Source organism: Martes martes, assembly GCF_963455335.1.
Source record: "Martes martes genome assembly, chromosome: 6".
Taxonomy (NCBI): domain Eukaryota; kingdom Metazoa; phylum Chordata; class Mammalia; order Carnivora; family Mustelidae; genus Martes; species Martes martes.
In genome coordinates this window covers 111,737,148-111,809,236 of record NC_137893.1, presented here as the reverse complement: position 1 = coordinate 111,809,236, position 72,089 = coordinate 111,737,148, and the positions used below count along the sequence as shown (strand labels likewise).

The following is a 72,089-nucleotide window of genomic DNA, read 5'->3' as shown; positions in this document are numbered from 1 at the left end:
TCCCCTTTTCCGCACTCTGGCTTCCCTGGGTTTGCCTCTTCCAAAGTGACTTCAGATTTTAACATTCGTGCTTGCTTCAATCTCTACTCTCTAGAAAAACCCTGTCTAAGATAACTATTTTTCACGTTATTATTATTCTTGAATCAGCCTGATCAGGTCCCTATTACCTGAAACCACAGGATTCAGAATAAAACAATGAGGCAGAGTACATATTGTTATTCCAATCTGGATGCTAAGAAGTAGGTGAACTACTCTACCCTCAGAACTAAGACCTAAAGATTTTTTTTTTTTTAAGTTTGAAGGTAATTTTGAAGAATAAAACTAAATAATTCTTAAAACAGTTCACAAATAATGTGTAAAGAGATATTTTTTGTTAAGTATAGATTTTTCATATATATATATATATAAATATTTGAATGAAAATCTTAGGAAATAAATATTTAATGAGAGAAATGAAACATTTATTTGTTCTTTTTTCTCTCCTTGAGGAAACTTTCTTGGGCCTTTTACCTATTTCTTCCCCGAACCTTAATGTTCAAAGTCTTATTCTCTTGAAAAGGAACATTTGAAGGATGATGGTTTACATGGAAGATGTTATGAACAGTGTTTAGAAATACTTTAATAGTTGATGGGAAATATCATTTATAAAATTACATGTCGCAGATCTGTTTTAAAATACAGAAATTCATCTTAAGCCTGAAAGAAACATAATTAAAAATGTTGTCAATGAAAGTTGTTGGCTGGTAACTAAAAGATAATCTTAGAGTGGTGACGAGGGTGTGGACTTTGAAGTCAGGCAGAATGGGCTCAAATTCCTGCTCACTACTTTCTAATTGCATGTCCAAGGCCAAATTACCCTGCAGTCCTAAGGTTTAATTTTCCTCTCTTTTATGATAGATATAGGAATAATACACATTATTATAGATACACATTAGATATAAAGAGATATAGGAGAGGATACACATTAGATATAAAGAGATATAGGACAGGATAAGTAAATATAGGGTTCACATAGGATAGATGGGATAACAGAACTACCTCAAAGGGCCATGGTGAGGGGTAACTGAGGTCTTTTCATCTCAGTAAATATTACTGTTACTCACCTAGTTTCTCATCCTTGATTTCACTCTTTCATATCTATCCTTTGTCTCCTCCATCCAGGGCATCATTATCAGCTCTTCCTCCAAAATGTATCCTTCATCCACTCTCTTCACTACCACTACCTCCCCTGATAACATCAAAGCCACCATCATCTCCTGCTTATACTACACAAATAACCACCTAAGTGTTCCATTCTTCTTCCCACATAATCCATTACCTATACCACAACCTAGTGATCCTTTATAGCACGATCGGCATCATGTTAATCCCTCCTTAAACTCTTCAAAGGCTTTCCATTCTACTTAGAGTAAGAATGATGCGACATCACCTGTAAGTTCTAATGACCTTGTTCTTGCCCACCTTCCTATCTCCTCATACACAGCCTTCTGAAGAAAGGTCTGTGTATGAGCTAGAGTTCAATGACAAGGTTCCTGGTTCATGTCATTGAACTCTAGCTCATACACAGACCTTTCTTCTCTTCTTCAAATACCTCAAGCCTATTTCTGCCCCAGGATCTTCATGCCGGCTCCTCCCTCTGCTGGAATGCTCTTCTCCAGGGCTTTGATGGCTCACCTCTTCTTATCATTTGGGTTGTTTTTAAATGCTGCCTTCTCAGACTTAACGACTTTTCTTTAGTAGACCCCACACCATCATGCTTTATTCCTCTTTGCTGTATTGTTTCCTCAGATGACTTAATTGCTACACACATGGTCAAGAAACCATGACTAAGAGAATCCCTGGCTAAGAGAATAAGGCTAGTGGAAAATCTACATTAGTTCTCTGAGTCACTGAAATGACTCTCCAACCCAAGCCTGAGTGATCTGAAAAAGTCCAGGAAAGTCCCTAAGGAAAGAGGAAAAAGCTAGTCATCTGTCAGGAAACACTAAGCCTCCCCGCCAGACACCATCCGTGCCATCCACAGCCACCACCTGCTGTAGTGAATGCTGGTTCCCCACTGGTGCAGACTCCAACATGGTCCAGATCCTGCCAAAGTAATTAACTTACACCAAAGAAGTGGACTCAAAATTAAAACAAAGGGATTTTAAAAAGTTAAACTACAAGTTAAAAGGTGCATAGCTGCTGACATTAAGTGGCTAAACTGCTTTCAAATTGGTGTTGAACTAGCATTGGGTTCATAATGGGACTTGATTATTTCCACATGGTATTTAACAGGTACGTAAAATCCCACTAATATGAAAGAAATGTATTTTAAATGTTGGTTGACAGGGAGAAGAATACATTAAATTACTAAAAAATGCAAAAAGGAATTTTATGGCAACTGAAGTATATTATCTCGGAATATTGATTAAAAACTCTTTAAATAAGAAAGAATTGCTTAAATGACTACTTGATATTAATATGCACCCAGTCGATTAGGATGGAGCCTTTTCTTGTTTGTATAGAAGCTATTTTAGACTTTTAAATAGGCTTGAATTGTATCTGAAACATTCCAGCAAAATATTTACCAGAGATTTCCAAAACTCCTTGACTAGACATCATTTGCTGTCTGGTTTAATCTCTAACATCTGAACCCTTCTGCCTTTGCGTTGTGGCTGGCCCGTCCTGCTCTGTCCTGTTTGGAGTTGGGGACAGAAGCATGACCACGTACTAAGGACTCAGCATAGTTTGATTTCTAGCATCTTAGCCTCTGGAGTCAGACCCTCAGGATTCAGATCCTGGTTGGTCCCCTTAAGAGCTGTGTGACATTGAGCAAATTACTAAATCTTTCTGTGACTTTGTTCTCTCCTCTGTGAAATGCTACCTACTTTAAAGGTTGGGAACCAAAACAACAACAAAGAAAGAAAGACCCCATCTTTTTTTTTTGGGTCATCCCCCCCAAAAAAAGTTCATCTAAATTTTGCATTGTTAAACAATCTCCATACACATCAAGCCTCCTTCCAGACCACTGGCTCAAGTAATGTGTACCAGCTTCTCCCCTGTCTCCACTCACTCTGCTTTGAACAGTGCCTGGCACAAAGCAGACAATAAATGTCAAGTGACACTAGCTGCTCATCTAGAGTCCTTAAAAGCAAACTCATTTCCACAAGCCGCATGGAGACTCCAAGCCACACCAAGACTAGCATCCTGTCCAAGCCCTCAGGTACAGATGAGCAACAGTGTTCAGTCTACAGGAGACCTACTGTCCTGATAAACGTGTGCCTCTCTGCTTGGACCACATAGTTACAGCCACTAGAAATAAAGATAGCTCCACTTACTGATTCTACTGTAGAAAGGCACTGTGCTTGTCATTACATAATATGATCTCATTTAATTTTTGCTTTCATGTTTGCATTACTGTGGGAGAAACAGAAATGTCAGACAACCTCTGATGTTGATTTTCTTTAAGAAAAGATAAGTTCATTTCCCAAGTTTCTCGACTAATTATGTTTTTCAGTTCTTTGTGTCAGAATTTGATAGATACAAAATGATTCGTTATTCAATTCTGTGCCTACTCAATAGTTTTGTGAGAGAACTATAGTCTTATAAAAAAGCCAGGATATAAAGTGTGCCCAAATTTAAGTCCATTTTTTTTTTTTTGGTTTCGCTTTTCATTGAAGTTTGAGAAACATAGTTAAAAGTGCACACATACTAACTGTACTGTTTGTCATGTTTTCACAAACTAAACACACCCATGTGAACAGTACACAGCAAAAAAAAAAGAGAACATTATCAACATCCCATAAGTTGCCTTTTTATCTCCTTCCTGTCACCAATGCTTCCGCAATTGTGTGTTTTTTTTTAAGATTTTATTTATTTATTTGACAGACAGATCACAAGTAGGCAGAGAGGCAGGCAGAGAGAGAAGGGAGGAAGCAGGCTCCCTGCTGAGCAGAGAGCCTGATGCGGGGCTCCATCCCAGGACGCTGGGATCATGACCTGAGCCGAAGGCAGCGGCCTTAACCCACTGAGCCACCCAGGCGCCCCACGCTTCCGCAATTGTAACCACCATTCTTGTAACCCACAGATATCGCTTCACCTGTATTTGCATTCTATATATATAGAATCATAGAGTATGAACTCTACTGCATTTGACTTTTCACTCAACATACCGTTTGTGAGAATCACCCCTATTGCCATGCGTAGTTAAAGATGATCTATACAGAATCCCATTCTTGAATATATTAGTTTGTTTATACATTCTAATGTCAGTTTGATGGGCAGTTTGAGGCTATGATGAATAGCATATGACTTTTGGTGCACAGATATACGTATTTCCATTGGGCACCCATCTGGGAGTTTGTTGGTCATAGAGTATATATATGTTCTTTATAGGTATTATAACTGCTGCTGAATAGTTTTCCAAATGGTTATGTCAATTTACAAGCTACTATCAATCAAGGAACATTCCAGTTTTTCCACATCCTAACCAACACTCGGCATTTTCCATTTTTTTTTTTCATTTTAGCCATTCTCCTAAGGGTATGTCAGTTCATCTTTGACTTATTCTTTATGCTCATCCTTGATTCTAAATTTCTGTCCATGGCTGCAAGGTACAGCCCTCTCCCTGGTCGATGATGCAGAATGACCATGTACCCAACTATATTAGGTCACCTGGAAGAAAATCTCAGCACATGACTTGGCCTAAAAAATAACAAATCTCACCCCAAAAAAGCTTTGGAAAGCAATTAGAACTTCACTTAGTCTTTTGAGGAGAAAGTGATGGAAGAATTACGACACAAAATACAATCCTAAATTCTCTCTCTAACATCTCACTGTCATGCCAACCGCCCCACTTTTTCCTCAGGACTCCCCTTTCTGTTCTCCTCTCTCCTGAGGCTCCTCTCCGCCTATATCCCCCTTCCTTTCTTTTTTAAACATTTATTTATTTACCTATTTATTTGTTTATTTTTATTAACATATATTATTTGTTTCAGGGGTACAGGTCTATGAATCATCAGTCTTACACAAGCACTCACCATAGCACATACTCTCCCCAAAGTCCATGACCCAGTCACCCTATTCTCCCCCCTTACCCTCCAGCAACCATCAGCTTGTTCCCTGAGATTAAGAATCTCTTACAGTTTGTCTCCCTCCCCAGTCCCTTCTTGTTTAATTTTTCCCTCCATTCCCCCCATGACCTTCTTCCTTTCTTTTACTCTTTGTGTTGACTTCCGGGCTCTCCCCACTCCGTTCCTCATCCAGGATGGTACTTCTCAAATCCGAGACAGATTCTCCAGCCAAAGAACTGATCCTTTCTCCTTAGAGGGGGAGGAGCAGCAATTCATAAATATTGTAACTTAATATATCCTCTTAATACTAGTGTGGTGGGTGATTTCGAGTATTAGGGCACATACTGTACTCTTAATTTTTACCCATCTCCTGTTCCAAGCTAGTAGCGAGGCCCTAGTGATTCCTCTCCATGGATATCTTGGCCAGGCAGAAAGCAGACCATCTGCAGCCACAGGTCTTTTCACTCTTGCAAAATCCTAAATCCTCAAAAGAGATGGTGCTGGGAGTTGCGGAAGACAGCAGGAGAAGAATAGTGCCTTTGAGAATTGTCCATGCTTAGAGAAGATATTCCTTCCATGTGGTTGGTGGGAAGAAGATGAACAGTGTGAGGCTCTGCAGGGGGCAATGCCAGAAGGAGGGAAGTGTCACAGCTAGTCTGTATATGAAGCTTTTGTGCCGTCTGGAAAGTGCACCCAAAATGTAAGCCAAAAAGAATCCATCTTTTGAACAAATGGTGCCTTTGTCCAGAGTAAAATGAATCAGCCCCCTGCCAGGGCACAGGGCCTGGTGAGCAGGGTGCAGCCTGGTTCCAAGCCCCTTTACCCCCTCAATCTAGCCCTTTGTCCAGGACACAAAGTGCACCGCTGTGCACAGCGTCTTTGCAAAAAAGGAGCAAGATCTCAACAAGATAGCTGCATGGTATGCCTAGACTGGAGAAACCCAAGGGATTGGCAGCCTTGGCCTTACGACAGAACAGAGAGCCATGAATCTCCAAGGAAGCATACATTTTGAATTTTCACTTTGATATGTCAGCTGGGACCATGAAGTCCCAGCAAGTCGATGCCCTTTTCTTTACCTCACACCATGTGAACCTCCCAGATGCTGTGATCCTAACAGAATCAGGGACCCCAACACTGATTGAGATGGAGTTTCCTGGAAGTCTGGGGATGTTGGAATTAGTCTGTTTAATTTCATTTAAAGGCAAAAAGAAATGAGATGTTTCTTATACACTTGAGTTTATTTTCTATACCTGTCACAACGGAATTACAGTTTCTTTAAAAAATAAACTGACTTTTGATTAGTAAAACCATAAAATCCAACTTGGAGAATGACAGTGAAATTACTCTTGTGTAGGTCTAAATAAGTAGATTTTTATTTAGTCCATGTGAATATTAGAATACAACCTTAAATATGAATGTAATCCTGTACAATTTTATATGACATGGTACCTAACAAGAGGCTAGAATATTTATCATATAAAAATGGGGAGTTCAAGATTATAATGAGTAAAGATCTAACATTTCCAAGTATTCACATAGGTTTTTAAGCAATTACTTGCCAATATTTTCCCTTTGTTCTATTGCTTTTTAGACTGCTTTTTTTAAAACCTAAGAACCAAAATTATCTGAAATGTTACAGATGTCAAATTAACACATACTCTGAACTGTTTGGAAGAATCTTCCAGAGATTAAGATTGCATTTAATCTGCAATTAAAATGTTTATTTTCAAACACACAGTGCAGATTTGTTTTCATGTCACTGAATAGTCGTACTTAAATAATATATAGTCTGATTTTGAAACAGCCAAATTAATAATGGTTGAAATTGACAATTAATTTTAAAAGTTATTGTGAGGTATTATAATCACAGTCAGAAAGATTAAAAAACACGTAAGAAAAATTAAGCTACCTTTTTTCTCATTTAACCTAAAATAAGTCTGATTTTCTAAAAGCTCTTGCTTATGAATAAAATTCTAGATGACAAAATAAATATTAGTGAATAAAATCGTAACAGATCATAAGAGTGGCAAAAATCTGATACCTCAATTATGCTGTAGATTTTTAGGTGTCTTTCCTTTGAAGAGTTCAAAGTACTTGAAAAGGGATTATCTTAACATATTCCATTTCCTAGAATGATAAAAAGGCAAATATGACTGTCCCCAATGCATAAACAAGAAAACTGGAGCACAAAATTTTAATAGATTCTTCAGGACCACAGTCAGCCATTAAATTATTCATATACATGGATACTTTAATGCCTCCATGTTTTTCTTTTATCGTGGGATTTGCTCCCTTATTCATTCTTCTTCAAAATTCTATTTGCAATCTAAGTTCTAACTGAAATAGTACCTCTTCCATCAAACCCTCCCTGATCCTCAGGCAGAAATAACTGACCACTCCAGCTATTATTCACCAATTCCATTTGTTTTAATTACTGAAATCTATCTCTTTGGATTTTGAAGAGTGTTCTTAAATTATGCCTAAATACAAGCCAAGAAGGAATAAAAAATGCACCAGAATTGTTAGCCATGATTATGGGTGGGAGTTGTACTGTCTATAACTTTAAAACTTTATATTTTCCAAATTTTCTCTAAATGTCATGTAATTTATAATTGGAAAAAGCAAAACAAAACAAAATGAATGGGGGGTAAAAAGACATATGAAGTTTTTTGAACTGTTGCTTTAATTTACAGCTAGGAAAAAGCAATGTTCCAAGACTAGCTGTAGATACAGAAGAGACATCTCAGGAGAGGAGAGACCTCTGAGTAGAGGATGGACCAAAAAGCTCCCCACGCTCCATTCACACGAAATTTTACCTCCTTCATATATTATATCTAGATATGACTCCGCTCCCTAGGCAGCTAAGCAGACTTCAGAAGACCCTGGGAATACCTGTGTTGGTTTCAAAAAAGTGTAAGACAATAGGCCAAATGGACAGATGTCTACTGGGAAAACCAATCTGTCTTCCTTAATAAAATGGATAGAGAGGGCGGAATAACTTAAAGCTTTCTTGGGAGAAGAAGTAAGACATAGTGAGGAACCCATCTGAAATGGCCAGTGCCCAACTACAGTTTCCTGCTTTCAAAGGGGAAATTGAGTCTGAGGAAGATCAACAATGCCTGTTCATGTGTCCTAGTTAGGAGGGAAAGCCAAAGTGTTGACCAAAGAGGCCCAAGAACACAGTAGCTTAAAGAAAATGAAGTATATTTCTCCTTCATAACTAGTCCTGGGGTGATGAGCCTGGGCTGGCGAGTCATTAGGCATCTCTTTGCCTACATAGTCACTTCACCATAGGGCAAGAGTTAGAAAACTGCAGGCCTATGAGACAAATCAACCTGCTACCTGTTTTTATAAATAACATTTTATTGGAAATGGCCATGCCCATTTGTTTATGTATTGTCTTTGGATGCTTTTGCCATAAAGCAAAAACTGTATAGTCACAAAACTGAACATAGTTATTATTCGGCCCTTCACAGCAAAAGTGTGTCCACCTCTGCTCTAGGTGTATTGGCCTTGCTGCATGGTGGAAGCTGGATCTCACCCCCGTGCCACAAGGCCCACCGCTGGAAGCAGCATGTGTCATTTCTCTCACATTCTACTTCAAGAACCCAGGCACAACTCCTCACAGAGTGGAAAGGAGGCTGGGAAGTGGGTCTCCGGCTGAACAACTATGTGTCCACCTACGATTTTGTCCCAGTGAAATAAAGGGGATGAATTTTGGAGGACAGCCAAGAGTCTCCCCTACGTGGTGTGTCCGTTTTGCCCCAATGTCTCAACTTTAATCACGCACATTAGTATATTTCCACGAGTGTGTCCTGTCAAAGGCAAATGATCACATTTTTATCCATACAGAAATGTATTTTTGCTACAACCAAGCCAATATACATTCTAGTAGTGCTTGTCAGAGCATTAAGGCACAATTTGGTGCAAGGTATAAGAGCTATAGTGCAAGTCAACCCAAACCAAAGAAAACTTACATTTTCTTTGGAACATACAATGATGTAAGCAAGCTGGCCAAGATGGTATATGATTCTTCTCAAATGGCATCATGGTGTCGAAGGGTGGCCTATGAAGTGTGCCATGACAAAGGCAGGTACAAGCTAGTGCCTTTAAAAAGTGCCATCCAAGGGGCACCTGGGTGGCTCAGTCGTTGGGCGTCTGCCTTCAGCTCAGGTCATGATTCCAGGGTCCTGGGATCGAGCCCCGCATCAGGCTCCCTGCTCGGCGGGAAGCCTGCTTCTCCCTCTCCCACTCCCCTGCTTGTGTTCCCTCTCTCACTGTGTCTCTCTCTGTCAAATAAAATCTTAAAAAAAAAAAAAAAAAGTGCCATCCAAATACCATATGATTTCACTCATATGTGAAATTTAATAAACAAAACACGTGAACAAACAAACAAAAAACAGACTCTTAAATACAGAGAACAAACTAATGGTTGCTAGAGGCGAGGTGGGGAAGAGACAGGTGAAATAAAGGGGGTTGAGGACCCAGGGAGGAGTCAAGATGGCGGAGAAGTAGCAGGGTGAGACTACATCAGGTAGCAGGAGATCAGCTAGATAGCTTATCAAACCATTGCAAACACCTACAAATCCAACAGGAGATCGAACAGAAGAAGAACAGCAATTCTAGAAACAGAAAATCGATCGCTTTCTGAAAGGTAGGACTGCCGGAGAAGTGAATCCAAAGCAACACGAAGATAGACCGCGGGGGGAGGGGCCAGCTCCCGGCAAGTGGCGGAGCGACGGAGCACTAAATCAGGACTTTTAAAAGTCTGCTCCACTGAGGGACATCGCTCCAGAGGCTAAACCCCGGTGAAGCCCACATGGGGCTAGCATGGCCCTAGGTCCCGCAGGGTCACAGAAGGATCGGGGGTGTCTGAGTGTCACAGAGCTCACAGGTATTAGACAGGGGAAGCCGGCTACAGAGACAGAGCTGAGGAGTGAGCTCTCAGCTCGGGGTTACCTTGAACCAGTCACAGGCTGGGTGAGCTCGGAGCGCGGCCAGAGGCCAGGGAGACGGGAGTGATTGGGCTCTTTTCTCTGAGGGCGCACTGAGGAGTGGGGCCCTGAGCTCTCGGCTCCTCCAGGCCAGAGACTGGGAGGCTGCCATTCTCATTCCCGTCCTCCGGAACTCTATGGAAAGCATTCAGGGGACAAAAGCTCCCGAGAGCGAACGAAAGCAGATTACTTAGCCTGGCCCCTGGTAAGGGCGTTGCAATTCCACCTCGGGCAAAGAGACTTGAGAATCACTACAACAGGCCCCTCCCCCAGAAGATCAACAAGAAATCCAGCCAAGACCAAGTTCACCTACCTAGGACAACAGCAGAATTCCAGAGGAGGAGAAAGCAAAGCATGGAACTCATGGCTTTCTTCCCATGATTCTTTACTCTTGCAGTTAATTTAATTTTTTTTAAATTTTTTTTCTTTGCTAAATTTTTTAAACTTTTATCCTTTTCTTTTGTAACGTTTTTAAAATAGTTTATCTAATATATATATATTTTTCTTTTTTATATTTTTTCTTTATGTGTTTTCTTTTTTTAATTTTTTTTTTTCTGAACTTCTTTTTATCCCCTTTCTCCCCTCCACGATTTGGGGTTTCTTCTGATTTGGTTAAAGCTCATTTTCCTGGGGTCTTTGCCACCCTTTTAGTATTTTATTTGATCCTTCATATACCCTTATCTGGACAAAATGACAAGGCAGAAAAACTCACCAAAAAAAAAAAAAAAAGAACAAGAGGCAGTACTGAAGGCTAGGGACCTAATCAATACAGACATTGGTAATATGTCAGATCTAGAGTTCAGAATGACGATTCTCAAGGTTCTAGCTGGGCTCGAAAAAGGCATAGAAGATATTAGAGAAACCCTCTCTGGAGAGATAAAAGCCCTCTCTGGAGAAATAAAAGAACTAAAATCTAACCAAGTTGATATCAAAAAAGCTATTAATGAGGTGCAATCAAAAATGGAGGATCTTACTGCTAGGATAAATGAGGCAGAAGAAAGAATTAGTGATATAGAAGACCAAATGACAGAGAATAAAGAAGCTGAGCAAAAGAGGGACAAACAGCTACTGGACCACAAGGGGAGAATTCAAGAGATAAGTGACACCATAAGACAAAACAACATTAGAATAATTGGGATTCCAGAAGAAGAAGAAAGAGAGAGGGGAGCAGAAGGTATATTGGAGAGAACTATTGGAGAGAATTTCCCTAATATGTCAAAGGGAACAAGCATCAAAATCCAGGAGGTGCAGAAAACCCCCCTCAAAATCAACAAAAATAGGTCCACTCCCCATCACCTAATAGTAAAATTTACAAGTCTTAGCGACAAAGAGAAAATCCTGAAAGCAGCCCAGGAAAAGAAGTCTGTAACATACAATGGTAAAAATATTAGATTGGCAGTGGACTTATCCACAGAGACCTGGCAGGCCAGAAAGAACTGGCATGATATATTCAGAGCACTAAATGAGAAAAACATGCAGCCAAGAATACTATATCCAGCTAGGCTATCATTGAAAATAGAAGGAGAGATAAAAAGCTTCCAGGACAAACAAAAGCTGAAAGAATTTGCAAACACCAAACCAGCTCTACAGGAAATAATGAAAAGGGTCCTCTAAGCAAAGAGAGAGCCTAAAAGTAGTAGATCAGAAAGGAACAGAGACAATATAAAGTAACAGTCACCTTACAGGCAATACAATGGCACTAAATTCATATCTCTCAATACTTACCCTGAATGTTAATGGGCTAAACGCCCCAATCAAAAGACACAGGGTATCAGAATGGATAAAAAAACAAAACCCATCAATATGCTGCCTACAAGAAACTCATTTTAGACCCAAAGACACCTCCAGATTTAAAGTGAGGGGGTGGAAAACAATGTACCATGCTAACGGACATCAGAAGAAAGCTGGGGTGGCAATCCTTATATCAGATCAATTAGATTTTAAGCCAAAGACTATAATAAGAGATGAGGAAGGACACTATATCATACTCAAAGGGTCTGTCCAACAAGAAGATCTAACAATTTTAAATATCTATTCCCCTAACGTGGGAGCAGCCAATTATATAAACCAATTAATAACAAAATCAAAGAAACACATCAACAATAATACAATAATAGTAGGAGACTTTAACACTCCCCTCACTGAAATGGACAGATCATCCGAGCAAAAGATCAACAAGGAAATAAAAGCCTTAAATGACACACTGGACCAGATGGACATCACAGATACATTCAGAACATTTCATCCCAAAGCAACAGAATACACATTCTTCTGTAGTGCACATGGAACATTCTCCAGACTATTCTGGGTCATATATCAGGTCTCAACTGGTTTCAAAAGATTGGGATCATTCCCTGCATATTTTCAGACCACAATTCTCTGAAGCTAGAACTCAATCACAAGAGGAAATTTGGAAAGAACACAAATACATAGAGACTAAACAGCATCCTTCTAAAGAATGAATAGGTCAACCAGGAAATTAAAGAAGAATTGAGGGGCACCTGGGTGTCTCAGTGGGTTAAAGCCTCTGCCTTCAGCTCAGGTCATGATCCCAGGGTCCTGGGATCGAGCCCTGAATCAGGCTCTCTGCTCAGCAAGGGGCCGGCTTCCTCCTCTCTCTCTCTGCCTGTCTCTCTCCCTACTCATGATCTCTGTCTGTCAAATAAATAAACAAAATCTTAAAAAAAAAAAAAAGAAGAAGAAGAAGAATTGAAAAAATTCATGGAAACAAATGATAATGAAAACACAACAGTTAAAAATCTGTGGGACACAGCAAAGGCAGTCCTGAGAGGAAAATATATGGCAGTACAAGCCTTTCTCATGAAACAAGAAAGGTCTCAAATACACAACCTAACCCTACACCTAAAGGAGCTGGAGAGAGAACAACAAAGAAAGCCTAAACCCAGCAGGAGAAGAGAAATCATAAAGATCAGAGCAGAAATCAATGAAATAGAAACCAAAAAAATAATAGAACAAATCAACGAAACTAGGAGCTGGTTCTTTGAAAGAATTAATAAGATTGATAAACCCCTGGCCAGACTTATCAAAAAGAAAAGAGAAAGGACCCAAATAAATAAAATCATGAATGAAAGAGGAGAGATCACAACTAACACCAAAGAAATACAAGCAATTATAAGAACATACTATGAGCAACTCTACGCCAACAAATTTGACAATCTGGAAGAAATGGATGCATTCCTAGAGACATATAAACTACCACAACTGAACCAGGAAGAAATAGAAAGCCTGAACAGACCCATAACCAGTAAGGAGATTGAAACAGTCACCAAAAATCTCCAAACAAACAAAAGCCCAGGGCCAGACGGCTTCCCAGGGGAATTCTAGCAAACATTTAAAGAAGAACTAATTCCTATTCTCATGAAACTGTTACAAAAAATAGAAATGGAAGGAAAACTTCCAAACTCATTCTATGAGGCCAGCATCACCTTGATCCCAAAACCAGAAAAGGATCCCACCAAAAAAGAGAATTACAGACCAATATCCTTAATGAACATAGATGCGAAAATTCTCACCAAAATACTGTCCAATAGGATCCAACAGTACATTAAAAGGATTATTCACCACGACCAAGTGGGATTTATTCCAGGGCTGCAAGGTTGGTTCAACATCTGCAAATCAATCAATGTGATACAACACATTAATAAAAGAAAGAACAAGAACCATTTGATACTCTCAATAGATGCTGAAAAAGCATTTGACAAAGTACAGCATCCCTTCCTGATCAAAACTCTTCAAAGTGTAGGGATAGAGGGCACATACTTCAATATCATCAAAGCCATCTATGAAAAACCCACCGCAAATATCATTCTCAATGGAGAAAAACTGAGAGCTTTTCTGCTAAGGTCAGGAACATGGCAGGGATGTCCATTACCACCACTGCTATTCAACATAGTACTAGAAGTCCTAGCGTTAGCAATCAGACAACAAAAAGAAATTAAAGGCATCCAAATCGGGAAAGAAGAAGTCAAACTATCACTCTTCACAGATGATATGATACTATATGTGGAAAACCCAAGAGACTCCACTCCAAGACTGCTAGAATTTGTACAGGAATTTAGTGAAGTGTCAGGATATAAAATCAGTGCACAGAAATCAGTTGCATTTCTCTACACCAACAACAAAACAGAAGAAAGAGAAATTAAGGAGTCAATCCCATTTACAATTGCACCCAAAACTATAAGATACCTAGGAATAAACCTAACCAAAGAGGCTAAGAATCTATACTCAGAAAACTATAAAGTACTAATGAAAGAAATTGAGGAAGACACAAAGAAATGGAAAAATGTTCCATGCTCCTGGATTGGAAGAACAAATATTGTGAAAATGTCTATGCTACCTAAAGCAATCTACACATTTAATGCAATCTCTATCAAAATACCATCAATTTTTTTCAAAGAAATGGAACAAATCATCCTAAAATTTATATGGAACCAGAAAAGACCTCGAATAGCCAAAGGAATATTGAAAAAGAAAGCCAAAGTTGGTGGCATCACAATTCCGGACTTCAAGCTCTATTACAAAGCTGTCATTATCAAGACAGCATGGTACTGGCACAAAAACAGACACACAGATCAATGGAACAGAATAGAGAGCCCAGAAATGGACCCTCAACTCTATGGTCAACTAATCTTCGACAAAGCAGGAAAGAATGTCCAATGGAAAAAAGACAGCCTCTTCAATAAATGGTGATGGGAAAATTGGACGGCCACATGCAGAAAAATTAAATTGGACCATTTCCTTACACCACACATGAAAATAGACTCAAAATGGATGAAGGACCTCGATGTGAGAAAGGAATCCATCAAAATCCTTGAGGAGAACACAGGCAGCAACCTCTTCGACCTCAGCCGCAGCAACCTCTTCGACCTCAGCCACAGCAACGTCTTCCTAGGAACATCGCCAAAGGCAAGAGAAGCAAGGGCAAAAATGAACTATTGGGATTTCATCAAGATCAAAAGCTTTTGCACAGCAAAGGAAACAGTTAACAAAACCAAAAGACAACTGACAGAATGGGAGAAGATATTTGCAAATGACATATCAGATAAAGGGCTAGTGTCCAAAATCTATAAAGAACTTAGCAAATTCAACACCCAAAGAATGAATAATCCAATCAAGAAATGGGCAGAAGACATGAACAGACATTTCTGCAAAGAAGAGATCCAGATGGCCAATAGACACACGACAAAGTGCTCCACATCACTCGGCATCAGGGAAATACAAATCAAAACCACAATGAGATATCACCTTACACCAGTCAGAATGGCTAAAATTAACAAGTCAGGAAATGACAGATGCTGGCGAGGATGCAGAGAAAGGGGAACCCTCCTATACTGCTGGTGGGAATGCAAGCTGGTGCAACCACTCTGGAAAACAGCATGGAGGTTCCTCAAAAAGTTGAAAATAGAACTACCCTATGACCCAGCAATTGCACTACTGGGTATTTACCCTAAAGATACAAACGTAGTGATCTGAAGGGGCACGTGCACCTGAATGTTTATAGCAGCAATATCTACAATACCAAACTATGGAAAGAACCTAGATGTCCATCAACAGATGAATGGATAAAGAAGAAGTGGTATATATACACAATGGAATACTATGCAGTCATCAAAAGAAATGAAATCTTGCCATTTGTGATGACGTGGTTGGAACTAGAGGGTATCATGCTTAGTGAAATAAGTCAGTCAGAGAAAGACAACTATCATATGATCTCCCTGATATGAGAAAGTGGAGATGCAACATGGGGGGTTAGGGGAGTAGGAAAAGAATAAATGAAACAAGATGGGATCGGGAGGGAGACAAACCATAAGTGACTCTTAATCTCACAAAACAAACTGAGGGTTGCTGGGGGGAGGGGGGTTCGGGAGAGGGTGATAGGGTTATGGACATTGGGGACGGTATGTGCTATGGTGAGTGCTGTGAAGTGTGTAAACCTGGCAATTCACAGACCTGTACTCCTGGGGATAAAAGTACATTATATGTTTATAAAAAAATTTAAAAAAGAAAGAAATGGGGTTAAGAGTATACTTATCCTGATGAGCGCTGAGAAATGTACAGAACTGGGATTTTTTTTTTTGAGGATTTTATTTATTAATTTGAGAGAGAGAGAGAGAGAAGGTGAGAGAGAGCACAAGGTGGGGGGCAGAGGAAGAAGCAGGCTCCCACTGAGCAGGGAGCCAGACACAGGGCTTGATCCTGGGACCCAAGGATCATGACCTGAGCTGAAGGTGGATGCTTAACTGACTGAGCCACCTGGGTGCCCCACTGTATAGAACTGTTGAATCATTATATAGTACACCTGAAATTAATGTAACACTATAAGTTAATTTTACTTCAAGAAAAAAATAATAAAGAAAAAAAGGTACCATCCAAAATTCTGTTTTGTGAAAGCATTCCTCAAACACAAAGAAGTTTGAGACCCATTCGTAAAGTATTGACCACATTCAAAATACACTATAAGACTCCAATCAGGTTCCATTTAAAAATAAAAAGAAAATGCATATGAAAAGATCTAATGAATAGTCACAATTTCCATAGGGGACTTTACAGTCCATTTGCTCTACTACAATATGAGATTAGAAATAGGAAATGCATCTAAGCTAATATTTCTGCTAGGATGATTCCCTGCAGCAAATTTTACTACCTTCTTGGATTCAATTTTAAATGTCTAGAGCAATGTGCTCTCCTCATCCTTCTCCTGGAGGCAATTCAAAGTCCTGTGGGAAATTTTCCCATCACTAGTGGTGTAAAAAAAGTAATAGAGTGAAGAATAGGGAGATAGAAGTTCTGGTTCTCATTCTTCTGCTTTTCAACTACATGAACTTGCATGATATGATTCATTCTTTAGATTCATTCAATTAATGTATTTTCCCTGGTTACTAGATTCAAAGCCATTGCTATGGGAGAGACAGAGATGTCAGAGACTGAGCTCCAGGCTTCTATGAGCTTATGATCTAATACAGGAGCAAGTGCAAGAAAAAGAAAAAATGCTTAAGTAGGTAGAATCACATCAGTTGTGAGTGATGGTAAAGAGGGGTCATGCAAACTAGTTTTGAGGACTGATGAGATCTAGAAAGGCAAAGTTGGAGAGGGAGGCATGCCAAGTGGAAAGAAGGCATAAGCTAAGGGTAGAGGTAAGAGAGGAGATACTCAAGGAATGACTGGTAGTCAATGTTCTCTGAACATCTGCCACTCACAGGGGAGTAGTGGGAGATTAATTAGGAAAGGTAGTAGGGATCCACACTGGGAAAACTAGTGAGTCTGATGCTATTAAGTAAGCAAAATGAAGGGTTGTCAGAAGGCAGGTGATTTAATCAAGGAAAGATGTTAGAAGTCACATGAGTATTTGTAGAATGGATTGGGGGTAGGGAGACTAGTTAGAAACTACTTAGAAAGTGGGACAGCAAGACAAACATGGAAGAGATTTCCAATAAGAAACGAATTCAAGGAATCATTTTCCCTGATTTGAACGCGATCCAGATGCTTATATTAGAGATGCCACAATCAAAATATGATGAAGCAGGAGATATCACACTTGAGTTGACAGGCAGAACAAAGAATACCTGAAATTGAAATGACAGAAAAATAACTGAGTAGAAATGCATTTGAATTTCAACTTCTTAATTTGATGTTTATGAAGACTTTGAACTATATTGTAAGCTAAGAAAGGCAGCAAACCTGAAACTCTGGAAAGGATGTAGGAATCAGTTCCTCTTATGCAGAATATAAAAACATAAGAATGACTATCCTCCTAGGTTCTTCGCACTTACTCCAAGTGAGATGGACTTTGTAGGCTCTACTTTTCCCGGTTTGGGCCATTTTATTTATTATTTATTTGTTTGTTTATGCATTTAACTTTATCAAATTATATTTTGTATATGATAAAATGCACCTATTTTAACTGTACAGTGTGATGGGCTTCAATAATGTATACATCTGTATACGTCATCATTATTAAGATACAGAATAATTCTCCTACCACTCTACCCCCAGGTTCCCCCATAACTCTGCAGTTAAAACCAACCCCTTCTCAGGCAACTGCTGATTGGACTTTTATCACTGGATTAGTTTTGCCATTCTAGAACTTCATATATATACAATCACGCAGCATATACATTCATGCACATTCTTTTGTGTCTCCTTTTTTGTTCAGAATGTTTTTTTAGGTTCATCAGTGTTGTTGCATGTAAGTAGCTTGTCCCTTTTTTATAGAAGGATAAGGTGCATGAATAGTTCACAAATTGTTTATCCATTCATCGGTAAATAGATTTTGGGCTGTTTCCAGGTTGGGGCTATTATGAAGAAAGCTTTTACGAACATTAGTGCGCCAGACTTTTTGTGGACAAAGGTTTTCATTTCCCTTGCATTAAATGTCTAAGCCTGAATCATAAGGAAGTATATGTTTAATTTTATAAGAAACTGGAAAACTGTTTTCCAGCATAATTACACTATTTGCACTCCTAAAAACAGTGTATGAAAGTTCTGGTTACTCCACATTCTTTCCAACATTTGATATTGTCAATCTTTTTAAATTCTAACATTCTAGTGAGTTTGTAATAGTATCTTATTTTGGCTTTAATTTAACCTTCCCTAATGATTAAAAATATTTTCATGTCCTTATTTTCATATCTTCACTGACCATTGTGTGTATGTGTATACATATAAAATATATACACATTTTTTTTTTTTAGTAAAGATTCTGTTCAAGTCTTTTGCCCACTTTTTAATCGTCATTGTCTTATTTTTGAGTTGTCAGAGTCCCTTATGTATTCTGGATGTAGGCTCTTTTTTAGGTATATGTATTACAGATATTTTCTTCCGATCTGTGGTTTGCCTTTTCAGTTTTTCAGTGGTATCTTTGGAAGAGCAGAATTTTGTAACTTTAATAAAGTCCAATTTATCTTTTTATAGATAGGGTTATGTTCTAGCTACAAAATCTTTGTCTCCCTTCAAATTTTGAAAAATGTCTATGTTTTCTTCTAGACGTTTTATATGTTTAGATTTTATTCTAGTTCTGTGATACGCTTTGTGTATATTTTTAAAAAAAGATTTTATTTATTTGTTTATTTGAGAGAGCATGAGAGAGAGAGAGATTGCATGAGATGGGGAAGGTCAGAGGGAGAAGCAGACTCCCTACTGCACAAGGAGCCTGATATAGGACTTGATCCCAGGACCCTGGGATCATGACCCGAGCCAAAAGCAGACACTTAATGGGCTAAGCCACCCAGGCGCCCTGCTTTGGGTGTATTTTTGTGTAGTGTGAGTAGGAGTTGAGGCTCATTTTATTTTTCTCTTTAAATACCCAGATGTCCCAGCACTATCCGTTGACCCTTCCTCATCAAGTTACCTTGTCACCTTTGTCAAAAATCAGTTGACTTTCTATAAATGTTGGTCTATTTTTTGATCTCTTTATTCCATTTCATTGATTTGTTCATCCTTTTTTTTTTTTTTAAGATTTTATTTATTTATTTGACAGAGAGGAAGAGCACATAAGCAGGGGGAGCAGCAGGCAGAGGGAGAGAAAGAAGCAGGCTCCCTGCTGAGCAGGGAACCCAATGTGGGGCTGGATCCCAGGATCCTGGGATCGTGACCTGAGCTGAAGGCAGATGTTTAACAGACTGAGCCACCCAGGCCCCCCCCCATTTGTTTATCCTTACACCAAGGCCACACTATCTTGATTATGTAGCTCTCAGGTAAGTTTTGAACAAAAAAAAAAAAAAAGAAGAAGAAGAAGAAGAAAAAAAAGGAAGTCTTTCAAATTTATTTTTCCTTTTAAGAATTATTTGGCAACTCTAGGTCCTTTACATTTCCATATAACTATTAAAATCAGTTTGGCAATTTTTACAAAGATGTCTTGGGACTTCTATTGAGCTTGCATTGAATCTAGAATAATTTGGGGAGAATTGACATCTTAACAATGTGAGTTTTCTAGTCCAAGGATATGGTATCTTTCCTTTTTATTGTCTCTCTCTTAAAAATCTTTGGTAGTTTTCGATGTACAGATTTTGCATACATTTTGTTACATTTATCCCTAAGTATTTCAGACAGCCTGTCTTAAAAGTTGACTACTGCAGAAAGTAATCTCACCCATTATTTATTTATTTTATTAGTTTAATTCCCAGAATAACAATTTCTTCAAATTGATGGTAGTAAAGGAGGGGTAGTAATGGGGGAAGTGTAATTCTCGATCGGAAGCATTTCCAGTTATGAGGGAATTCCCAGCTATATTAGAAAAAATATCTTCTCATGAAAGCTCCCTCCACCCCAACTGCAGGAATGTCAATAAATACATATGCACGAGGGAATGTAGACTTGGACAGGTCTCCCTGGTGTCAGTAATAAAGCTACTTACCAAGATAATTAGGTGTTTAAAGTTGAAAGCAGCTCTTTTGCAGATTTTCCCAGTCTACAGATCTGTGCATAGTTACCACTCAAAAATTACCTGATTTATCACATTAATGGGCACTCTGAACATTTTTTCCTAGGGATGGATATTTTCTTTAGCAGAATTCCCATACTTTAGTTTGAATCAGCATTTGTGCAATTACAGAGCACTGGTATGAGGCCTAAAGATTAAGAGAGGAGAGAATTGTTTATCAGTAGAGTTTTACCTAGATGGACAAAATTCTCTTGAAAACACTTACAGGAAAATCTAAGCTCCCCACTGATCTTTTTGCTTTCCACACAAAAATAGTGATGATAAAGAGGAAACTAACTTTGTGAACCATTAAATATTATATTATTTCTCTTGCCAAGTTCCCTGATGGGTATTTTATAGATTTTCCTTAATTTAAAAAGTAGATTATTCAAGATTCCTGAAATAATTACATTATAAGTATAATAATAACATTAGCTTATGCAGTGCTTCTTCCATTCGTAATGTCAATTTTTTCTCATAACCATCAAGTTAGATAAAGAAGGATTAGGTGTTATTATGTAATCAGCAAACAAACTCTGAAGAAAAATCTAACACTGATCTAAAATATGATCTAGAAAAAAATAAAAAATAAAATATGATCTAGAGATCTGGCTCTTTGTCTTTTCATTCTTCCCATTCTTCCTCTCCTCCCTCTCCTCTCTTAAATTTTGAGCTTTAAAAGAAACACTCAGAAACCACAAGTGTGCAAGAAACACCACCATCAGTAACAGTATATTAAGTACTCTGTGTCGAGAAGAAACACTGCAGCTCTGTAACTTCAGACACCTCCAAGGTGAGTGATACTGTTCTCACTTTACAGAGAGAGAAACCGGAGCTCAGAAGGTGTTTATAGCCTTCTCCAAGGCCACATGGCCAAGCTGAGGAGATGGGGTTCAAATCACAGAACCAAATCTCTATCACACAGATGCCTCCGAGTTATTACTTAACTAATTCAAACCAAAGCGTGAATTAAAAGGTACATTTTAGCATATAGTTTTAACAGAAGATCTTTCAGCCTGGATCTATTTAGGAAATTACATAGAAATTTGCACTTACAGGAAAGGCAACCTTGGATCATGGAAAGAGCACAGAGACCTAGGCTAGAGCTAACTTAAACAGCAGATATGGCACATAATCCAAGGAAACACTTTATACCTGTTTGTTTATAATGCATTTGTTGGACTTTGTATTTTCTAGTTTGTTCCAACTCTAGATCCTACTAAAAAAAAAGAAAGTACTCTGTGTTTATTATTATAGGGTTATTTTGTTTTCTCTTCTGCTTTCTGCGTAAATAACCTACTCTTTAATTAATACATATCAGAGTCTGTAAAAACATCCATAGGTATATCAGGAAGCTGGAAAGCACCAGGCTTCCGGGTGTCACACTCTCCCCGGTGACTTATGTGGATGGAAATTTTTGGGTAAACCTTCTCTGGCAGCCACTTCCACCCTGGCATGGAATTGGGGTGGAACGGTGGAATTGGGATTGTCACAAAAGACCCATTTGGCTGCTCTTTGTAGGACCTTCAACACTGAAGGCTACCAGCTCCACTGTGAGCACCATCAGACTAAAGTTCAGAGAGGCAGCTGAAACCAGTTGAACTTCAGCAGTTACCCATCCAGCAGCTGGCTGGCCCAGCCACTCTACGGTTATGCCCAGAGAGCATCCAGATGACACCCCAGCGATCTTTTTGCCTGTTCTCCTCTGCTGCCACAATATTTAGTATACCTCATCAATGCCTCCAGATGCCACATTGGGCAAGAAAAGAAAGGAGGGTTTAAAACTTGAATGACTAGTAATTTACCAAAAGAAACACAGCCATTCTGGTTCTTTTTTTTTTTTTTTAAGATTTTATTTATTTATTTGACAGAGACAGAGAGATCACAAGTAAGCAGAGAGGCAGGCAGAGAGAGAGGGGGGAAGCAGATTCCCCACTGAGCAGAGAGCCCGATGCAGGGCTCGATCCCAGGACCCTGAGATCATGACCCAAGCTGAAGGCAGTGGCTTAACCCACTGAGCCACCCAGGTGCCCCAACGTTCTTATTCAAATTCTGAAGAGTCCAGATGTTTAACCAAAAGGAGAAATATAAAATGAAGGGATTGAAATAGTTCCATTGGCAAGTTTAAGATGTCACTACCAGTCATCAAGGTGGGACTCATGAGGTGGGATTCGTGAGCTATTATAGAAGTAGGTGCTACATTTTCTTTATATGGCTAAGTCTGGTGTGACTTTGTGACCTCACTATACTTTTATAATTTGAGTTCATTACAATAAGCTAAAAAAGGACAAAATGAAGTATCACCCTTTTCACAAAGTCAAGTTTAGCTCAAGTTTTTCTGAGTATACAACACACTCAAGCCTTGCTTAGCATTGTTCAAAAGAGTGCTCACGAAGTTAAAAAGAATTTGGATGGCCATTTACTTCCATCCATGAAAACTTCCACAGGCTTTCCCTTTAATGAAAGATAAGCTCACTAAGACAAGTGAGCTTTTCATTAAAATTTGGTTGTCAACATGTAGGAAAAAGAAAAGCCCACATCAAAGAAAGAGTATAATCAGAAAATCAAACACTATGGGGAAAAGCCATTTCCTCAAGTGTGGCCTTTACTGTCAATCTGAATCTTGGTCTAAAGTGTAAAACCGGAGGGGAAAAAAGTCAGCTCTGCTGTGAACTGCCAAGGGAATTGCTTTTATTCTGCCAACGCTCCAGATGCTTTTCGTACAGACAGACTTCATCTCATGCTCACACTTGTTTATTTCCGTGCATGTAACTCTCAGCCAGGCACGGAAACAGGGATTTTGTTGATCCACTGCTATATTTTTAAATTACTTCATCTTACCTAAAATTTCAAGCCAAGCAGGAAAAGCAGGACCCTGTCCTTTTCTTCCTATTTTTAAACCTCAAACTTGAATTAATGACATTTGTTACTAACTGACCCAAGAAACCAGGAAGAAACTATGATCTGGGTTTGTCAAAGCATAAAATGTTTATAAAATGTTTCCATGTAAATCTTTGTACTTGTACTTGTGCTTATAACAGTAACTCACTTTGAAGGCTCTTTGTCCTGAGGAAGACATTTTATTTCAGAAGTGGATCCAGAAATAGCTGTCCCTACACTTACACATCTTGTTTCAAGTTATAACTGCTAGACATTTTTTTAAATTCAGTCATTGTTTATTGAGTGTTTACTATGTGCCAAGCCCCATGGTAGGCACCCAAGATACAAAGGCACACCATAGCATCTTGTGAAGGCTGCATTCTCTTTGAAGGCAGAGGGAAAACTGGGAGTCGTTTGCAATAGATAAAGGCCCATGGGGACAGCGGAGATGCAAATAAGGGAGTGGAATGGAGACAAATTTGAGAAATAGAATTAACAGAATTTGTTGCCAAACTGGATGTGTTGACAAATGAAAATTCTGAGGTAGCTCTCCAGTTGCCAGTTTGGAGATGATGCGATGCCATTCAACGAGATCAGAAATGTCAGGGTGACAGCCGTACGGACACGTCCACGTTACCCAAGAGATGAGATCTAAAGGAGCTACTCTGCACAGCAAGTCACATGGTCAGGGATGACTGTCTTCAAAGTCCATTTTCAGAGCACCAGTGGGTTTCTTTCCCACATGGAAATGTTTGAACCTGCCTCAGAGCCGGCTAAACTTGATCAATGGCCGGTGGCAAATATGCTCAGCGGTGAGAAAAACTCTTCTGTGGAGAGGACTCCAGTCCTCCAGCACAGGTCAGCCCACTGTCTAGACTGATGCTTCTGAATCCATTCCAATTAGCAGAGGGTTCTCGGGAGTTAACGGGGCCACCCGTTGCAAACCCGCTGAATAAGAGCCAGGAGGCTTAGGTCCTCCCTCCAGCTCTTGCATTTGCAGCATTTGAGGAAGGAAAGCCATGTCACCTCATCATTATCTAGAAGATTAGGGTCCACACTCACTGCCAACTATGAGAGTCTGTAATTTCCCTTCCCACATATGGACATTGAACAGAAAAATGAGGGGAAACCAGTCACAATGAACGCTAGAGAAAACAGAACTGTTGAACTTCTATTTATGCCATGAGATTGTATTTCATATCTTATTTATAGTATATGTGTGGCATTCTGAAAGGATAAATGGTTGAATAAGACAATGACCCAAGACCTGTGGTGACCCCATTTTAATTTCACAGTATGAAGATACCTACAGTTTAGAATTTTGAAAGATGAATGTTTATTTAACACAAGATTATTCATTCTCCTAGTTCTGATTATAAGAAAACAGTAACAACTGGGCCACAATGTTCATAGAATACATACATACATGTTTTTAAATAGTCTTAACTATCAAGTGGTCTTCCATTAAGTTGTGAAGTAAATATATATTTGGAGGGTTTGAAATTAAAATTTTCTGCTTTTTATAAAAATCAGAACTGACAGTATCCTAAAATAAACTAGATCTTCTCCTGATCCTGATCAAAAGGCTTCAGCTCTGCCTCATACTCTAGCTCATTCTTGGCAAAAAAGGGAAACCAACTCAAAAAAATTAAGGAAGTAATAAAGGGCTCTTTTGTACATTCATTATATTCACAGTGAGGGAAATTTTCTATACTGTTCATATCAGTATAGTAAACATAAAATCATCAATTCCATACCTACCAGCTAGTTTAGTAAAAACTATATTAAAACTATAAGATATCTGTCTCTATCTGTAAGTCTGATAAACATAGATTAGAGTAGATTGATTTCCATTGAGATACATTCTACATGATATATGTCATGACCAAACATCGCATTTTCTTCTAGAATACTAGGAGCCACAGTAAAGGAGTATCTTGAATAAGTCCCTCATGTTTAACCTACACTTAGTCCTTTCAAGAAACACAAAATAGTTGCCATTCCAATGAGAAATCAAAGACCCTGAGTATTTACATGACTTGTCCGAAGCCACACAGCCACCTATAAGTGATGGTTTTGTCACATGGATCCAAGACTCTGGCCTGAAAGTCAGCTTTGCTCCATTAAACAAAATACCTCTTTCCCCTCACTTTTTATTCCTTCAGGGCTTTTTCTTGAACTTCTCTTTCTGACAAGAGTCAAATCATCCATTCAAAGATCTCAGACAAGCTTGGCATTCTAAGGTAAACTGTCAGATCTCATTTGGTTCACATCATCCATCCCTTGTTTATTCTTCTTCCTCTAAAATCTTCCTTTTCCAAAATCGAGAGTTGAGAAAACAGGCTATCTCAATCACAAAAAAAATGTTATACACCATTTGACAAGAAAGTATTTATATATTCATTGGTAGTGTTAAATATACACCAAGGTTATAAAAATAGTAGAGTGGTATAGCAAAATTCCTTAGTAAACCCCGTCTTTCCGAGAAGTCAAGTCAAATCCATGCTGACTCTCTAATCTCTGTTTTTAGGAACCTATTTTAAAATGCTTTTCCAATAATCCAACATTTTCTCAGGGATAATCCCAAGGGCAGGATAATCCTTAATGTTCCCTCTGTCAGTTCAGCCCCTTAGTCACAATCGCCAAAGCGTAAAATCACCTATAAGAAGCCAAACTGCCCATCACTACTTTTATCCAGGCTGGGAATTCCTTCCCTCCCTGGAACACCAGCTTGCCTGCTTTGCATCCACTTGAGGTTTAAAATAAGGAACATGTTACAAATCTTTTCTTCAAATTCTCTCCCATATTAAATTTTATGCTCTTAAAGAAATGCAGACTCAGTCTTGAATTTCTCACTATACTGAGACTCTCCCATCTCTTAGGATTTCACATTGCCTACAGACATTCAACATTTAGGGGAAATAAAACTTCTCTATTTTCTATCACCAGAATGTGCCCATTCTTCCCTCATGACGGTAATTGCATCCATTCCTCTCTACTAAACAATTCATCCCAAAGGCTGCAGTTAAAATCATGCTCACTCACCACTGTGGCTGTTATTTTTTTCCCTAACCGTTTTTCAATTATGCACAATGTCATTTCATTCTGACTCTTACCACAGTCTATTCTTAGTTCTTTTGTCCTCTCTTTTCCTGCCTGTCTAGATCAGTGCAGCCAACCCCCTCTTCATCTTCATCCACACGGTCCCATGGTACCTAGAGCAACCTCTTCATTTCACCTCACAAATGCATCTGTCTTAGTCAAAAATTTGACTTATTACAATGCTGTTGTAATAGCGTTATATGGTGATGGCTGGTAGCTACTCTTGTAATGATCTGGGCATGACATACAGAAAAACTGAATCACTCTGTTGTATACCTGAAACTAATGTAACCTTGTGTGTCAACTATCCTCTTACTAAAAAGACTTATTAAAAAGACCAGCCTATTTGGTGAAGAAATGTCATCTCCATTAATTATTCATTTTCATTTATCTGTGTTCAATATACTTTTTAAACAGAGAAAAGCAAAAAAAGAAACAGTACACATCCAAGTATTTACACATGCGATCTGCCCTCCAAAATCTTGCAACAAAAATAACTTCATATGTAAATAAGATTTCACCCTTCAAAATAAAATATTTATTTTACAACATAAAAGGAAATACTGTGGATCTCATATGATCATCATAAAAATATGTCTAATCGTAGAAAAACAGCAAGTCATTTGTTCCAGCTCCTCAAAAATATTTTAATCATGCAAAATCAATATAATGTACTCTAACGTAATGCTAAAATGTTAACCAAGATGAAGTGGCTTTTATTCGTTTTACAGGATGTATATTTGGCAATAGTTTTTAAAAATAATTACTCTAAAGGAACTCTAAATATATTATTTCAGAAACAATATTTTAAAATACAGCAGTCGGCAACAGAAACTATTGTTCTTTATACATTTTTGGCATAACACTGCCATACAATTACAGAATTATAAAACAAGTGTTTCATAGTACCATACAGATCCAGAAACTGGTTACAACTCCTACCACACACACATGGTATTGGTACTAACAGACATGCACAGCATTCTGTAATTCATACTTCAGTAGAATACAGAGCACAGAGAAGCCCCAGTGGCTGCTGGACAGTGAGAGCTTACGTGGGAAGTAAACCACACATCTTCTTAGGAACCATACCCATTTTCCTGAATTACCTAAAATACAAAGGACACGGTAGTTTCCAAAGTAAAATAGTGCCAGGACCCAGTTGGCCATCGATCTTCTTAGGTAATACTAATGAAAGGCCAATAGCTTATTCAGGAAAAGGGAGTAAATTGTTTTTTTATAAAGACGAAAAAAAATGTTTATCAAAGGATCAGCTAATGCTTTGCTCTCACTTCTTTCTCTTAATTTTAATGCCGCACAATTAATATGATGTCAACTCTTTTATGGGAGATAGTTACTTCATTTCTAGACAATCTTATTACCGAATCCTATCTCAGCCAGTCCCTCAGTTTAATTGGTTAGTAAAACCACCAACTATTGATACACACTGGCAAAGAAATTAAACTTGGTACCTGATCATTTGTCTACTTCTACCCCTCTACTGAAATGTTTCAGTCTACCATGGAGTGGGTGGAAGTCATGGTTCAGATGAGAGTATTAATGGGATTCTGTTTGCACACCAATCCCTGATCTCCTAGGCAAAAATAACATTGAGCTAATTCTGAAATCACATCCCTACCATAAAGCTTTTATAGATCATTCCTCATCTGCTCCCAATAATTCTGTCACTTGTACAAACTCATCATTGGTTATATCTTTATTTCTGTAGAAAGTTTCTTGTTACTGTTTCTAATCTTTTGTTCCATTTGTGTTTTCCTTTTCTTCGCCTGAAACTAAATTAGCCCCGAAAAAAATCAATGCCCATTTGACCAACGAGTACAGAACTTGAACATTTCTTAGGACCAAGATTATTATATAACTAATCTCTCTGTAATGTAAATGTAAACTGTTCCATAAACTCTGCTATAATTTAAAAATGAAAATATGATGAACTTCATAGCTTAAATATATTTTCATGAGGTTTCTGATTTTTTTTTTAACAAGGTCTTCAAGCCTTACAAGTAGGCATCAATGTCTCTTCCCTCTCAGTTCATTTTTAAAATACACTGAGTCATTTTATAAAAACTTTTTAGTATTTAACCTATGAAAGAACAACCCAAAAGAATTTCTGATTGAAGAACTGGGAGGAGGGGTGGGCGGAAATGGTATTCCGATGTTTCCCAAGACAGTTATAAAGATTCAGCTACAATTTACATAGCAGGTGTCCAATTGCTCATAATTTCCTAAACAACTACAAAATGGCAATAAATTATAACATATTTTGTGAAAATTGATGCCTATTAAAATTGTATGTGGAGTCCAAGTTAGTCCACCTTTTTCAGAAGTCAGGGGTAGTGGGGCTCAACACCTTCGTGATTCAGAGGAAGCTCTGAGGACCCATCATGCCTTCGGAGAGACTGGAACCCAGTGTTGGCTCCATTGTACCAAGACGCCCACCGGATTCTTAGTCCCCATTCTCAACTCTACTTCCAGGCACAGTTTGAGCCATGAAACAAACACTTAATTGTATCCTCCCCATGAAAACTTCAATTAAAGCAACAAACATATTAAGAAGCTATTTCCCACAAATAACTAAAACAATAACTCTGAACAGATCAGGAAAAAAGCAGATGACAAAGAAGATTCTAATCTAGGAAAAAAGGCAAAAACAGTGCTTTTTAAATGTTTCTAATAAGAAAATTAGTTTCAGATTCCTCTGACCATCTACTGGAGTTAAACTTTTAAATAATTCTCTAATAGATTTCGATTTTCTGCATCCATCTGCAGCTAAGAAAAGAGTAAAATACAGATAAATATTACTTGTAGTAACTGAGTAATGTTTAAAATGAAGATCATAGCATGTAGCAAAATCAAGCAAGAACATAAATAAGTGTACCAATGTAGTTAATCTTTCTTACTGTAAACAATTTCTGTCAAATAAATGACATTGTTGAACACTGTGGCAAGTACACTTCCTTATGAACTAATGCTATTGTCACAAAGGGAAATTTCTCCAAAATGAAAAAGCACCAATGTAAATTCAGTAAAATAGTGATATTCATGGTTTGGAAAGTTCCTCATGGCAAGATTTTACAATGGAGTAAAAATCTAAACTTCTGAATGAAAACCATTTACATTAGTTAAGGCACATCTGGACACCTCCAGGCATTCATATTTATAACTATATCATTATTAACTTCAGTAATAAGGGATTTTTAAAAACACAGCCTGTCCCTGAACACAATCTGCTAGGTGGGCTGGATAACTGGAACAGGGAAGGAGGCAGGGTAGTACTCACTGTCACTCTAGAGATTACCCCCACACAAATCTGTTCGTGTCATAAACACTACAGAATTCAAAGTCAAAAGAAGCCAATATATGTAACTGCTAATGTTCTAGATCCTACACTGACCCTGATTGACCGATACTCTGGAATTCTCTAAGTGGGAAACAAATTAGAAGTGTTCAAAACCATTCCTATAACAAAGGATCCCCACTCAGCCCAGATAGACATGAAAGACCCATAGGCGAAGCTATGTTCAAGTAAAATCAAGAATGTCCTTTTCTTGGGTTAGAAAATACAGCTTCTAGAAGAACCTCAATTATAGAAACACAAAAAACCTGGTTGATTTACTTACTCAACAGAGTATAAACTCAACCATAACTCTATTTTAAAACTTTGGGAAAATTAACTCTATACAATTAACCGAATAGTTTCTATCTATCAGTTCAACCAGGTTTTGACCACTTGATATGGAGTTTACCTACTAAAACAGTTTTTTAAAGAATAACTCAGAACACTGGCACTGTTTTTCCTTTTTCACTAGATCATATTTTCACTCAGATTAAAGCATAAAAGCTAGAAGCAAAGTAGGTAATTCTATACAACAAAACATGAAACATAATGACAATGATAGGTGTTAAATGACATTTTCATATATTTATATTTTTAATACTTAGCAAAAAAATCTTAGAACTTCTCTAGTAACTCCTGAGTTGTATATTTCATTTTCTACTTGAAGCTGAAGAAAGTAGTCTCAAAACCTAAATTCAAAATATAACTATACAAAATAATTTTTGAACTGAGAAGTAGACCTGTTTAAGAGAAAGCAGACACATTTTCACTTCTATCATGATTCTTCTGAGTTCCTTATGAGATTGAGCATGAAACTGTATAATGATACAATATTCTTAATGTTATAAACTTTACTGTACAGAAATATATCTTATAATTATATATCACTTTACAGTATTTCAAAATACTTTCACATATATTATCCCCTTAGAGATATGAAAGCACAAAATATTAGAAATGTACTAGACTAACCAAGCAATATAACATCTATTTGCCATGAAATGCAATTTAATATTTTATCAATAGCCAATGTTTATATCCTCGCAGTCCAAGGTACAATAATAAAGTCTATATATTTGCAAAGATTCAATAATGTTTCTAGCTATTTGGCCATGCTTCACTGCATTTTTAAAACAGCTTCTCAATAAATTTCTGCAAGCATATGGTAGTTTTTCAAAATACAAAACATCAGCGTCAAACCCAGAGGGCTGTTTCATATTTAAGACCCACATAAATACGTATCTATAGATCTTATTTAAAAAACCATTAATCGTACAAAGTATTCTTTATAGAAAAAAAATTTTAGACACTCAGTTTTTATTTGCAAAAGGAATGACATCCCCTCACTTGTTCTCTACTGAAGAATTCTCTCATAAAATATTTGCAGATTAAATGGAGGAATCATTTTACATATGAATATGGATCTTAAAAATAATAGTGGGAAAAGGCCACTGTTTTAAATGGAAGCCAGGCAGTTTTTCCCTTGAGACTAAATCTTCTCTAATTAATTGGCACAATCTAATCAAACCCCTAATTAGGAATAATACTCTAAAAGTTAAGTTGTTGAATGAAATGTTTTACCTGTAAGGGCTCTGATATACTACAGTTTCCAAGACATTCAGATTATATCCATTTATTTTTGTCTCTGTCCACTGTCTTTTAAATATTTTAATATCTGATCACAAATTTTTAGTATTGTACACTTAGAAAGCAGTCTGAATGCCTTATCATGTATTCAGAATTGGTAAGATATTTTGAATTAATCATGTTCCTACAATTCAGTTCAATGTGACAACTACTCTCACCGTCTAACCCTGAAAACTGTTTATCAGCTCTATGGGGACATTGCTACAAGCACCACATTAGAGGGTCCATACAAAAACGAAACTGAAAGGCAAAAGCAGAATTGTTTCCCCAAATCTTTACGTTCACTTCACAAACAATAGAAAGCAAAAATTGGGATGTTATGGGAACCAAAAATGAGAAAATACTCTAGATTAATTGGAATATGATATACAACTTGTTTCTAATATTCATATTTAAAAAGTCAAGTTTGAGCAAATGTGATGTTTCATGTAAACTTCAAAGCAATAAAGTATTTCTAAAGGCATACTGTTGATATATTCTCTAGAAATCTTTGGCTGGAAATCCCCTGACCATAAAGGTAAGAGAAGATGGTATGTTATGACTAACAAATAGAACATAGTAAAAATTCTCTGGTGGTTAAAGTAAATCAAAAAGCGCAAGAGAAACACAAAAGCCAATTCTGCTCTAAATGAAAGTGAAATCTTTTTTCTATTAATTGCTTTAACTATATTTGTACGTATGCTTTGAAGTTATCACCACATTTCTGATTATTTTCTGATTTGTAATACTAATTAATAATAGTAGTAGAGGAAATAAAATTACTTCCTCTTAACCAGTATCAAAACATCAAGTGCTTGCTAAACCTGAGGATATGGAATTTCAAATCTATTCTCAATTTTGAGGTTTCACAACTTAGAGATACAACAAATTGTTTTCTTTTTTATAGATACTCTGGACTAAGTACTATTATTAATTTCATAGCCCACAGAACACTGAGATAGTCAAGGATTGGGAACCACTACTTTGTTGACAGCGTAAGAAGCATGCCGTTTAAAAATGAGTAATTTCTTTCCTTATTTTTTAATTCTTTAGTCATTTGCATTTAGACACAAGCACCAAATTTATATGGAACAGCCATAAAAGCAAAATCCTTCTCTTGGACTTTTGCATCAAAATTTGTTTTTAAGCATTTAACATAGAAAGACATTTTTATTATTTTAAAAAAGCAAATTATTGATGATTGTACAGTTGAAAAGTGCCTTTCTGTTCCATTTAAATTTCAGTACAGGGGATCACCTGAACGTACCCGAGAAACACACATGCTGGCTGACAAAGACGGCAAATGAGGGCAAGTGCAGAGAGAGGGAAACAGGAAAGGGCAGGGAGGACAAGAAATGGGCTGGGAGATTTTAGCTCCCCAAGAACATAAATCTCATGTACCAGAATTTAAAAATAAACATATTAAGGTGTAATGACAAGTCCAAATTACTCTATGAATATATCTGAAATAACCAAATTGTTTTTCCAGCTTAAGAAATAAATCCATAAATTGGCAAAAAGCATGGCAACAGAACGAAATTCATCCTCTTGCTTTTCTTCATGTAGACTGTAATCTCCCAAGGAATTTATTTGATACATCAAATACTACAGGGTTATTTCCAGATACATTGAAAATCATTTAAAAGCAATTATTAGGTACAGAATTTGAAAAGTCACATCCTAAAAGCGTTACAGAACACATTCGTTTATTGGGTCTTGCTTAAAACTTCTTACTAAAGATTAAATTCATTGTCATCCAAAATGAAAAACCAGCAAAAAAAAGTTGACAACAGAAATCAAAAACAGATGGGGAAAATTTGCAATGTGCCCTCCGTTCTTCAGGAGACCCTGCACAGTTCCTCCTCCCTTACCTAAACTGGGGTGTGGGTTCTCTGATAATTCACTGTGACTGTCCATCGTCGGGAGAACCTGCAGTTCCAGGATCTTCACAGTCTTTGCTATGAGTGTCACCGTCCTTCTCTTTTTCAGGAGAAGCTGTACTCTCCTTCTGCTCAGTGGGATTGGTGACTGTTTTTTCCGGTTCAGAATTTGAATTTTCGCCATTACCATCCTCTGTGTTTCTTGGCTTGGTAGCTTCACCGCTGGGCTCTGCACTGGGCCTGTCTTTCTCCTCTTCAGGCCCTCCGGGTGCCGCTTTTTTCTCTTCAGCTGTTTTGCCATTCAAATGAACAGCTGAGGAGGAATTTTTGGAGTCCTTGGATTTTTTGTGCATAGAAGTTTGACTGATATGACCGGAGGTGGGAGGGGCAGGCATCTTCTGGGCTTTGCCTGCCCCCTCTGACTGTTCTTTCCTCGGCGGCCCCCAGATAAAATTCTCCGAAGGCGTGTAATGTTTCTGGGCGAACCGCAGGAGCTTTCTCCTCTCTCTTCTGTCTTTAATTGTATAAACAAAATACTCCAGAGCACTCTGTTTAATATTGGGAATAGTATTTTCCACAAGGGCTTCGTGAAGAATAAATTTTACAAGAGGAGATTTAAAACTTTCATATCCAAGCTCACCAAGGCTTTTAAGAATACGAGTGATTCGTAAATAGTTGTGCTGGGACCTGAAAGACAGGATTGAATAAAATGTGTGTGTTGTGGGGGGAAAGTGGAAATCAGGTGAAGAAAAGCAGAAGAATGAAAAGTATTGGAAAAATATTTTTTAACTGAACAATGACTTTACTGAAAGTCCTATCAGACACCACTGGAAGAATAAATTAGAAGTTATTAAAACCTTTTACTTCAATGTAATGCCAATCTATGCGATATTCAAATATATAATATAAATTCCCCTTGTTACTTTAATTCTTCATGTTTGAGAAATATTTAGATCTAAAATTTATTCCCACTGATGTTGAGCTGTTGTTTCCTAAGCACACTGAGGATGTGGTCTACTAGGGCATTTATCTGCAACATTACCAACGGTACTGTACCCACCATAGGTAACTGGCACCAAACATAAATGCAACATGAGCTTTCAGCTGAAGTTATGACTTACAGTGTCAGCAAAATCCACAATACCAGCCAACTCATAAGGATAGCACCAAAATCCACTCTACCTTGCTAGAACAATTGTGACAAAGGATGCAAAACTGGTCTCTCGCAGTACATAGTGAGGAGCATGGGCTTTGGGGACACACCTGAGCTCGCACCATGGCTCTACCCGCCACAGCTACATGAGGTTACGGTATCTCTCTCTGACTCAGTATCCTCATCTGCAAAATAGGCGAAATGGCCCTTCTCTTACTGGACTGTTAGAAGAATCAAATGAGTTGAGACCTATGCAGAGCACATAGGACTCAAAAAATATTAGAAACTATTTAAAATTCATATTGTGATTGTTATTATTTAAATGTGGTACTCAGAGCCACCTATGTGTACCTTTCCCAATTTAATCACCTAATTGTCTTCCGTCCATGGCCTCTGTCTCCTTTTTCCCAATCAGAGAATTTTAAATTTTGCTTCTAATGGCATGGACTCCAAAGATGCCTTTTTCCCCACACTGCACAAACTTCTTCACTGTCCCCAAACTAAAGCTGTTATCAGATGAAGGCTTTCCAAGCCTCTCTCTCACAATTCATAACATATTTACCCTACGTCACCGGGTAATAGTTCCTTATTACAAATACCTGGCTGCCTCCTCAAGGCTTCCTCGGCTGCACGGATGATTCAAGCATCATCAACAGCCCGGGATTGATTTACCCTCTACTGACGCACAACCATACCCACCACTTATTTCTAACTTCCGAAAACCTGTTTTGTACACCAGACACTGAACTTTATACAAGCAATGCATACACCTGCTTTCGTTTCCAAAAGTATTTGCAATATTTCACTTACAAAGAACTAGCAAATTATCTGGGAAAAGTGAAGGAGGATGTGGAATTATCTGAGGGACAGAAGGGGATGGTTCTACAATCTCACATGTTAATAAGAAAGTTTGTCCGGACAAAACAAAAACCTTAAGGATTCAGGCTAGCCAAACCTTGGAAAAGACAAGCATAGCAGTTTTATCATCCCCATTCTCTTGGATGTTTACCACAAAAGTATTATCCTAATATTCGACTCTTTGAGGCCAAAGGGTAAAACACAGCAGGTAAGTTTCAGTCTTAAGAATCCGTATTTTTCAATAGTTAGGAAGTAAGAGTCTTCTAAGTCAAGATGAATTTGAATGAGGTTAATACAATGTGCCATTAACAGCAGAAATGACTTAATGTTAGGTTAGTATGGAGTTTCTATTCCCCAAAAATTTAGGGATAAAATCCTTGAGCAATATCTGCTTCTATAAATCTGGGAGAGAAATGCATGGAAAGTGGGGGGAATATTTTTCTTAAAAAATCCCAAAGATGAGTTACATGATCCAATAAAATGTACTCTATTGCAACCAGCTCAATTACACATATCTAGTCCTAGACAAAGGGCCAAGATGGGATTTCTGTACACATTTATCCATATCTATACACTCTCTGATTTAAAATATTTACATAACAGTAGAAAAGGACAAAACTTGGGTTGAAGAGAATGAAAATGAAGATTATGGAACAGAAGTATAGAAGAAATAAATTGAGTGTTTCAGTTATGATTTGAAATAAATACGACAAATAAAGACAAAATGGAAGAGAAGAGAGCAGATAAAACCCTTCTAATGTTGTGAACAGTCTTTGGGGGTGCACAGCAGATAAAAGAGAGAAGCTGGACTTCCCGATAGAAGTAAGGATGGTAAATAGGACCGCAGGTGTCAGGAAGACCAGGTAGGTGAAGAAAGAACACACAGGAGGCAGAAAATAAAATAAAAGTGAGAAGCAATTCCAGGGTCTAAAGTAGGCTCCATAATCTAAAGATTTGTATCCTTATCCTTTAATTAAATTTGTAAATTTAATTTACAAATAAAATTGGAAATACATCTGAGTGGTTGGTCTACATATCTGTACTCCCATGTTTGAAAATATTTCAGTTCTTTTAGTCATGGTCACTTGTTCACTAAACGTTACTTCATTTCACTTTCATTCAAAACTTTTTTTTCTGCTGGGCTACTATAAATATATTGAGTTTCCTGCCTACTCTAAGAAACTCAAGATGTCACACAGATTAAAACACAAATAAAAGCTCTCTGCAATACCCAGGGAAAGGAAAATGAGAGACAGTGGGTGGTGGAAAGAAAAGGATCTGGATGGGGCAAGGGAATTTGATGGTTAATTTGGGATCCCTTCCCCTGACCTAAGCCAGGAGATCATTTTAATTAAAACCTTCAGAAGGGATCTATTTCCAACTATCAGTTAGAGAATCAGAAAATAAAACCCCAAGGAGGATTTAAGCTGGCAAACGTCTTTTGTTCATTGTTCGTTCAACAAACATTTACTAAACAAGATTGCTCTTCCAAGCAGAAACAAGAAGCTGAGGATGGCAATTCTCTAAAATGATACTCGCGCTGCTGTCCTTCATGTCAGTATGCTACTTGCAGAGAGCCTTCGTCGACAGTATGACAGAAGGCCTTGGAAACTCTGTCCAGAGACAGCTATCCACATTGCTTAGGCAAAGGCATATATGCTTCTGCTCTAAGTGCCCTATATAAATCAAATTTAACTTGAGTTATGAGTTACTGGATCTTGTACTCAGGATCATAAAGCTTTATGCCTGTATCTTCGGTGTTTTAGCACAAGCTACCATTTTAAGTTACCATTAGTGTTGACTATGACTAATAAAGTAAAAAGAAGGCTTAAACATTAATACTTATACTCATTTTAGCAAAGCAAGATGAAAGTTCTGGAAAACACCAAAAAATTCAGTTAACTCATGCCTATAACTGTTGGGCAAAGAAAAATTTCTTAGGTTACTTTTTCTTTTCCCTTGGTATTTGCCCAGCTCAGCTAATTATAATGTGCTAAAAAAAAAAATGCTTTAAAGTTGTTGGTTTTATGGTCCAACATTCATAAGTCACCTATAATTAAAAAGAAAAAAAGTCACTTTGTATACAAATAAAATAATAAGAAAAATAAACTTTGGGTATAAGTATTAAAGAAAGTTATAAATATACAGGCAAAAGAATACAGTAAATCAATTCCAAATAACCTATATTAAAATTTTCTTCACAGGTTTTAGGATTTAGTAAGCAAAAGTGGGCTTTTGTTTTTTACCCAAATAATGAAGATTCTAATTTTCCCTCTTTTTTAGTAATGTACAGACACATTTCAGTCTTTTTGTTATTATTGTTGTTAGTCACCATACAGTACATCACTGGTTTTTGATGTAGTGTTCCACGATTGATTGTTTGGGTACAACACCCAGTGCTCCACGCAATCCATGCCCTCCTTAATACCCATCACCAGGCTCAACCGGCCCCCTACCGCCCTCCCCTCTAAAAGTCTCAGTTTGCTTCTGAGAGTGCACAGTCTCTCATGGTTCTTCTCCCTCTCTGACTCCCCCTCCTTCACTTTCCCCTTCCAGTCTATAAAATGATTTTTATATGTCATAGTCTTAATTTATGGATTTAATCTAAGAAGGTACCATGCCCGATGAACAGACCTAGCCACAAGAAGCTCACAACCTAGCAGAGGAGATGTGGAAAGCTGTATGCAAGAAATGAGAATGAGTGCCAGGAACCGTGGTATAAAGAGGGAGAGAGACCCCACTTGGCCTGGACAGTAGAGAGGTTTCAGGAAAAAACAGCTCTGAAGAGAAATGGCCTTATTCCGACCTGCAATGTCATTCTTTCTTGCTGTTTTGTTGTGCTTTAGAACACACAGAACAAGGAATAAAATGCATTTCAGACTAGCTCTTGAATTCAAATTTCTGGTCCATCTACTAGTTGTTCCTACACTCCATACAGAGAACTCCAATCCAGAAAAAATAACATGCTGGCCCCTGATGCACTCCGGGGTTTACTTACTCATTCAGATGCTGAAACCTTTCCTGCCAGTTAACGGCCCGAGCAACATTTCCAGTTTTATCAACCAGTTTTATTCCAAAAAATTCTAACATCATCTTATAAGCCAGGAGGAATCTTTTAATTGCTTCTTTTGTTTTTTTGAATTCCTAAGGGGGCGAAAAAGTCAGCTGAAATGATTCAGTAGTTACCAGGACAATAAAAGAACAATATTATTTGGCCATCTCCTATAAAATGAAATGAGCTTGCATTACCTCAATTTCATATGTAGTTAATTCTTTAGCATAAAAGTTCAAGCCTTGTTCTCTCAGGGGGAAAAGCCTATTTTTTAGAAAAATAATATTGTTATATTAATGTTATCTGGAAAACATACATGATTAAATAGGACATGGTTCAAGATACAGAAATGTAACTGACCATTGAATGTAAGTGTGGTTGTGCTCCAGCTTTTCATAATCTCCTTTCCACTTATTTAGAACTTCTTCAATGTAAACACCTAGGTAGTAAATATTTAGAAGATGAGCCAGACATTTAAGACATTGTTGAAGGCATTTTAACTTTTAACCACTTAATCTTTATATTAAAACCTTTGAAATTTAATAATAGCACACAAAAATTATGCCAAGAAGAATATCATATGCCATATACTCAGTTATGTAATAGGCCTAATTTTTCAAAGTTCTATGGTACCTTGAATTACAGAAAGTTCTATCCAACAGTGTTACTCTAAAGGAGTTCCACTTGTTTTATAAATAAAGTTTTATTGGAACACAGCCATGCACATTCACTTATTATTTTACACAACCACAGTAGAGTTGCATAGGTGCAACAGAGACTACATGGCGCACACAGCTGAAAGTATTTCTTATCCGTCCCTGGACAGAAAAAGTTTGCCAACCCTTGCCCTAGATGGTCCCAACTTCTTTAAACACAAGATGGGATCAAAATGAAATGTAGCCCAGGAAAAAAGAAAGGAATAAAAGAAAGGTGAGAGAAGAGAAAGAGAAGAAAAGCATTAAAATGGAGAAGGAAAGGGAGGAAGGAAAAATAGAAGAAAAAGGATCCATATTACACAGAGTATACATCATCCAGCTTAATCTTCACATAACTCTCCCAAACCAGTGCTTCCATCCCCATTTTACTAATGAGGACATTGTATGATTTGTTCAAAGTCACACACTGACAAAATCATAAATCTAAAGGTAGAATACAGGTCTTTCTCATTCCAAAAACTAAGCCCTCTTCACCTCATCCTACTGTTTCCCCATAAGAACCCATTACAGTTGACCCTTGAACAACATAAGTTTGAACTATTTTTGTAAGAATATAGTACATAATGCCTATCACATACCAAATACATGTTAATCAACTATTTATACCTCTGGCAAAGCTTCCTGTCAATAGGAGGGTATTAGCAGTTAAGTTTTGGGGAAGTCAAAAGCTACACATGGATTTCTGACTACACAGGGGTTAGCACCTATTACCCCTACACTGTTTAAGGGCCAATTGTAGAACAAAACCTTCCTGCTTCTCTAATTCTATCTAGGTCCCCACAATTGACTATGTGGCCCATTTAATGAATTTTACAGAAAAAAATACAACATATTTCTCTAAACGCAACTCATCTTATTCTTGCTTTCACCAGATACCACCAGTTTATGGTAGAAGTCTACTCTTGGAAGGTTGAGTAAAAAGTTGTTTTTGAATCATATTCTTGGCCTTATCAGCATTTTAAATCATTTATCCCTTCCAACTATCCCTCTTCCTGCTTAATAATTAAAATACATCATTGCAGGCTTATGCTTACTGGCAAACGTATGTGTATTGGTGGGGGAAGGATATGTGTATGTGTGCACATACTGGCGAAGAAATTGGGTCACTTTATGTAATTTATATAATAAACTAGAATAACACTTTATGTGATCTTAGATAAAGCTCCTGACCCCTACTAACCCCGTAAGATTTCAAAATAAGTTTTGTGGTAAAGATTACAAAAAATTAATGCAGTACTTGAAGGTATTACTTTAAATTACTACCTCAAAAAAAATTCACTACTAGAAATACAAAAATAATTCAGTTAAATACTGTCATGTTCAATGTTTTTAATATTTGAAGGCATTCCTTTAGGCAAATTTTATTAAATTCAAGTAGGGGCCAAATTAACAATCTATCATTGCATTTCTTCAAACAGTTTTCTTGTCCCAGATTCTAAAAAAACTAATAATTTAACAAACACTATTTCAATTGGTAAATAAAGCAGTGTGCTTCTATCCTTAGTAAACACAACAGAGCATTTTTACCCAGAGGTTTCCTCCTTAATTAGAGCAGATTTTTGGGACATCAGAAAATTAATTAAAGACAAGTGGATCTGGCCATTGTGACAATGTTCTCCTGTCCAGACTCCCAAATGTCACATCTCTCAGTACACAGTGCAGGAATTCCTCCTCCCAGCACTCCTCCCAGTCTTTAGATAGCCTTCCTCCAGTTAGTTCACCAAAGAATATAGTCCTGCTACTTGGAAAGCTTTGCAATCTATGACCCTCATTCCCTGACTCACATGGTTGTGGATCTGGCTCAGTTTCCACTAAGAACCAAGAGCAGAAGCCAGGGCCATCTGGTCACCTCGAAGAGATAAGGGCGAGAAGGAGAGAAGCCAACTTTGCTGGTTTAACCTGGATAAAATTAGGATGCTCATCATGAACCACAGCACGAAGCCTCAGTGAAATATGCCTATTACCATAACGGATGCAGCCTCTCCTTATAGGGGGAGAATCATAGAAAAGATTCTATGAGGACAGTTGTACACTTGCGAAGGAGGAAGCAGTCTACTCAGCAGAGATGAATGGAGATCTACCATCTCTGGAGTTCCCTTCCTAGAGTATCAAAACACTGCACTGGGACTGCTGGAGCTCCTTGAATTAGAATTAGAATTAGATAATTCTAATAATTATCTAGTAATTCTAATATAAACATTACTTTTCAGTTATGTTCTAAATAATTTGGAGGTATGGTGTGGTGAAAAGAATACTGGCCCCTGGATCTTAGACCCAACTCTACAATCAAGTGACCAGACAAGTCAGTCATCTAAGCTTTAAGACCTAGTGACCTCATCTTTAAAATGAGGAAGATTAATTTGATCTCCTCTAACACTTCTTAGTAATCTAATATTCTACGATTCTATGAATTTATGAATCTCATCTCTTTGCCTCTCACAGAAGTGACCCCCACTAACACTATCAGGGACCCCACCATGAACAAGTGGTGGGAAGGTATTGCTAATTCACAGTTATTCCTCCAGAAATTGCCAAATGGATGTTCACAACTCTAGAGTCTAGGACTTTGGGGACACATTAGCCTATAGAGCAAAGTAAAGCCAGTCAATGAATAAATGCATTAAGAAGGTACCGACCACACAATAAACAAAGAACAACTAAGCATATGTTATTATTTAAAGTTTGCTTTTTACCAGGGTAGCAGATTACTCACCATCTGGCTTAAATGGAATTTTATTCTTATAAAAACGAAGATTACTCAAGTCATTTTGATATCGGATATCTTTGAAGTTCTGCTAAAGAAAAAAAATAAATCAATCTCCAGCATATGGACACAGAAAAAAGGCACAAGGACCCTTCTTGCATGTTTGCTTACTAGCAGCACAAAATAAGAAAAACAGAGAAGGGAAATATTTTACGTTTTAGAGAAAAACGTTCTATACTCTTACTGGGTACTGATGTCGATATTTGTACAGGTCCCTCGCAGCATAAAAGCTTCTCTTTGGTTTGGTAGTTGCTTCAGTGGAATCACCACCCTAAAATAAAAAGTGAAATTCCATTTACATGGTGAAGGGAAATAATCTGAGAAATTTCTAGAACACTTAAAATAATGAACACCCATAACGAAAGCCTGAAAAGTATCAAGCTGTTCAGTATAATGACAGTATTAGAAATTTTCTTTTAATGATGCTTACTACAACATTTTTTGGCATTCTATTTGCCTGATTTGAACCCAAAAACATTTGTCCTAAGGTGTTTTACTGAATAAAAAAACTTTATTATTCACCAAGAACCTATAGAGGCCAAATGTTCTAGATCAATATTCATCAGAAACAGAACTCAAAATGAATTTAAGACATTTACTTTACCAGAGGTCACACAAATGATTCTATGACAAAATTTTAGAATACATAATACTAGAAAATTGTTAAGATAATAAATCAATTCTAAAAAGAAAATTGTCACTAACTTTGCAACATTTAGCTGTACTTAGAAGGAAAAACACAACTTATGAAATGAAAAGGGGACTTTTAAAACAAATTCAATAGCTTTCTAAATTCCATCCTTCATAGCACCATAACAAGTACACACAGGCATGTATAATCTGTGAATCCAGTGATAACACAAGGTGACATAAATCAGCAAATTTAAAATATATATACACAGAGTAGTAAAAGCTCTCAAATGAAATGAACTTCAGATCGTAGTAACTTATATACGGTAGTTTATTCATACTATTTAAATTCTAAAAATTTTCAACACTGTGAATAATTTTTAAAATGTAAGATATGGGTCAATGTAATCAGTTTCGTTTCTCTAACTATACGTACTATTAGAATGTCTAAGGGAGTGCCTTGTGTCCTGCCACATGCAGAAGGACAATAAGACAGATGATAACGATGAAACAGAAGACAAAGTTTAGGTCTGAATATTCATTAAGAGCTTCACCCCCCTCCCAATCCCTTTCTCATCACCCTCCACCCCCATCTGTGTTGACAGATTAGCATCCTCCAAGCAATTTTCGCACCTTTTGAAGTGGTGTGATTCTCACTATTACTACAAGTATAGAGATACTTACTTTAACACCAAATTCTCCGATGTTTAACATTAGCTACTCTGTCATGTTACATAAGCAAGGAAAGCTTAAATTCTGGTCCTTGCCACACGTTTCAAAATAGCTCTGCCTAGCAAGTTTCTGAATCTATTTAGCCTGAGCTACAATCATATGAATCATCATCCTACATTTGTATAGAAAGCACTTTTCCATTTACAAAGCGCTTACGTGTATATTATTTCATTTGATTCTTAGGACACCCCTGGATGGCAGTTATTAGTGTTTCCAGCTTAGAAACAAGGTAGCCCGGGCTTAGAGAAGTAGAGCAAGGCCCCAAAGCTCAGTGAGAACACAGAACTGGAATCCCAGGCTGCAAGTCCAACGAATTAGGCATGAAGCCATTTCAGCTCCCCTAAAAGTGAAGGAGCATGATAGGAACCTTGGTACAATGTCAACAGCCCAAGACTTGGATTGTCTTAACTCTGCTACTTATTTGTGAGGCCTTAAGCCAACTACTTAACTGAATCTTAGTTTCATCTTCTGTGAAACAAAGATAATGAGTCATGCCCTTACCTATTTCCCAGGATTATCGTGAGAATGACTGCATCCTCCAACCTCTAAATGTACCAACCTTCAAGTACCTGACCTGTTCCTCCAACTTGGGCTCCTTTTGGAATCTCTATCCTGTGCCTTTCACCTGCTCAGCCAAGGATTCTGTTCCATAATATATTCATTGTTCCTATTTCCTGCATCATCAAAATTTCTCTCTCTTCTGGATCATTCCCCTCAGCAGACAAACATGCTGTAGTATCTCTAATTATAAACGTACACAACATTCCTTGCCAAATCCCCCTCAAATGCAGCTCCATAGCTCTGCTCCCTATTACAGTAAAATATCACCAAAGAATTGTACATACCCCCTATCTTCTCCTCCTCTTCTCCCATGACCCACCACAATCAGGCTTTCCTCCTCAGCATTCCATCTAAACAGCTCTTTCAACGTCACTAACAAATCTCCATTTTTACCAAACCATATCCCAGCAGTGCTGGCCAGTTCAATGCCTCCCTCCTTCCTGAAACACTGTCAGGTGCCACACCTCTCCTGGGTTCTTCCAATCTCATTGGTTCCCCTTGTCACACTTCTCTTTGGCTCCTCCTCCCCTTCATATGTTCTAAATAGAGGAGTGCCCAGGGCTTAGTTCTTATTTCTCATCACTCCTTAATGACCACTTATCTGCCAGGACTTTGTATATCACCATTCATATAAGTTGATGATTGCAGTCCTGGACTAAGGTTCCATCCATGGATATGTTAAGAACTCCACTTGGACGTCTAATAGGATATAAAATTCAAGAGAATTCTTGACTTAACCTCTGATGATGCTTTTTCCCCAGACTTGCTGATCGTTAATGTCGCCATCATTTGTCAAATCTTCACTTGAACTAAGAATGAAGGCAGTGAAGGAGCTGAGAAGTAGTCAGACTGGGATATATTCTAAAGGTAGGTCTAGTAGTACTTGCAAATGACTACCAGGAGGGGCAACAAATGGAGTTGACAGTCAAAAAGCAACATTAAAAAGGAGATTTTTTAGGGAAGTTAAATGGTGACAGTAACAAGAAAAATAAATCATTAAAGGGGAAAAGGGAGGATTGCTGTGGTCTACCATTTCTGTCACAATTAACTGACTGAAACATTAATTATCCAATTGTTTTCTATAGATGGACCTAGTTAGCTGGACTGAATCTAAGCTGGCAATTTTTGATATCCCAAACTTCTCTGAGACGGTTACTTAATTGGGAGACAAGAGAAAGGGAAAAACTGGCGTACAGCCTCTAATACTTTGGGAGGGGGCTGCTGAATTCACAATGCAAAATGACCCATCAGCAAACCAGGACACAAGGGGTCAGAGAGCTAGTCACAATTCCAACAGGTTAAAGGTTCTACATTAGTTACAAACATACTTGGGTTTATATCATTCATTCTCTCCCTGGATGTTCTTGGGCAAGCTCCTCATACTCTCTAAACCTCAGTTTTGTCTAAAATGGGGAAGAAAACAGCAACTTCCACCCGACCCCCGAAACTGCAGGTGACTGAAATAACATGTTTAGGGTACAGCCTGCACTGAGACTTTGCTTCCTCCTGACCTACAACAGAGATGATCATCCAGATTTATAAGGCAGCCTTAGCTGTAATATTTAGGTGCTCCAGCCAAGCACCCTGTGGTCATATTTGACTTTGGGCTCCATTTCTTTTTCCACTCTCATTCCTCCACAGCTGATAAAGAGGAGGGCCTAATGCAGAACCACAAACCTTTAATACCTCCAGGGCACGCACTTCTTTTAGAGGGCTGCTTATACAATTCCTCCTTTTTAGTTTTCCGAATTATTTTCAGTCTGTCAGAGGTTAAAAGGGTTATTTATCTCTTTACTAACCTCTCCTCCAAATGATATTAGGCAAATGATTAAAGCACAGTAGGAGCAACAAGTCTCTGGGTGGTACAAGAGTTTTGAAGAGTGCCCTGAACTCCTCAGTTGAAAGGCCTTACTTAGGGTAAGAATTGTGGCGTTTTAACTTCGGTTGGGGACCTTCCACAACATTTTAATGGCTGTAGACCCTCCTACAGGGGAGAATGCTCGCTGCTCCTTAGTTGCAGTGCCTCCCTATTCTGGGTAATTTTTACCAATAACACGCACTAGACCAGTTTTCACAATCCTCTATTTTTAGACAGGTTCCTCCCACCCCACCTTCGCAGCACCCAGCTGCGCTGCAGAGGCAAAGAAAACACCCATTCAAGTTGGGTTCTGCCGTGAGGGACTTCCTTGTCGTGCCCACGGTCAGGCCCCAGGCCAGCAGGGGACGGCTCCGGCGCTCCGGGCCACCGCAGGCCCCCCGGGTCCGCGGGGCGGCGGGACGGCCGCCGGCGCGGAGGGGTCTGGCCGCAGAGGACCGGCAGCCGCCGGCGCCCCGGGCCCCTGTGCGCTGGGGTCGCTCGGCGTTTGCCCCTGGCCCCGGCGACGTCCTTCCTCAAGGGGCAGGGGCGCCCTGGCCCAGCCCGAGGCCACCGCGGGGCCGCGTACCTGCTCGGCGCCCGCCGCCTCGGCGTCTTCGTCCGGCGCGGGGCCGGCGCGGGGCCGCCCGCCGACTCGCTCCGGGGGCTGCGCAGGCTGCTCGGGCTCCTGCCCCGGGCCCTCGCCGCCGCCACCCGGCCCCGGCTCCTCGGGCTCGGGCTCCGAGTCCGTCTGCCAGGTGGAGTCGCAGTCCTCCACGGTGGTGGGCTCGCGGAAGCTGACCCCGCCGAGCAGGTTGCCCATTGAAGAGGCGGCGGCGGGCGCGGGACTGCGGGGCTGCGGGGCGCGGGACGGGGCGCTGGGCGCGGGCTGCGGCAGGCACGCTAGGGCCCGGGCATGGCCTCGGCGAGGGCGCTGGGCGGCAGCCTCGGCCCGCCCGCCGCCGCACTGCCTCAGCGCGGCGAGCGGCAGACAGGCACACTCGCGGGGAGGAGCCGGCGGCCCCGGGACCGCCGCCGCCAACGCTTGAACCCGCCCATCTGGTTCCTTCTCCTCCCCACCCGCGGGAGCCGGCGCCGGCCGGGAGCCCCGGGGAGCGAACTGCCGCCGCTGCCCGCGCCCGCGGCCTCAGCGCCACCGGCCCCGACTCCGGGGCCACACCTCGCTGCCCGCTTTCCACCCCGAAGGCCTCTGCCTTCGCCTGGCCTTTGACGTCTCCTGGGGAGGATCGGGGTCTGCTGCTCACCCGCCCCTCTCCACCCCTACTCGGGGCAGGACCACCGGCTTGGGGCCCCTCCCAGCAGAGCGGGAAGAGCGGTCCCGCCCAGCCCTGGGAGCCGGGGGCTGGGGTGGACGTGCTGTCGAAGGCGGTGTCACAGTCCGCGGGGAGTCCCGTCCACACCCCCTCCTCCTCTCCCGGCTGGTCTGGGAGAAAGATGAATGAGCCACAGCAGAAAAAGACAAAAGCTAATGGTGACCGGGCACCACAAGAACAGAAAATCCAAGCTACCAGGACTATGTATTTAGGCCAGCCACCAAGAGTCCCCATGGACGAGATAGAGTCAAAGCTCTGTCAGCTCATCTGATGACCAAATATCTCTTGAAACAAAAGGACCAATAACAGCTAGACTTCCCCATTGATCTGTGGAATGTCTTACTATCACCCACTCCACATCCATGCCCTGAGTAGAAGAAAACCTCAGAATTGTAGCCCTCTTGGTCTGTTCCAGAAATGAAAGGAGGAGAGAAAACGTGTTACAGAAATACTTAAAGATAAAAATAGCATGATCAAATAAGGAGCCCAAAGCAAAGTGGCCATTGTAAACTTTGTGTTACGACCTTTAACCAGGAAGGAAAACCTCTTGAAAGCAGTCATGTCTGTATATATGCCGGAACTTGGTAGGGAGTCAGTAACATTTGTTGAATGGGAACTGAGAAAATAGGTTAGATAAATAAGATAATATCTTATAAATTGATGTACTTGAAATATGTACTTTCTTCTAAAGTATTGCATGATAAAATAGGAGACTGAGTCAAGGCCAGTAGTCTTGGAAAAATCAGGTGCACAGGGTGCCCAGCCTACAGAGAAATCAAGATTGCCTCTCTTCAAGCATGCTATAAGAGATCCCAGCTGTGGCTCTGACCCTAATCAGATTCTCACCTTGGACAGGTCGCATATTAGACCTAAATTTCATCTATAAAATACAACCAAATTTTATATTGGGGTCCTTTGCAGCTCTGACCTTCTGTGGTCCATGACTGCGAAAAGCTCTAAAACTAATAAATAATAGACACCAGATGCACAAAAAAACTTTTTTGATTATAATGGCTCAGTGAAGAAAAAATGGAGCAGCAGTAGAACACATGAATCCAACTGCTCATATCTGGGGATTTGGATTCATCTTCGGTTGGCAGAAAACCAGAGCACATTGCAGAAGTAAATCCTGTCCGTCCAGCCATAAGCATTCCAAACAGAGGGAGTCTAAGGATAGTTGCTATGCCCAGGTGCTCCATCAGTTGGTCTAGTTGTATGTAGATTAGAGCTGCCTTATATTCTTTGCTTTCCTCCCATCAAGAGACTCTAATTCCTTAGCCCTTAAATTGGAGCTGACCTCAGTGACTTGCTTTGGAAACTAAGATAGAGAGGATTTTCAAAAAATAGAATATCTTGAATTTTCAAGGTTAAGCTACAATGAAACTTGCATCGTCTACTGAGTTGTCTTGGAACATACTCTCTGGTAGCCCTGAGCTGCCCCAAAAGAATTTTAACTCTAATGAGACTGTCATGCTGGAAAGGCCACTGTGTTATGTCTTTAGGTCACCAGTCCCAGCTGAGCCCTGCCTTCCAGCATCCCATGCTGAATCCTGCTGACTTTTATTGGCTCCTCCAGACCAGACCATCCACCAACTGAATACATCTCAGTGACCTCCACTGATGCCATGCAGAACAAAGGAACCACTCAGCAGAACTCTGCTCAAATTCCTGACCTTCAGAATACTGACATATAATAAAATGACTGATTTTTAAGTTTTAAGCCATTAAATTTTGCAGGGGTTTGTTACACAGCAGTAGATAATGGTACAGTGGAAAGTGTCTGCATAAGCCTATATGTGTTTGTATATATAACTGCTACAATTAAATCCTTACCTTCCCACTACCTTTTGGTCAATATATCAAGTTTTTATAGGGCTATAGATTTTGTGCCAAGCTGTGCAATTTTTTTCTAAAGAACATAATTTTATGTGAGGTATTATAAAACCGTAAGTAATAATTTTGAAAGTTTAAGGCAATAATTGATCACGTTGTATCCAATCTATGTATTTTTTAAAAAATTCTGGAGATCTGTCATCTCTTGGTTCTGTACACAGGAATTACCCTACCCAAAAACCTAAATTTTTTCAACATCCTAACTCTTCAGAGTATTTAAGACTCCTACACTGACACTAAAGAAATGTGTCTTTGCTTCATGTAAAAAATTCAACACTTAGGGCACCTGGGTGGCTCAGTTAGTTAAGTGTCTACCTGCCTTCAGCTCAGGTCATGATCCCGGGTCCTGGGATCAAGCCCGACATCAGGCGCCCTGCTCACTGGGGAGCCTGTACCTCTTCTACCTCTCCCCCAGCTTGTGTTCTCTCTTGCTCACTCATTCTCTCAAATAAATGAAATATTAAAAAAAAAATTCCAACATTTAGCAAGTGCCAAGCAGATATTAATTTATTGATATCTGTTAGCTCTAGTAACTATTTATCTACTACAAAGAGCATTGAATTTAATAGAAATAGTAATACGTAATATGATATTTAATAATATGAATATATATGGAACAAAGAGACACTACTATGACAATGCCTATTATAAAGTATAACTTCTAACTCCCTGTATGCAGAAACTACTCTAAGCTATACAGATACCATAGCCAGGACAAGACTGAAGACAGTTACACTGGAGTATAACTGTCTTCAAACTTGTCATAGTTTCAGCCATGTCCTTGAAGGGTGAGGCCATTGTAAGGAAGAGCTGGGGCTTTTGGAATGAAACTTTTTAAAATAGAACCCAAGACACATGTGACATATCTTAAAGTGTTCTTTATAGTGAATTGTGTTTTAGGGATATTAAGAAAAAATGTTTATTGCTATATAAGTTCCTTTGTGGGCCTTCCAAATAAAAGGAAAGAGTAGACCAAAGGCCATGTTATCCAACCTCAGGAATTAACTTCTCAGTAATTCCCAGGCATGTAAGACCTATGGAGAAGAAAAAATTAGTGCTATAAAAAAAATTACCATCTTTTATCAAAAGCAACTCTATTTCCATTATTTTTATAGGAGTGTTCATTGTTTTATTATTTTATAGTAAAGTAAACATGTAGGGAGTAAAAAACTGACATTCTCAACAGACTTGAGAAGTTGGAGCCATCCTGGCTACATATGTCAGGTAGGTGCCTTCTGTAGCCTTTTCCAGACCACTGGAGTATTAGCCAATACCCTGAAGCAACAACATACATCCTACCTCAGAGTTATTTGAGATTTTTTTTTTTTTAATTTGACAGAGATCACAAGCAGACAGAGAGGCAGGCAAAGAGAGAGAGAGGAGGAAGCAGGCTCCCCGCTGAGCAGAGAGCCCGACACGGGACTCGAACCCAGGGCTCTGAGATCATGACCTGAGCCAAAAGCAGAGGCTTTAACCCACTGAGCCCCCCAGGCGCCCTCAGAGTTATTTAAATGTGAAAACTGTACATTGTATAATCCATGCAATATGGTGGTTTGCTAAAAGAGAAGCTTAACATTTTTAAAGGACTAATTTATTCCCAAGAAATAGTTTACACTTCAAAGACCAGCTCTAGATTCATTTTCAATACTGAGTATTTTCATAGCTTAGAGTCCTTTGTACTAATCACACTAAACTTATTAATAAAGAAAAGGAAAAGTTCATAGAATTTTTGATTATTGAATTAGCATATAATAAGATATCAGTGGAGATAAGTTGAAATTAATATAAGAATTTGGTGATAAACCATCATTTGCATAACCAAGCAAATAAATTCAGCCTGTAGACTAAAAATAGAGCCATGTTTAAATTGAAAAAATAATAACCTTTGTTCAATAATAACATTTGTTTGGAGTCTTTATTTGGATAATACAGCAGCATTTAGATCCATATTGTGGAGTTTGTATTCAATTTAAAATGTTATACTAAAAAGAGAAACTGAAAATATCTTCTCTAGCAACATATAAGTAAAACAAGACTTTCAAATTTCAAAAGAAAATTAATATAAACACTGTGTAATGCAGGAATTTTCACCTCAATCAAAAAAGAAAAGTAAGAAGAAGTCTTACCTATTACCTCCAAACTTACTGCTTCTTTTCCATGAATATAAATAAGTTTTTATCCCCAAATCCCCTTTTTCCAATTACTATTAAATATTTGCTATTACTTTATATAATTTGTGTTCATGGCCCTTTAAATTTATCTGATTGCTTCAAAGTATGACAGTAACTGAATACGAAATGGCTGGGTAAACACATTATGGACTTTCAGCCAGCTTGGAAGCATGCTGGTTATTAAATCTATACCCAAGGAATATGTGACTCCTGTGGGTTCCTCCAGGCTTCCTCAGAGTTCCAGTCCCTCTCTTCTATAGTTACTTTTAATCTTGTGAAAAGACTCCCAGGAGCAGGTTGTAGGAATGGATGTCCTCCAGACTACTCAGGGCACAGGTGTCCCTAAGAGGACACAGGAGAACCAGCAGATGTGCTGACACTGAGACCTGGGATGCTGAGAGACGCAAAGGCAAACATTTGGCACTTTATTCCAGGACTTGATGACAGCCTCAATGTACCAGAGAAGCCAAGTCATGCTCCTGCCCAAAGATGAGGGTAGGCTGCTTAAGCCCTAACCAACCCCAGACTCTGGTCTTGCCTTCTATGAGATAGGCAAGCTGTTTGGGGCGGGGAGGGTGGTGTGTTAAAGAATAATTCGTCATAGACGTCAGCAACTCCATCAGGAAAAATCTGAGGCATGGCGTGTATGGCAAGAGGAGGTACAATCCATCCAGATGGCCGTCTCTTCAAAGACAGGCACTATCCTATTTGGCAACAACTGTTTCTTCCAGGCTTCATAGCTTACAAATATCTTTAGAAGAGTGCTTAGACAGAGGCTTTGTCTCACTTTGAAATTTTCGTCTATTCTACCCAGTTTCCAAGATAGTCCAAATAATCCCAACTTCCTCATATTTGTGGCCTTGAAAAGTCTCCTCCCACACTGAATGAGGTCTGGCCGTGTGGGGGCAAACGTGCTAGCATGTGACGTCTGAGGCTAGGTCATGAAAGGCATTGCAGCTTTCACTTTAATCTCCCCAATTGCTTGTTCTGAGGGAAATCAGTTGCCATGACTTGCAGACACTCAAGGGAACCTAGGGAGAGGCCGACAAAGAGAAGAACAGAGGCTCCAGCCAACAGGCAGCACAAACTTGCCAGACAAGTGAGTGAGGCAATTTGGAAGTGGATCCTTGGCCCCAGCCATGCCTTCAGCTTCCTACAGCTCCAGCTGACATCTGACTACAAGCGCCTGAAAGCGCTCTCCCCTCCAACAATGAGAACCCTCCAGCCTAAATTCCAAGGCAAAACAGAAACCATGAGAGAAAATAAGTGATTATGGTTTTAAGCCACTACATCTTGGGGTGATATATTACAAATTATTGGAGTAACTGAATTAACACTAGTCACCTACTTGATTTATTCCATAAGCTTTTACTAAGCATCTATTGTATGCCAGGCCCTGTGCTAGGCTGCGATACAAAGGTGTACAAGACACAGTTGTTGCTCTCAGTTCTGTCGGAACATAGTTGAGTAAATATAAATAATGATACAAGATCTTATGACAAAATGCTATGACAGCACCAAAAAAAAAAAAAAAAGACTTTTGTTCTTTTGTTAGTAAGACAAGTTCTAGAGTTATTTATTTTTCAATAAAAATGTATGTAGTGCTTCCTAGGAACCAGTCACTGTGATCTGTGATAGACACTGGTGAAAATATGGTGAACAAGACACATCCCTGCTCTCAAGGTTAATAGCAAAAGCTGAGGAGATAATATATTGGAGGAAAGCTAAATCTAGGTAATCAAGCTTGCCATATCGTGACCTTGGTGAGAGCAGTTTCCGTAAAATGGTGAAAATAAAGAATTAGAATAGAAAGCAGAAGTAGAGGCTGCTAGTGTAGAACATACACATTTCCCCCCCAGAATATTAGTAATACACAGAAGAAGAGAGAAAGGTCAAGAACTTGGTTCTCCTTCTTGCCTATGCACTTGTCTTGGTCAAGAACTTGGTTCTCCTTCTTGCCTATGCACTTGTCTTGGTCAAGAACTTGGTTCTCCTTCTTGCCTATGCACTTGTCTTGGTCAAGAACTTGGTTCTCCTTCTTGCCTATGCACTTGTCTTGGTCAAGAACTTGGTTCTCCTTCTTGCCTATGCACTTGTCTTGGTCAAGAACTTGGTTCTCCTTCTTGCCTATGCACTTGTCTTGCTTCCATCCCCTCTACTGGTTTCATCACCCTGCGGCTCACTTCCGCTTCTTCAATGGTAAGCAGACCAGGATCACTGGAAGGGCTGGTTCTTCCCATGAGAGACTAGGTGGTATTTGCCATGGTGAATTCAGCAAGGCAGGGAGGCTGCTCTCAACCACACAATCTCAGAATCTCTAGCATATCATTGTTTTGAGTTGATCTGACTTGAGGTTGTTCACTGATATTAACAAAGCTCTTCAAAAGCCTAGTCTGTAAAACCAGTATACCAGTTCTTTTTTCTTTTAAGATTTTGTTTATTTATTTGACAGAGAGAGATCACAAGTAGGCAGAGAGAGAGAGAGAGAGAGAGGAGGAAGCAGGTTCCCTGCTGAGCAGAGAGCCCAATGTGAGACTCCATCCCAGGACCCTGAGATCACGACCTGAGCCAAAGGCAGAGGCTTAACCCACTGAGCCACCCAGGCACCCCCAGTATACCAATTCTTAATTCCTCATGAGAACTGTAACTGACAATCCCTAGTGTATATATGAGTGTCTGCTTATCAGGCTTCATGAGTGTCCCCCCAAATACATATGTTGAAATCCTAGCCCTTAGTCAGATAATTTTAGGAGGTAAGGACTTTGGGAAGTGATAAGGTCATGAAGGCGGAGGTCCAAAGAATGGGATTAGTGCCTACATGAAAGAGACTCCCCCACCCCCGGAGAGAGCTCTCTCACTCCTTCCTTCATGCGAAGACACAGTGAAAAGATGCTGTCTGTGGACTGGGATGCCGGCCCTCACCAGATATCCTTGAACAGGGGACAGGTTCCCTTGAAAGTCTTGGAGCCACTCCTCTTTTTGGTAATCACTCATTCAATCTGAGTCCATTTAATGCTGAATCAAAATTTAGGTCTCAGAAGAGGAAAACTCTATTCCCAAGTCTGAAGATTCTTTATTGCTTAGAAATGTAAATTAGCAAATGGATTGATATTTTTCTTCCTCAGAGCCTTCTATAAGAGGTGATACATTATATGCACTTTTAAATGCTTTCTAATGAATACTTAAATGAATAAACAAGCCTAACCTAGTAGTTGTTTGTTCATTTAATCTGATACCCATTACTTTCATCAAAATTTGTTAACAAACACTATTAATACAAAGATAATTCACCAGTTTACTTGTCATTGGTATCTGTTAGCTGTCCATAGACTTAACTACAACACATTCATTCCTTAATTTCAATGATATGATATCTGTAGCTATCTTTACAGTCATGAAAACAGAAATGGTGATTTTTGTTTTGAGTTTGAAAAGCGTAGCAAAAATAAGCATTTTCCTCAAGTGTCAATGAGACAAATTTTGTGTCTATGCTGTAGATAGAATCATCCAGAAATCATTGGGAAGTTATAGACAGACCCCAGTCTGATCTGAGATACATGAGCCACAACTGCCAAGTATAGGAAAATAAACATATTTTTAACTGAAAAATAATTATTAAATCATCTTGTCATTATTCCTGCTAAAGTAATTGCATGAATCATTGGTGTTGACCAACCCTTCTATTCATATAATATTCTATTCATATAATATTGCATCTAGTAATACATTTAAAAAGAAACTTTTCTCTTTAATTTCTTCTCTTGTATTTTATAAAATAGAAGGAAGAAAAAACTCAAGAGTGTAATAGATTACATTTTAGAGTTGTGGAAATCTATATGGAATAATTCCCAAAAAGACATTTTCAAGGTCTATTTTAATAACTAAAAATGTCATTCCTAGGAACTCAAAGTAACAATCAGTCTGCTATGTGTATAATGCCCAAAATGGAGGGAGTTTCTCAGTGAATATTAATTGATGATGATTGAGATTATTATATGAAGTGTTTGAAGTTGAGAAGAATCAAAACCAGATAATCAATAGAAGAAACTGACTCAGATGTGTTAATACCACTTATAAGTCAGTTTTGCCCAGAGTATTTTAGTAGTTTTTCAGAAAAATAGAAATGTTCTAACAGTTGCGCAGGTTGGTTACAAACCCAGAGGATGAAGATAAAAGTGAAGATTGAGGTAGGAAATAGAATTTTTGCAATCCCCTTCCAGCCAAGTCCTAAGGGACCATGCTTTAATATCTACCACTCTTTTTCCAATATTGTTCATCTCTCCTTCTCCACAGGCTCTACCTTTACACACACACACACACACACACACACACACACACACACCCCTAGCTTAAAAAAAAAAAAGTAAACTTGATCAGATAGCTACTATTTGTATTTTTTAAAATTCTTCCATTCACTACCAAACTTCTACAAATGCAGAGATATCTGTAGGTTTCCACTATCTCATTATTCACCCCCTCCAAAACTGTATCAATTCCCCACCACTCTACTGAAACTGCTAGAAGTTATTGCATAAGCCTCATGATCTTTGCGATGTTGTCATTCTGCTCACTGCATTTACCACTTGGGTGACATAACCCATCTTTAAACACTTCGCTCCACCACTTTCAGGATTCCACACTGTCCTGGTTCTCCTCACATTACCTCCAAATCTTTCCTTAATATCTTGTCTTTTTTCCCTCTATACTGTCTCCCTTAGGAAATTCATCAGTTTGCACAATATCCACTCTAAAATAGCTAACCTCCCTGATGATGGCCACCATTCTATATCTTTAGCCTTGTCCTCCCATGGGAGTTCTACTGGAATTAGAAACTTCTGGAATTGAAACTTATTTTATTTTTACACAGGTTGAACTCTCATGATTGCTTCTTCTTGGATAAACTAAAGACTTATCAGTGAAAATCAGAGATACACATTTTCTGAGGAAATGCATGACTTATATATGTGCAGGAATTGATGGAAATTCTCCATTTTTACCATATTCATTGCAATTTTGCATCAAATATGCATTGCTCAAGAGGAATAATACATTGAACATATCACATGATGTCATTTTATGTTGTATAACATACTGTTCTAAACCATTTATTACACATGTTTGCTTATGTTTCCAGACTTTATGGCTGCCCTATACTTCTGTACCTTTGATTGAATACTGAAAAAAGGAATATAATTCCTTTTGGATATTTCCTGTCATCTCAAAGTCTCAAGGTCATTTATTTAAAGAATAAAATGTGTTGAGTATCAGGTGCTGTTCTAGGTGCTGGGATACATAAACCCTCTTTAAGATATCCTAATCTAAACTCATGATCTTTTTTCCTAAAACCAGTGGCTTTACCAACTTTCCTGCTATTACTCCAACTTTCCCTGTGATTATCCAAGTTAAATATCTTCAAATCACACTTGATTAATTCTTCCTGTTTATTTCTTGTGTTATTAAATCTTATATATTGAAATAATATTTTCTTTAAAATGATTGTCCTATCCATCTGTTCCCTCACATTCCCATGCTCTTTCTTCCAATTCATGTAGTATATCTTTGCCAGACCAATCATCCATAAGATTCCATCGAAAATATCCCTTCATTCCCTGCTCAATACCTTCAGAGTGCCCCTATATTGTTAAGATGGGAGGTTGGCAGGGGGTGGCGCCTGGGTGGCTCAGTGGGTTAAATAAAGCCTCTGCCTTCGGCTCAGGTCATGATCTCAGGGTCCTGGGATCGAACCCCGCGTCCAGCTCTCTGTTCGGCAGGGAGCCTGCTTCCCCCTCTCTCTCTGCCTGCCTCTCTGCCTACTTGTGATCTCTGTCTGTCAAATAAATAAAAATAAAATCTTTAAAAAAAAAAAAAGATGGGAGGTTGGCTTTGCTGATCTGTCTTTTTCTCTCATCCAAGTTTATGAATGCCTGCTGTCAGTATGTCTGTCTTCTCATGGACACCTTAAGTTAGGCAAATAATTCTTAGATGTGAAACCAAAAGTACAATCCACAAAACTTTCAAAAAGTCTATAAATTAATTTTTATCAAAATTTAAAACTTCTACTCTGCAAATAATACTACTAAGAAAATGAAAAGATAATTTACAGATTGGGAAAAATATTAGCAAATTACATATCCCCCCCAAAAAAGGACTTGTATCCAGAATAAAAAAAGAACTCTCAAAATCCAACTATAGGAAAACAAACAATACAATGTTTTAAATGGGCAAAATATTTGAACAGATATTTCACCAGAGAAAATATATAGCTAACCAAATGGCAGGTAAACAAATAAAAAGATGCTCCATGTCATTACCCATTTATGACTAATACAAATCAAATTTATGATAAGATACCACTATCTACCTGTGAGAATGGCAAAAAATAAACGAAAAAACCACTGATAATACCACATGCTGATGAGGATGCAAATCAACTGGAACTCCCATATATTGCTCATAGGAATCCAAAATGGTACAGACAGTCTGAAGCACGTTGGCAATTTCTTACAAAGTTAAAAATACACTTACCATATGACTCAGAAATCTCTTTTAACCTAGAGAAACAAACACTATGTTTACAGAAAAAAACAAACAAACCTGTACATGAATGATTATAGCAATTTCATTTTTAGTCACCAAAACATGGAAATAACCTAAATGTTTACAATAGGTAAGTAGATAAGCAAGATGTGGTATATCCATACAATGGAAAACTACTCAGGAATAAAAAGGAATAAAATACTGATACCCAAATAACATGGAAGGATCTCACAGACCTTATAATGGGTGAAAGAAGTTGTTTTAAAACATTGCATACTGTATGACTCCATTTAAATAACATTCTGAAAAAGGCAAAACTACAGAAAATGATAGAGAGGAGGAACAGATGAGTGGTTGTGGGGGTTAAGGGTGAGGGGAGTGATAGATAAAAATAGTACTAGGGAAATTTTAGTGGTGATGGAACCACTATACCCTGATTGTATTAGTGATTATGGAAATCTATACATACATTAAAATGCATAGAATTGTATAGCAAAAGAGTTATTTTTTATGGTTTGTTAATTTAACAAAGTTTTAATAGTGATAAAAATAATAAAAACTTGAATTAAGTGGCTATACGTAATTCCAAAACCATCTCTTCTGTTATTTAGTCTTAGAATGTTTTGCTGTTAAAAACAACCATGAAACTAGTGTTAATAAATGTATTTAATAAAAATTATAATAGTTACAAATGGTATAGTCCTCTTTTTAAATGACACTTTCTTTGTAAATATACTGAATGCCTTGGGCAAAGGATGAAGAATGCAAAGGAGTTGCAAATGTTCAATAAACATTTTTTAAGTAGCTATAAAATGCAACAAATTATATTTGTAACATTTATGGGTTAAAGATAATAATTATGAGAGAAACAATGTGCATAGTTCTAGGTAATAAAACAGTAATAATGATAGTGGTTATAATAGATTTAAATTGAAAGATCAATTGTAAGTATAAAATCCATCATATAAGTTGGTTTAAAATGTTATGTTAAACATTCAGGGAAAATAAAGATTATAAAGATAACCTGCACATATTTAAGAATATGCCATTGCGGCAAAATGCCAGGTGATAGAGCTAGCAGAAGGATTTCTATGAATCTGCTTATACAGGTCTTCCCAACACAGAGACTTGTACGACATTGAAAATCATGAATTATCAACTTACAAGATTACCTTGAGCTCCAAATGGATAAGCTACTGGGATTTTCCATAAAAACTCAACATACTCTTTACATCTCTAATATGCCTTCCTCTGTAAGACATTCAATATGTATTTACTAAATACATTTGCATTAATCTACTACAGCAAAAATAAAGCTAAGTAAATGATTCAAATACACGTTGTGAAGAAAAGAGAAGGGCTGTTGTGCAGGGAGATAGAATGTCAATTTAGTGGCTAACATCCTAGATGCCAAAGAAACACCCATAACATTCCTGGATTGCATGCAAAAGAGATATGGAAATGACACGTTTTCAGGATAGTTCACTGAAGCAATAACCAAATCTGTCTTCTCTGAACTGGACATCCAACACAGGCCAATTAGTGTGTACTTGCCAACATAGGGCAGCTTTGAGCTGACTATATAGAATGTGTGTGTGTGTGTGTGTGTGTGTGTGTGTGTATTATGTATGCACAGTTGAAATTCTTTTTATTGGTACAAATGTAAAAATCAAAGATTTGGCTCAGGAGCATAGAAAGCTTAAAAATATGTCACTTGTTTGTCACTCGTGACAAAAAACCCTGTGCAATTGACTGCAAAGTTTCATCACTTTTCTTGAACCCATCAGAGAGCTGAGGTAACAAGATAACCAATTAGCCCCAAATCTAAGAAGAGACAGAGATTTGCAGGGAAAGATTAAACGTGACCAATTGCTTACCTGGGACAGACAGAATCAAACACTGGTTGTGAAAGAACTCAGTAAGAATAGTTCATGAACTGTTCAAGTCTGAATGAAGCTTATAGGCGAATGTGAAGCTCCTTAAATCTGAAGGTATAGGAGAGTTTTCACCTTCTTGCAGACCCTTTTCTGTGAACCCCACCTAGCACACACTGAGAGAGCATCCCTAACCATGGAGGACTGAAAGGCCAAATAGCAGTATCTGCTAAAGGGATAAGAAACCCCAAGTAGGACCTGTCTCCTTTATCTCATTTATGGAATAGAATAACAAACACTGTCATCCTAGGACACTGGTGAAAACCCATTGCTGCTGAAGAAAATAATAGAAAATAATCTTTCATCTCTAGCTCTAGTTTGCTTAGGATGGACATGGGACTTTCAGTGCTAAAGCTGGGAAAGTCCCTACCACACTGGGAGGAGGTGATCATCATAACCTTAACCCAGGTAAGGCTCTAGAATATCTCTCGGGGGCACAACTAAGGTGAAGGGAGGGACAGGCATACAGAGAAGCCCATACCCTATAGACACAGTGCCTACTTAAAGCCGAGTCTTTTTTGTTGTTGTTGTTGAAGATTTTATTTATTTATTTGGCAGAGATCACAAGTAAGCAGAGAGGCAGGCAGAGAGAGAGAGGGGGAAGAGGCTCCCTGCTGAGCAAGAGCCCAATGAAGGACTCGATCCCAGGACCACTCCCCACCTCCCCAAACCCTGACTTGAGCCGGAGGCAGAGGCCCAAACCACTGAGCCACCCAGGCACCCCCTAAAGCTGAGTCTTAGTAATAACAGAGAATTCCTTCTCTCCCACCACCAGACTCACAAGCTGAGTAAAAAGTGAGAGTGGCTATTGCTGGAAGAAGGCCAAGAGAATGGAGACAGACCCTCTCTGAGGTACAACACAAAGGGAAGTCCTAACTAAGGGTGGAGAAAAAATTGGGCAGTTTGGGGGAGGAGACTACCAGCAAACCACCCCCCCAACTGTCATGTAAGAAGTCACTAAGGGAATTTGATCCCTGTGGTGAATTGAGGGTAAGCACTGTGTCTGAGGAAGGTAATGTCAAACTCAGCCCAACTCTTAACTCAAAGCCACATGCTAAAATTCTAGCAGAAAGACAGGTATATGCATTTCCAGGCATAAAATCTATTTGCCATCTCTACTGTTCTGGACAAGGTATCTGGCTTTCAACAAAAAAATTATGAGGCATATGAAAAGGTGAGGAAAAAACAACACACTGTCAAAAAATAAAGGAACTGACAGAACCAGACTCAGATATGACAGATATGTCAGAACTACCTGACAAGGAATTTAAAATAACTATGAGTATTATGATAAAGCTCTAGTGGAGAAGGAGAACAACATGCAAGATCAGATAAGTAATTTCAGCAGAGAGGTGAAAAGTAATAAGGAAGTATCAATCAAGTTGAAATGCAAGAAATGAAAACCACACTCACAGAGGTGAAGAATGTTTTCAATGGGCATCAGTAGACTTAACAAAGAATCAGTGAACTTGAAGATGGGTCGGTAGACATGACCTAAACTGAAACACAGGAGGAAGTAATTAAAAAATCTCCTAGGTATTTACTCTAGAGAACTTAAACCTTGTGTTCACACAAAAACATATACACAAATGTTTTTCATATCTCTAGTCACAATCACTCCACTGGAAACAACCCAATATTTTAAAATCAGTGAACAGATGAACAAAGCATGGCACATCTACACAATGGAATTCTATTCAGTGGTAAAAGGAACGAACAGTTGATACTTCCAACAGCATCATGGATCTCAAGTATATCTTGCCAAGTGAAAGCAACCAGACCCAAGTGCCATTTTTATATGATTCTTCTTATATAACTTTCTGAAAATGGCCAAAATAGAAAGATAAAACATGAATGGTTGCCAGGACTTGGGGGGGGGTGGTATCTACAAAGGTGCAGCATATAGGAGCTTAGGTGATGATAAAAGTACTCTCTATCATGTCTAGATTCATGGTAGATTCATGGACTTAAGCATTTGTCAAAACCCAATGAATTATACCCCCAAATGAGTGAATTTTACTCTATATAAAATGAATAAAAATATAACATGATATGTGGGTATCCCAAATGGAATATAAACTCTAACAAAAGTTACTAACCAAACTATGAATAACATTACCACACTAACACAGGTGGAGAAGAAAACAACTAACCTAAGAAATTTTAGAAAGCAATATTTTGATCAAATACTATTAAGGCTAAAGACAAAAATTATTGAACAAATATATTCTAGTTAATAAAAGCAAATGTGTTTCTCACAGAGATATGACTTAGCAAGTCTGAACCTACCTGTGTATACAAAGATTAAACAGAAAAAAAAATACACACACGCATACACACAGTACAAGCACAGACAACCTCCCATTAAATTCAACAAAAAGCTGACCATTGTTGACCTCACTCATATGTGGACTTTAAGAAAGAAAACAGATGAACATATAGGAAAGAGGGGGGAAAATGAGGGAGGGAAAAGAACAATAAGAGACTCTTTTTTAAAAAAAAGAATTTTATTGATTTGAAAGAGAGTGAGCAAGAAAGAGGGCATGAGCAGGGTTGAGGGGTGGGGGGGAGAGAGAAAAGCAGCCTCCCTGCTAAACAAGGAGACTGATGGACTCAATCCCAGGACCACATGATCACAACCTGATCTGAAGACATTTAACCGACTGAGCCACCCAGGTGCCCTAAGAGAGTCTTAACAATAGAGAACCAACTGAGGTTTGCTGGAAGGAGGTCGGTAGGGGATGGGGTAGATGGGTGATGGGGATTAAAGAGGGTTCTTGTTGTGATGAGCACTGGGTATTGTATGTAAGTGATGAATCACTGAATTCTACTCCAGAAACCAATATTGCACTGTATGTTAACTAAAATTTTAATTAAAAAAAGAAAAGAAACATATGATAAACTCTGAAAGCCAGGTTTCTGTCAGAATAAACCCTATAGTATTGGATTTGAATTGGAATGGAGCTATGAATTTGTATTTTAGCGTACGTGTGTGTGTGCATACACTATACAGTATATATACATATATATAGGTTTTAGAGTATTTATATATACACTATACATAGTTATTACTGTGTGTATATATTATATAATATATATATACATACTATATATATGCCAATAAAGATGTGGAAATAAATATAAATGCGTGTGTATGCATGGGGCTAATATTATACATTATATATACATATATATGTATATCTACCCTTATATACTTTTTATTTTTTGTTATACTATAATTATACATATAAATACATATTATACTATATTTTATTTTATTAATACTATTTATTTTTTATTTTTGTTGACTCAAATTCATGCACCTCCTTTAAGACCAACTCAATGCCCCCTCCCCCGTGAAGATTTCCAGATTCTCATTTCAATTCACATTCTTTTACAGCACTTCCAGTACAAGTCTTACACCTGTGTAGCTATTCTAGATGTCCTTCCAGATAGCAAACTCATAGGAGTCTCGCTTGGCTTTTAGCTCCTACAGCACCTCTGTCAGCTTCTAAATAGTATAGGTGCTCAGTAATTTTACTGAATGGAATTTAATATTAGTGATATTTAGAAACAAATCTGAATGTCTAAGAATCAACATGCACTTGAGGTAATTAGTTCTCTTCTACCTGAACTCACAGGGCCTTACAAAGACCCAAGATACTCTTTAGGGTCTAGTCCTGAGTCTTCCCTTTGCATTTTCTTCAATATTATCTAGTCCTTATGGCTATGGAAACTAAATATTGCTGATTCCTGAATGTGAACATCTAGCCTTATCTTCCTCTCAGAAGAACTTCAGCCTCCTCCTGTGTCTCCCTTCCCTGTGTACCCCCTCTCTCCCCCTTTGCCTCCAGCTCCTCAGGGAGTCATGTGCCAAGTCTCTTCCAATTCTCCCCCAGTTAGCCCCCTTCTGTCCATCACAGCCACATCTAAGCCATTATCATCTCTCCAGAAGCTTCCAAGCTGATCAGCATATTTTACACTCTTTATCTCATTTTAGCTGGTTCTTCATAAACAGTTAGAATGATTGTTTTAAATATCTCAATCATACGATGTGTCTGTTTAAGTTATTTAAAATTCTTCAGTAGCTTCCCACCGCACTTGCAATAAAATCAGTTAACTCTTTTTTTTTTTTTCTTTTGGTCCGCAAACTCTACATACAACTATACTTTCAGTCATGGGCCTCCTGTCAAACTCAGCTGCTTCTTTCCTTCTTTAAAGACTTTGCAACCACAGTTTACTTCTGCTAGAGCAGAGTTTGTTGAATTATCTGTGGTGAGGATCAGATCTTTTCTTCTTCAATCTATCATGGAATGAATGACACTTTCTAAAATAGAGTAAAAATCAACTACTAGGGAAAAAAAATGAAAAGAAATATGTTTTATTTTCAGAGTTAATGCCATAAAGGTTATCTATCAAATTACTATAAATATTTCAAATGCTTATTCTCAATTTCTGGACAGATCTCACTAGGGTGGGGGCTGTTTGCCGACAGGTATGATCCGTAGGCTAGTTAGTGGCCCTGTATTGGTGTACTCTCTGTTATGACTGATTCCAACCACTCTTCAAGGTCTCTGTTAAAATATCACTCTCCCAAAGAGTCTGAACCAAACATGCTATCCAATAAGGTCCATCTCCCTTTATAATATTTCCTATCACTGCACCCTATTTGTTTCATTCATAACCCTTACCTAAATTATACACACATGCATACACACACACACAACCAAACACACACGGATTTCTCTGCTTACTCTATTCCCTGGACTGTGATCAATTACAAAGTCAAAAATGTCAATTTCGATCAGGACTAATGAACTTCTTAGAGACTTTCAAGTATTAAGATGTAGTGTGCAATCCCAAGGGTGGATATAAAGTGCAGAGATTTTCCCAAACTCATGGGACTGACAGATCTTTCTACAGAACATATTCTGTAGAACACATTGTAGGAAGAACTGATCTGAAGAAATAACTGGAAATTTCGTACACCCCAAACTTCTTTTACCCGGTTATAAAGTTAGTTGTATTGATATTTAAACTTAAGCTGCAATTAGTTCATGGCTGAGAAGAGTAGAGAATTGGAATTATGCCAGAGATTTGGTGGAATTAGGGGTGTGTAACACTCATTTGCCCATTTTTCTCTTGGTTTCTTTTCTACCTTGTCAAATTCTAGGCCTAAAACACTGGAAATTAAATTTCCCTGATTTCTCAGCCAGCTGACTTCCGGATAAGTTATTCCAAAAAGACACACTAACAGAAGATTAGAGAGCTGAAATTTATTTTTATTTGTAACAAAATGTGTTTTTGACAGCACTGGGTGGTCTTAGGCTTCAGTGGCCTCTTAGCCTTGTGACCTGGGGTTGATGGCTGCATCTCCAGGCCTGTCCATAGTTAAAACAGCAAAAGAGCAGCCAGGAAGCCAGCTGGCTGTGCCCCGCCCACCCCCGCCTCCATTGGCCTCCAGCTGCTGTAGCAGCAATGACAACGGATTTGTCAGCTGTGAGTTTTCTGGTCTCCAGGAATGTCCACGCTGAGCATCACCCTGCATCTGGCAACACTGCCTCTTTCCTATGTTCCTCCAGCCGGGACTGGTGGTGACTTCTTGTAGTCACTAACTCTTCGTTACCCCATCTTCTGCCTTTTGCTCCATCAGGCTTTCCTACACTGTTGAAATCAATGCCTTTTATAAAGTTCTCTCTGTTTGAAAAACCTAGAGTGGTTTCTGTTTTTCTGACTAGATGCTGATTAATATGGGTTCAAGATGGGAGAAGGTGATTCTATCTTCCAAACAGGCTACATGATGGTAGAAAAATGTCATCTGCTCTGTCTGATGTCATTCTGAGATAGGAATTAGACATTAAGAGAAACACCCAAGCAAAACAGAATAACAAATCATGGGAAAAACCCATGAGTGAAAAACACAAGCCCATGATTTTTAATCCAGTCAATCACAGGGTGACTTCCGAAAGTCATTTTGCCATTCTGAGCCTGACTGTCCTCCTTTCCTTCCTCCCTGATTGCTCCCAACACCAAGGAGTGCACAGAGGTTTGTGACCCCCATGACCTCTTTCGAGTCACCCAGAGCCACTCCCAAATAAGCAATCTAAGTAAATGTCATGTGTTTGCCCTACCGAGGCAGCTTTCAGACAGGTCTCTTCTTCCAGCTCTCTCTCCAGCTGGACTATCACCTAAAGCCCTGTCTAGGTAGAAAATCTGGAGTTGCCATTATTCAACATTTTTAAAAGTACTTCTCCTGTGAGGCACTGGGCGGAGGAAAAACAAACTCACATAATGATGTGTGGGAGACAAAAATGTATACAAATAACAGTAAAGCTCTCAGTGAAACAAGGGCTTCTAGAGAGGCACAAATTAAGGCAGCAAGTACTGGGAGAGGGAAGGACTAATTCTGTAGGGATCCTTCTAAAGTCTTCACAGAAATCCATTGTCTTCTAAAGTCTTCACAGAAATCCACCGCTCAAGGGGCTGATTGAAAAGAACTGAGAACAGGGAGGTGGGGTGGGGTCAGACTGAGTGGGGCCGTCACGGGCCACACCCATGTTACTGTTCCTCTGGCACTAGGAAGCCATATGAGGCTTGTAAACTGAAAAAGGGAAATGAAAAAAAAAATCTTTTTTTAAGATTTTACTTATTTATTTGACAGAGAGAGACACAGCGAAAGAGGGAACACAAGCAGGGGGTGTGGGAGAGGGGGAAGCAGTCTTCCTGCAAGCAGGGAGCCCAACATGGGGCTCGATTCCAGGAACCTGGGATCATGACCCGAGCCAAAGGCAGACACTCAATACCTGAGCCATCCAGGTGCCCCAGGAAATGAAATGTTTTAAAACTTGAAATATATAAATATAGGAAATGGTTGTTGAGGAATGATGTTACTTGAAGAAGAAAACATCAAACATTTCAGACTATTTTTACAAATCTGTTACACTGAGGGTATTTGTACAGTACCCCATCAACAGGGGGATATGCTTAAGATATAATAAGCAAAAGGAACTGTCTTAATGCATTGTAATAATGACACAGCCAGGTCAACTGAAACATTGGTTAGAAAGAAATAATTATGTTGAAAGACTAAAAATGCGGTTGCAAGAAAGAAGTTAATATCTTTCTGAAAAATCTAGAATGAAAATCATGTATTTTAAGTTTCCAGATATTACTGATTTGGAGGGACAATGAGAAATAATAACAGTTTATGGATATTAAGAAGCTGGAACTGTGATTCAATATTGCATAAGAAGAAGCAAATCATAGAAATATATTCTGAACTCCCTTAATTCCTGCATATTCAATGATCAGTGAAGAAACAGTAACAGCACAGAGATTTCTGAGTGCCATTACATTGGAAATTAGTTATGACTTTTCAAAGTAAAATGATAAAAAACACTGATAGAGTCAGCACGATTCTGAGCTATATATATAAAGGAGGAACTAATCCAGGTGAGGAAATTTTAAACCTTCTCAAACAACCTTAGGATAAATTGAGCCCAAAATATCTCATTTAACTTTGATTAGCACTATATTATAAAGATGGAGACAAATTGAATGGAGAACTAAGAAAAGCAGCTTAGTATTGAGGAAACTGATTTATGAAAAATATTATAGGAACTAAATATGTGCAACTTTGCAAAGAGATGACTAAGGAATGATGACAGTCTATAAATATTTGAAAGGTACAAACATCCAGTTGGGGAGGAATTATTTAGCATGTTATAAAGAGCTATAATTACAGTTTATGGGACGAAATTAGACAACCAAGATTTAAAGCATTCAAAACCACCCTCCTTATGATACTGGAGACCTGTATTTGAAAAGATAAATAGTGTAACCTTTGGAATACCTGAATGCTTTTTCCTGTCGTTTTTAAAAATTTTTTTAATATAATCAATGTAATGAAGAGAGATAGGCCTAAATCTCTTAAGTGTGAGTACAGTAAACACTTGATTACTTTATTTTGCACACTTCCTTGTCCTAAAAGAATCTCAGAAGCCTCATTCAGTTGTCTGGGAATAGAATACAGAAGAAATAAACAAAATCCACAAGTACTTCTCCAATGGAATGTTAATCTTTTCCACTGGACCTACTTATTAGTAGTGAGCAAAACTTACTAATTGGAATTTCGCCTAAACATTACTAAAGGATTGTAAATCATTGATCTAGGGTAATTGGAGTTACGTATCTAATGGAGGTAAAGACAAATACCGGCTGCTTTATGTTAAAAAGACTCAAGATTGTATTTGGACTTGACACTAATTACTGCCTCCTTCTTGAATTGTTTCTCTCCCAGTGAAAGTCCTCAATATCCGGCCACAACCACTTTCCTGCGCCCATGTGCCGTATCTCACACTGGATGCCCTGCTGCTGCTTCAGACTCAATAGACTCCAAATCAAATTCATTTGACCAACAAAATAAAATTTGCTGCACAATGTATATGCCAGGCCCTGTGCTGCCGAGCTAGAGACAAAAACCATGATTATAAAAGAATCCCTATGGGGAGGAACTCCTAGATGTTATCTCCCCACCGTTAGCCGTTTCCCACGTTTTAAGCTACATAATTCTGTTATGAACACTATCTAAGGCTGCTTTCCCAAGAACTACCTAATTTCCTAAGATTCTGGTGTTCATGATTTATTGAGAAAGCACTCTCAGGATAAAAGGAGTAAAGCAGGGGCACCTAGGTGGTTCAGTCAGTTAAGCGACCAACTCTTGGTTTTGGCTCAGGTCAGGATCTCAGAGTTCTGGGATCGAGCCCCACATAGGGTTCTGTGCTCAGTGGGGAGTCCGCTTTGGATTCTCTCTCTCCCTCTCCCTCTGCCCCTCCTCCCCAAAACAAATAAATAAAACTTAAAAAAAAAAAAAAAAGGAGTAAAGCAAGTGAGATTTGGAGAAGGAAACTAAATAAAGCTGTGTTCCCAAGTGGAATCCATCTTCTCCCTGATCTGTGGGGAGCTGTGAAGCATAAATTGTACCACTGAGTTGATTCCATCATAAGGCAAGAAGGACTAGGTTTTGTACATCCATGTCAGTGAAGGATCGACTTTGTGCCACCAGCTCCCCAGAGAGTGCTACGTGTGACCTTTTGATCTAAGTGTTCTTATTCCTTTCATGTATGGCAATTTTCTGGAGAAGGGGCCAACTGGAAGTAATTACCAGCCAACTCTCAAAGCAGCTAGGAGATATGTGCACCATCTGGTAAAAAGCGTCTGACCAGCTACCAACCATGCTTATTATAAACATCACCACTCCACTGGAGACTCAGGGTCACAACTCCTTTCCCATCAAACCATACTGGATAGGTCACTAAATACTGAAAATTCTTCTTTTATATTTTCTTTCCTGTGTCTTCCCTTCTTATTTCTTGCCAGCCACAACTTGGAGCAGTCCAAGCTCTTAATGACCCACACTCAATCTTCAATCATATTTTCCTAACTAGCCTCAAGATTTCCAGAGGTAAAAAAAGGCATTACAGGTAGACAAAGCACCTGGGTGGGGACTGGGGTGTCCTGGAAAGTGCATGCTCTAATAAAGGGGTAGCTATGATGTGGGAAACCTTACCCTGTGCTGCAGATCCTCTGATATGCATATTTATAACTTCTCTTAAAATTTTTCTGTGAAGGCTTTGAAATTTTATATCTGGTAACCAGTTATAGGTTTTTTGTTTTGTTTTGTTTTGTTTTGTTTTTCAAGTTCTATGTGAGGTAGCAGGAAAACAAAACAAAACAAAACAAAACAAAACAAAACAAAAAACCCTGCAGGTCAAATGTACCCATCACAACCATTTTGCAAAATCTGGCCAAAAGTGTAAGAGGAGATGACATTTAAATAAATAACTATAGTTCAAAGTGAAAAGACATTAAAAATCTCAAAGGAGACCCAGATAATGTAAGGTTTCAGAAGAAAAAGAAGAAAGGAAATAGACTGGGAGCCCTAAGGAACAAGGATCCTTGGACTTGGATAAGTCCCCACTTTCTTTCTCCTCTCAGCCTCACCTCTGGTATAAAAAGTGAGTGTCAGTGTATTGCTGAATAATGCTTCTGAGCCTGCAGGCCACAGCAGCAAACAAACAGGCTAAAATTAGTCTCAAATAATAGACTTTGTTCAGGTCTATTTGATGGGGTATAATGAGCACAACCACACATCCCAATCTCCTTCAGAAATGCCCTATATCTCTCAACATCCCCTAACATGGGGAGCTCTTTGTTTTCATGCCACAGAATCCTGACTGCTAGGCCAGACCCTAGAGGACCAGAGTCCAAAGCAGCTCTTGCAATCATTGCAAAACCATAGTGTCTTTGGACCAAAGTTCATCATCACCTGGCATAGCTCTTTTCCTGAGCCAGCACCATCAGTGAAGTCCCACCGATGCCTGATGAAAGGACCTGAGCTGCCAAAATGCCATTCCAGAAAAGCTGAGCAGAGCTGAGGCCAGGGAAGCACAATAGCCCAGTTGGTTGCCTCCAGGAATATCAAGCCCTTTTCTAGAATAGTCCACATTTTCACGCATCTTTCCCATCACAGTGGAATCATTCCATACATGTTTATGATCAGATGTTTTCTGCCCCAATTGGCACCTAACCACGAGGCTTCTTCAAGTGAGCTGGGCCTAACTTCTCCAGTGTCTACAAAGACTGATCTTAAGTAGGAGAGAACCCCTACATTCTGGAATTCTCAATTGCCCAGCTTTAGAAGAGAGCATTAAGGTCTTTCCTTTAGCACAAGTCAGGTTAATAAATCCTCGGCGTCAGCATTATTTTTGTTGGGCTCGTTACTCAAAGTGCCACTTATGACCCTCTTCTTTCCTGCTTTCCATTAAAAAAGTTTATTTCGTTACATAACTGGAGTTCTTTTCGCTATATGCAAAATTAGCTTTTGCTAAATTAGCCTTTTGCTAATTGGCCTGCTCCTGCCTTCTTCCCTTTGTGCTCCCAGAAAATACCTACGCACCTTTTGCACCCACCTGGCAAAACCCCAATCTCGAATGGACTCTGCTTTCCACCTGCCTTGCCTCTACCCTGGATTGCTGAATACTGAAGAAAAATCACACAGTAAAGCAAATCTTAATCTGTTTGCTTGTTCTCTTTCAGCAGACACAGGCAGGCATTTTCCTTCATAGAGGAATTAGAAGCTGTCAGACAGGAACTTCCCCAAATTCCTGCCTGCTACACATCTAACTGTAATTACATCATCTGCTATCTCCTTCCTCCCCCTGCAGAAGAGGAAGTGCCCTGTTCTGTGAACTCGTTCCCTGGTTGCTGGAGTCCACCTGCCCATACCCTTCCATTTAAACGCCTCCCAATCCACAACCACCTCAGCATTGGAATGTGTCCAACTCCCTCTATACCTGATGACTCCAAAATGGTCCTGTGATCCAATGTCACTGTTCGTTTGCTACCCTTTCCCTTCCTCTCCTTCACTCCCAAACTGCAGCATCCCCCAAATCTGTTGCTACTATGCCTCACTTTCTTTGCAAGGCACTGTTCTGTGGCCAGAGCTCCCATCGTTCAGATTTCCCTGCCGCCAAATCCAAAGGACACACCCAGTCTGTATCTTGCTTGACCTCAGCAGCATTTGTTACAGCTGAGCTCATTCTCTCCCCAAGACTTCCTTGTCACAATACCCTCTTCGTTCGCTCTTCTGCTTCCATTTTTGTGCCTTCCAGGTGTTTGTGCTTACCGCCTTGCTGCTTTTTCTTTTTTTAACTTTTGATATTCTTTGGGATTCTATCCTAGGTATCTCTCTTCACTTTTCATTGCACTCTACCTCGAAGTAATATAATTCTCGTGGCTGAATTTTCCATCCACCTTCAACAGTATTTATTTCCCCGTTCCATAAGATAAGAACCTGAACCCTCCTTCCCTCCCTCTCCGTCCACCTCCTATCTTTATCAACTACATCTGGACCTTATCATTACATTGTATCCTTCTACCATTGCTTTATATAGAGATTCATGCTAAATGATGGAAACCAACAAGCAGCATTCTATTTTTAGTAGTCTGTAAATATTGCGCACTCTGTAGGATGTTATGTTGCCAAATAGTGGGCTGGAATTACACTTCCTTCCCTGATTTCATGACCCTATGCCACTGCTGGACAATCCCAAGCATCAAAGTTAAATGGATTGTTTTCTTATACTACCCAATTACTTAAAATTATGGAACATTATAATTTCCTTCATTTTTAGGTAATGACTATCTTATGTATTTTGCCTAAAATTTCAAATTGCTTTCTTGATTTCTTATAGCATTTGCCTTGTTCATCTCCTTCACATTTTCAAACTCTACATCATACTAACCCACGGAGCTCCCCTTTTTACCTAGACTTCCATTCTCCTGTTCCAATCTGGCTGGTTTTGTTTTTAGTTGTCTGCTTGCCTATGACCTAGAACTTCTCTTTTTTGCCTTTCACGTGGAAATCACTCTCTCCTCAGTCTGTCTTCCTTTTCCTGGAATATGCCTCTTTTCCTGGAGTATAGTCTTGGGTAACTTCTTTTAAAAAGATGTGAATGGGTAAATTATCTAATTCTTTGCATGTCTGAATTTTTTCTTTGTTTTGTTTTACTT

The 72,089-nt window shown here is 38.8% G+C and overlaps 1 protein-coding gene across 1 annotated transcript; it reads right to left on the bottom strand.

The window, feature by feature from the left end:
* Positions 1–23,650: 23,650 nt before the first annotated feature.
* On the bottom strand, positions 23,651–46,470 carry OGFRL1 (opioid growth factor receptor like 1; the record flags this gene model as incomplete). The annotated part of the gene is made up of 7 exons (XM_080806813.1): positions 23,651–34,013; positions 38,336–38,481; positions 38,587–38,653; positions 38,750–38,828; positions 41,819–41,900; positions 42,054–42,140; positions 46,237–46,470. The coding sequence occupies 7 exons, from the start codon at positions 46,468–46,470 to the stop codon at positions 33,347–33,349; spliced, it is 1,362 nt and encodes a 453-aa protein (XP_080662939.1). The 3' UTR covers positions 23,651–33,346.
* Positions 46,471–72,089: the final 25,619 nt, after the last annotated feature.